General features: G+C 36.5%; 1 long non-coding RNA gene across 1 annotated transcript; it reads left to right on the forward strand.

Annotated features, from left to right (window-relative positions):
• The first annotated feature begins 1,678 nt into the window (after positions 1–1,678).
• LOC5570984 lies at positions 1,679–31,352 on the forward strand. Its single transcript, XR_002501896.1, has 2 exons — positions 1,679–1,963; positions 31,026–31,352. It is a non-coding gene; the product is annotated as an uncharacterized LOC5570984 (long non-coding RNA).
• The last annotated feature ends 24,900 nt before the right edge of the window (positions 31,353–56,252 follow it).

Below are 56,252 nucleotides of genomic sequence, written 5' to 3' on the forward strand. Positions count from 1 at the left end.
ATATGAAAAATTTAGATTTTCGCTCCAGTCCTTTTTTGGATTGTATTTGGGTCCCATAACAACTGTGCAAAATTTCAGCTCGATCGGAGAAACTTTATTTTAGCGCCAGCCGTTCAAAGTTTGTATGGGATTTACTATAGGAAAACTTACATATACAAAGAAAAATCGCCAGAGATCGCCCATTGTCCTCTATAAAAATTTTGAACAAAGATCTCGATAGGTATTTCAATTATGAACAACATTGCCGAAGACCGCAAAGCAATCCGATGCTTGTGAAAAAAGTTATTGAGCATAGACTATACGGAAATTTTGCCCGATTTTGTTATTATTGTTATTCCTTTACGTGTTAATCAACGTCGCCTTGCCAATCGGTTTTCATTGAATAACTTTTTTCACAAGTGTCGGATTGTTTTGCAGTCTTCGGCAATATTCTTCATCGTAAAAATACCTATCGAGCTCTATGTTCAGAAATTTTAAAGAGGTCAATGGGCGATCGTTGGCGATTTTTCTTTGCAAAACTAAGTTTTCCCATACAAACTTTGAACGGCTGGCGCTAAATTATAGTTTCACCGATCGAGCTGAAATTTTGCACAGTTGTTATGGGACCCAAATGCAATCCAAAAAGTGGACTGGAGCGAGAATCTAAATTTTGTCCCACACTAGTGAACAACCAGTGATGGTAGTGCACGAACGTCGAACTATCGCCACGAGTGAACCGTTTAAGCTAACCACAAAATATTAGAATTGAGCGTTAATTTGCTGTACAATGAAAACATTTCGAGTATTACGTCTTTTTGTCTGTGTTTTAATGATCACTGATGCAGCTTGTTGATAAAAACTAGTGAAACGTCTTGAAGATAGAGACATACCGTTTCATTGCTGGAATTTTTCCTAAAAGCTCATAGTTTGAACACATTCGGAAACCCCAAATCTAATTATGCCACTTGTCGTATAAGTTCATCAGTCCTGATTTGATCACGCACCTTATCTGTGTGACCTCAAATGCGATAAGAAGTTGAGCAATTTTACGATTTGAATTTCTGATTAAACGTGTTGCCATTCACCCGATCGGAAGAACAAATCACTGCATCAGATTTCATTCCCATTATCGACAGCTATCGAGCACGGCATGGCATGTGATTAGGGTAGTTCCGAAGATTGATCCACATCCATTACCCCTCTGCTGATCGAAACAGTCACCCTTCCGTTGGCACAGAACCAGAACGCCAAAACCCCATTCCCGGGGAAAAAATCAACACGATTGTTAAGCACACAAACATGCGAGCTCGATTTGTACGGATACGATGATTCATGCCGCCGGCCGCGGCTAAGTAGACTTACCGATAAACTGCGCCTTGTGCCTTATCTAAGATATGCAACGCTGCTGGCACAGACAAACAGGCGTAACAGGTACAAAAATTATCATAATACCGCGAACATTAACGCCCAACACTTAAAATATTGATTTTCGCCTTACGGGAACTAGGTGGCGGTAGTGGACATACGTTAAACTCGAACATAAACGAGACGAGCGCCACGAGTGAGCATGTGGCACACTACCAGATATTAGAAGTAAGCGATATTTTCCGATGAAAAGCGATGAGAGTGTGACGTCTGTTTGTCTGTGCGGCTTGTGTCGATGGATGACGAAAGTGCGGTGCGATGAGGCAGGTAGATATGTGTCCCAGAGTCAATCGCATTTGGCGCACACTTCATCAGTCTCAAACAGTTTGGGTACAGGTGCGATACGTTTGTACAGAGTTTGTGGGCCAACCTAGAATGTGACACGATCCCGGCTAATTAGTGGCGACAAAGTTGGAACGGAAAGGCGGTACTGGATTTTGGCTGTCTCTGGTTTTGGATTAGGCGGACTGTCCGAGTTAGCGGTGATATTAGAAGCTGGTGCGGAGTGAAGGATACTTTCGGAGCTAATCGAACAAGATGGGATGTTGCTGCAGCAGTTGTGAGTATCCAAAGGACAATGGAGGGGATTCAATGGGAAGCGCAGTGCAGGAGGTGGGTTTTATCCAAATTTGCAGTTTGATATCAGCTGACGAAGATTTGGCAGTCGAATGATAAGAGCGCGGATAAGAGTGTAATTTCAAAGGAACTGAATGTGATGTTGAGTAACGTTCGAATGAACAATGAATATCGTCTTACGATATGACAATTGAGTCACGATTTTACACCTGTGCGTCAATTCTACATAAATTAAGTTCTTCGAAACAATTGTACCTGCCTATAGAAGGGTGATCTTGAGTCATACGCTGAGAATGAATCTTGCAGTATGACAAATTGGTACCGTACACCAGGAGAAATTGATCACTATTTCACAAATTTTTGTTATATTATCCTTAGTTAAGAAATTATCAACCTAATTTTGGCAAAATCAGTGTTTCACTATTAGTGTACGTAGCTTCAATATAAAAAAAAATCAAAATGACACACTGGGGTGATATTGATCATCATATAACATAACAGCTTCAAAAACAAACTTAAAAACTTAAATGAAAAAGTGAGTTTAGTACTATACCATTTAATTCCCACCCACTTTCCTCCCAACGCAATTTCTCATTGGGTTCGTTGATGCTGTAAATACTCGACAATCCCAAATTGGGAGACTGTCAGCCATCTTATAAAACTGTGGAAGAATCACCCGGAATGCGACTTACTTAGGCTTTCCAGAAGAATATTTCAGAAATGAGGACATTTTGCTATACTGCTTTTGAGGAGGACATTTGTGAAAAAAATAGAAAAAAATACAATGGAAAACATTGATTATTTAATCACTTACTCGTGAAACAACATAAATTCATCGAAAAGAGTTTAAAAAACGTATATATGAACGAAACACTTAAGTGGCGGACTCGTCTTTGGTGAAATGTCACAAAATACCTAAACGAACAAACCTCATATTTCTACTTTATTTGGTACATAACTTAATTAAATGGCAATCTTATAATGAATGTTTTGCTTTGCTCTTAAAAATGCAACGATTTTTGATGGGTGAGTGATTCATTTAATGAGATCATTGTTTGATTTTCCCCCTAAGAAGTGTATTTTTGGAAAAGGATCACTTATATTGGTAATAGCTTATTCCCGCTCAAGCCCCGTGGTTTTATTTATTACATTATAGCGTTTTGAAAAAGGGGAAACGATTTTGTACCTCAGAGAAAAAGATTTCCACTCAAAATAATGTTACCCACTTCTGAATTTTTAGTAACGAGTGTTGGTTAATGTATCCCAATAATAAGTTAATTGTAGTATATTCGTGAGTTCTGCAAAAATAACACTCATCCAAACATCCAAAAGCATTTCCTCCCACAAAATGGCCCCAAGACAGCATGAAAAAGGTCACTGTTAACTAAACATAGTTAGTTAGAAAAATAGTTCATAAAGGTATCATTTTATGAACATTATATAGAAAAAATATACCATTTCATATCCGATTCTAAAATTTTAGAAAATGTAAATATCATCTAAAAACATTTTCCAATACTTACCTAATTGAAAATTTACAAACATATAAAAAAGTGGTGAAAATCCATCAAACTTAACATTGAGTTTCAAGCATCCTTCATCCTTACTCAAGGCTATAAAATAGTTAGAGATTTTAACGAATTGGTAATCAGAAAACTGATAGATGTGCAATTTAATATTCGATTAATTTGAAAAAGGAAGACATTTTCAGCCCAAAGGAGTACGGGAGGACACCTCATCAAAAAGGAGGACATGTCCTCCCAAAGGATACCATCTGGTAAGCCTAGACTTACTTCACCGGAGATCTAACACTGACTCACTTGAGGCGATTGGAAGACTGACGGCCACATCACGCACGCACTAATATTACGATCATAGCATACACGGTAAAAAATCAGCACGTTTGATTGAATGGATTGATCTCTTGACTCAATTGAAAACACCAATCACCATTATTTGAAGAGTTCTAACTTTGAATTTGCTCTACTGTCTTTAGCGTTATACTCTGAAGTGAAAAGTCGTTGATTTTGAACATCATGTCTTTTGTAAGTAAGCAATCATTGACAGCTTGCTGTAGAATGTGATTGAGATCAATTCTACCCCTATCATCAAATGTAAGTTGGTGTCGAGGTAAGATACAAGACTTTGCACTCTGAAGATTGAAAGTTCAAATCTGGGTCAGGCGGAAATTTTATTTTATTTCTAATCAAAACATGCAACGTTAAATTCAAGTGCTGTTACTTTGATATTGTCAAGATTAAACAGTAGTGCAAATCCAAGAGCAGAACTATTGATAGCATCGTGCTTATTTTTAATCGTGTATACGCATGCATTACCGTCTCAGTTGTCAGCCAGTAAGGGGAAAACTCAAGCATTTCACTAACCAAAACTCCTACTTTATATTCCTCCACAGGCTGTATTTCTTCTACCATCTACTTTACTACACTTTCCTCCCACTTTCTTACTGGCTAATCTGCCCTTTCACTTCGGGTCCCTTCTTCGTACAGCTACCACCTGTCTACTCCTTCCTCTCGGCCTGGTATCGACCGCCGGCGTTCTCCTTCCAAACAAGTATGCTTCGGCCACGTCTGGCCATGCTCTCCTCGGATTGGCTTGGGGAACTTCGGCTATAGCCTGCTGGGACCCTCCTACGCGTCCTAGGCTACCGATTTGGTGACGGATCGGTCTTCGGCTAATACCGATGCCGGAAAGTACCCAGAATAGGCCTCTAGGACGTCGTAGGGCGGTAATAGAAATCCTTTGGTTTCTATACCAAAAAAACGGCGGGGTCCTGGTGTCCACTCTCGTCTCACTACTTTCTCACTGTCGGGGATCCAACGTACCTCGTAGAGATGTGGACTGTATGTGGGTTTTCGTCCCCAACATTGATGGGGTGCAACCGATAGGTATAATGGCAACCTAATAATCCTCGCACCAACAGTGACCATTTGCCGATGTCCTTGATCCTAATCAGCGTCTAGCTGTTCCGGGGTTTTCCAGCTCCAAGGTTGCACATAAAACACATATTTTAAAAACGGCAATCAAACACATGTATTATCGCACAAGACTAATTACGACTAGAAAACATTTATTGCATGGCACTAAAATGGCACGCGTGCCCTACTCTTTGGAAGCTTACTTATGACTAACATTAATTTGCCTTACAATCTAGTTTCTTCCTCAATCTCATCCCGATGCGATGTTTCCCGATCGAGATAAGAGAGATTAGAGAGATGTGTTCATCCATATCACAATAGCCAGCAGTGTGGAACCTATTCGAATCTCTCATGCTCATCCGTCGAAATCTATAAATAATCTGCTATTGGTAAAGTAGCATACTGCCAGGGTTGCCAGGATCGCTGCTTTCCGGCATTCTCACCCACCCAGAGATGTCCAATATCTGAAAATATACAAATCCTCTTCGACAAGGAAAGGGAAGTGGGCAGGTAGGGGTGATTTGAGCAAGTCGTAATCTACTATTCTGCGCTTGTTGTTTCATCACCATCTATGTATGGCAAAAGACAAAGTTTTTCAACAGATCTTTTCAACACACCGTTTGAAGTTTTCAATGTCACCACCCTTACAACTCCATCGGTTCCTGGATGTAGGTCACAAATTCGTCTAGCTGACCGACTTGAAATTGTATTGGTGGTTTCCATCGCTTAGTGCGAGCCTGTAAAGTATGCAGATATTCCCTGCGCCATCTCGTCCAAAATAACTGCATCTTTTGCTGCATATGTTGCATTCTGTTAAGACGATTCGAAGGTAAATCCTGAAAGTTAATATCTGGGACTGTCTGAAGCGATGACCCGATCAAAAAATGAGCCGGTGTCAATGGTTCCATGTCATTAGGATCGTCTGATAACGCAGTTAGAGGTCGCGAGTTTAAACATGCCTCGACTTGCGTCAGTAATGTGGCTAGGTCTTCTGGAGATTCAGGATTTTCGCCAAGTTGCTTTAGCAGATGGTGCTTAGCTGAGCGCACGGCTGACTCCCAGATGCCGCCAAAGTGTGGTGATCCGGGGGGGATGAAGCTCCATCGCATGCCTTCAGTACAGCAGAATTTGGCAACCGCTTCCTTATGGTCATCTTCGGATAATAACTTGAAAAGTTCCAGTAGCTTATTTCGGGCACCGACAAAATTTGTCCCATTGTCGGAATATAGTACAGCACATCTTCCGCGTCGGGCAACAAAGCGGCGAAGTGCCTGAAGAAACAGATCAGTACTTAAGTCTGTCACGAGTTCCATGTGAACCGCTTTTGTGCACAGACAAATGAAAACAGCTACGTAAGCTTTAACAGATGGCCTTCGTGGAGCTGGCCTCACGTAGATAGGTCCAAAAAAATCTACCCCGGTCTTCAGAAACGGTCGAGAGACGGTAAACCGTGATGCCGGAAGTTCGCCCATAAATTGTTGAACAAGTGTTGGTTTCGCTCGGTAACATATCTTGCATTTATGAACTAACTCTCTAGCTAGATTTCTGCCCCCTAGAGGCCAGAAGCGAAGTCTTACTACTCCCAATAATAACTGGGGCCCTGCATGTAGTAATCGCACGTGATGATACTGAAGAAGCGTCCTAGTGAACAAATGTCTAGCTGGTAGGACAGCTGGATGCTTAACTTCTTCCGATTCCTCAGACTTACCGAGTCTTCCTCCAACTCTAATTACATTATTAGCTCCGATACATGGATGAAACCAACGCAGACATGATTTCTGGGAAACTGGATGTCCGTGGACAAGAGCGTTCCATTCATCAGCGAATGTTTCTTGTTGTACAAGACGAACCAACAAATATTCAGACTCCCTTAATTCCTCAGTCGTCAGGTAGCCCTTGTTTTTACGATCCACTTTCGGTGTTTTCAGGAGGTCAATCAAACGAATCCAATAAGCAGTATGTCGAATAAGTTTGCTGTATGACGAATACTTTCCAATGTAAAACTCGTTGAAACCTTCTGTCGCCGCTGTAGCAGCAACTGCAGTTCGTCTCCTTTCCATTTGTTCCGTATTTGTTGCTGAATTTTCAGGTGATAGTGGCCAGTTCGATGAGTCCTCTTTCAGCCATTCTGGGCCATGCCACCATAATTGATTTTGAACTACTTCTGTTGGTGAGATCCCCCTTGAAATAAAATCAGCAGGATTAAAGATTCCTGGTACATGTCTCCATTGGCTTTCATCCGTAATTGTTTGTATTTTAGCTACCCTGTTGGCAACAAATGTAACCCAAGTCAATGGGGGAGACTGAATCCATCGGAGTACACAAGTGGAATCCGTCCAGAAGTATGCTTGAAATTCCATTTTTATTGAGTCTCGAACCTTTTGGAACAGCTGTGCTCCAAGTAGAGCTCCACAAAGTTCCAGACGAGGTATTGTTTGAGTCTTGAGTGGTGCAACCTTAGATTTTGAGGAGAGCAATTCAACCATTACTTTTCCATCAGAGTTCGTGCTGCGTACGTAGATGCAACAACCAAAGGCCTTCTCAGAGGCATCTGTGAAGCAATGTATCTGCACAGAAACAGCATTCGGCAGAACAACACAACGCTTCATCCTGAGCTATTTGATCGTAATATTTTCTGAAGGTCTCACCCACCGTTGAAGGTACCGGTTGATCCCAGTTTATTTTTTTTTTTTTTTTTTTTTTTTTTTTTTAATTTTTTTATTAGTATCATTTCAAACATTACATTCATTTCTTATATCTAGGTGTTCTGTGTTATTTGACAACACTATCATCCTAATTTGGTAAAACAAATTTAAGATTTAATTAACATTTTGTTAACAACATATTACATTTCATTTGCCGTAGCAGTTCAGTTTTTTTTACAGGTGAGTTGATTTCACCTGCTTATAAGAGAAAAAAAAACGTTTTTAATATACTTAACCTAACTTAACCTAAACATATAACGCATTGATCGTGGCAATAGAAGATTGTAACGATTTTTGCCTGAAATTATTTATTATTTTATTTGACATTTGTTCCAATGTTTCAACATTGGATATTCTATGTAACTCATTGGTACTATACCAGGGAGGAAGTCTCAGAATCATTTTCAAAATTTTATTTTGAATTCTCTGCAGAGCTTTCTTCCTGGTATTACAACAGCTAGTCCATATTGGTACAGCATACAACATGGCTGGCCTGAAAATTTGTTTGAATATCAACAGCTTGTTCTTAAGACAAAGTTTTGATTTTCTATTAATAAGGGGATAGAGACATTTTACATATTTATTACATTTAGCTTGAATGCCCTCAATGTGATTTTTGAAAGTTAAATTCGTATCTAGCATGAGCCCTAGATACTTTACTTCATCTGACCAATTTATTGGAACCCCTCTCATCGTGACAACATGTCTACTTGAAGGTTTCAAATAAAGAGCTTTTGGTTTATGTGGGAATATTATTAGTTGAGTTTTGGAAGCATTAGGAGAAATTTTCCATTTTTGCAAGTATGAAGAAAAAATATCCAAACTTTTTTGCAATCGACTACAGATGACACGCAGGCTTCGTCCTTTGGCGGAGAGGCCTGTGTCATCCGCAAACAAAGATTTTTGACATCCCTGAGGTAACTCAGGTAAGTCAGATGGGCATTTTTTTAAATTATCGGACAGGTTTGGGCCGGAGGTTCTCCGATTTGCATGAAATTTTCACCAGAGGTAGAGCTCGTGGATACATGACCAAAAGTGAAATTCAAAAAAATTATAGAGGCCTATTTTCCCGGAAAACTCTAGATGAATTTTCACGATTTCTCTATATACCTCAAACTTTGAAAATTCATATCTCCTGAACTATGCATCGTAGAACAAAAGTTTTTTAGTGAAATCGAAAGGAAATTTTCTCAGCAATCTATTAAAAATACAAAAAGAAAAACATTTCTCGGAAAATTTTTCACCATGGAGAAAATTGTCGGAAAAATAGCGAAAAAAATATCGTCTGTATCATGAAAAATTTTCAAAAAAATATTTTTTGTTTCATCAATCCATACCCTAACTTTCGTCCATAGACGCCAAAGTGGTATCTTTTACCGTTTAGGCGACAGAACTGAAAAACCGATGACCACCCGCACGCTTCCCATAGGAAAATGTGTGCTATTGTGGGGCTCACAACCGTGCGCTAACGGCGGCAGTAATTTACACGCATTGTAAGTGTAACACAGTAAACCATCCTTTCTTTTCCAGTCAGAAGAAGCTTTTCGTCAATCGGACCACTCTCCATTGGTCAGTTGGGTGTTTTGTGTGCCCTTCATCAGCAACGTTATTTAGTATTAAAGCTAACAGCCTCTACGAAAGCCGCACGGGAAGTTCTTGTTACAATCAATCATTATGGTAACGTTTGAAGGATCAAATCTTAAGATCCACTTTCTTTGAAAACTTATGAATATATTGTTAATATGTTGTTTCGGCCAGGACGTCTTTCCTACTTTGTGTCTTTTACGATACAACGGACAGCAAATCAAGCGAACGGCTTCACTTTAACAGATTTATTACCACTGAGAGGCAGCATGCCTACTCAGTGGAGAAACGAAAGAAACTACATTCTTACTAATTCAATGGGTGCGCCTTATATAGGCGCACGATACGGCCTGACAAAACATACAATAATTATTCATTACGCGCGTACGCTTCTCAATTCAGTTTGGCGCGCTGTTGGATTGGCACCAACTGTAGAGGCTGCACGCTGACTGGCAGTGGAATATTCCACAGCAGCCATCAATGGAACAATAGATAGCGTCCCTGAGTGTTATACAGTTGATTGATATTATTAACATGCAAATACTATACTATATTCTTCCAAGGAACAATCAGAATTTATATCAAATATATCACTTTGTATAGAAAACAAAACTGTAAATTTATTCGCGCGTTTTTAGTTAATTATCTAATCATTTGATAAATTGAACAAATTTTGAAAAAGGCAAGAAAATTACAAATAGCACTTTATGTATGCATAAATACCCTTTTTGCTTTGCAACTATATGATACTGAGGGTCAAGCATGGGAAACACTCACTCAGTTATTGTGTTTCCCTCGCTCGCTTCCACGCACAGTCGGGAGCGAGAAAGCCGTTTTTTTAGCCAAGCCGAACGTTTCAATTTCCAGTGCCCATTCTGCTTCTTCGGCGAGCACTAAGAGAAACAAAAAACGGCATCTGATCAGTCGAATGCAATACCAAAATTCGGACAAAGGATAAACATTTGAAAAGGGCCCAAGAGGTCTTGAGCTTTTTTCAGAAACGTTGCTGTTGAGCCCTTTTTAGCTCGCCCACGCAAACTAACCCCACTATCAGAAAGATTGGTGTTAGCTCTTCCTGATAGTGGTATTGGTGAGCGTGATCGAGTTGAATTGGGTTCAACAGCGGTTTGCAAAGTCAATGTTTACCAATGTCGATGTGCCCTTTTGAAATGTTTGTCCAGGAATGATTGTTTACATTCTGATTCCGTTCGGATGGCATTCGGGTTTGAGTGCTAATGAGCGTTCACTGACTGGCAGTCCACATCACGGAATGATTCAGTGAGTAGGAATTCTCTCAGTCAGTTCAATGCATTCGGCGAATGGATGCTAAGTGCATTAACTCGTGCCTCGCAGATACAAGTGTATTGGTATTCACTTCTCTTCGCGTTCCTTCCGATTGTCGCTTTTACACGACGCTTCCATGCTACACTCCGCCTAGGACGGTTCAGCTATCATGAATGTTCGATAGCAGCAGATTTGTTTGCTATTTTTCATCGGTGGAATTCGGGTGAGTGAGTGAATTTTCCCATGCTTGCTGAGGGTCAGTTCCTATTACCTATATCATTAAATGTTAGGATCGTTTTCTATTAAAGACTGTTGGTCTCAATAGTAAACGTTACGAATAAAGGACCAACAAACCAAAGGAGAGTGCTCCGATTGACAAAAAGCTTCTTCTGACTGGAAAGGAAAGGATGGTTTACTGCGTTACACTTACAATGCGTGTAAATTACTGCCGCCGTTAGCGCACGGTTATGAGGCCCACAATAGCACACATTTTCCTATGGGAAGCGTGCGGGTGGTCATCGGTTTTTCAGTTCTGTCGCCTAAACGGTAAAAGATACCACTTTGGCGTCTATGGACGAAAGTTAGGGTATGGATTGATAAAACAAAAAATATTTTTTTGAAAATTTTTCACGATACAGACGATAATTTTTTCGCTATTTTTCCGACAATTTTCTCCATGGTGAAAAATTTTCCGAGAAATGTTTTTCTTTTTATATTTTTAATAGATTGCTGAGAAAATTTCCTTTCGATTTCACTAAAAAACTTTTGTTCTACGATGCATAGTTCAGGAGATATGAATTTTCAAAGTTTGAGGTATATAGAGAAATCGTGAAAATTCATCTAGAGTTTTCCGGGAAAATAGGCCTCTATAATTTTTTTGAATTTCACTTTTGGTCATGTATCCACGAGCTCTACCTCTGGTGAAAATTTCATGCAAATCGGAAAACCTCCGGCCCAAATTGTCCGATAATAAAAAAAAATCCCCAGATGTGAAAATATTGTATAAAATTGGTCCCAAAATGCTGCCTTGAGGAACACCAGCTCTTACAGGAAGTCTTTCAGATCTAGAGTTCTGATAATTAACCTGAAGTGTACGATTTGACAGATAACTTTGAATTATTCTAACAATGTATGTTGGAAAATTAAAGTTTTTTAATTTTACAATCAAACCTTCATGCCAAACACTGTCGAATGCTTTTTCTATGTCTAGAAGAGCAAGACCAGTAGAATAGCCTTCAGATTTGTTGGAACGGATCAAATTTGTTACACGTAAAAGTTGATGAGTGGTCGAATGTCCATGGCGGAATCCGAACTGTTCATTGGCAAAAATTGAATTTTCGTTGATGTGGGCCATCATTCTGTTCAAAATAACCTTTTCAAAAAGTTTACTGATGGAGGAAAGCAAACTGATTGGACGATAGCTAGAAGCTTCTGCAGGATTTTTGTCTGGTTTTAAAATTGGAACAACCTTAGCATTTTTCCATTTGTCAGGAAAATATGCTAATTGAAAACATTTGTTAAATATATCAACTAAAAATGATAAGCTACTTTCTGGAAGTTTCTTGATGAGGATGTAGAAAATTCCATCATCGCCAGGAGCTTTCATATTTTTGAATTTTTTAAAAATAGTTCTCACCTCTTCCAAATCAGTCTCCCAGGCATTTTCGAAAACGTTCTCTTGATTGAGAATATTTTCGAACTCCTGAGTAACTTCATTTTCAATTGGACTAGTAAGTCCTAAATTAAAATTGTGCGCACTTTCAAACTGCATAGCAAGTTTTTGAGCTTTTTCGCAATTAGTTAGTAATAATTTGTTTTCCTCTTTCAATGCCGGTATTGGCTTCTGAGGTTTTTTCAAGATTTTCGATAATTTCCAAAAGGGCTTAGAGCCAGGGTCCAATTGAGAAATTTTATTTTCAAAATTTTTGTTTCTTAATTGAGCAAAACGTTTCTTGATTTCTTTCTGCAAATCCTGCCATATAATTTTCATAGCAGGATCGCGAGTGCGTTGAAATTGCCTTCTCCTCACGTTTTTAAGACGAATCAAGAGTTTAAGATCATCGTCTATAATCACGGATTCAAATTTTACTTCACATTTTGGAATTGCAATGCTCCGGGCTTCAACAATGGAATTTGTTAAGGTTTCAAGAGCATTGTCAATATCAAGTTTAGTTTCTAAAGAAATGTTAACATCAAGATTAGAGTCAACATACGTTTTATATATATTCCAGTCGGCTCGTAAATAATTGAAAGTGGAGCTGATAGGATTGAGAATCGCTTTTTGGGATATTTGAAATGTAACAGGGACATGATCAGAATCAAAATCAGCATGCGTAATCAGTTGGCTACAAAGATGACTAGAGTCGGTTAAGACCAAATCAATCGTAGATGAATTTCTAGAAGAGGAAAAACATGTGGGGCTATCAGGGTATTGAATTGAGAAATATCCTGAAGAGCACTCATCAAATAAAATTCTGCCGTTGGAATTACTTTGAGAATTATTCCATGACCGATGTTTGGCATTAAAGTCACCAATGACAAAAAATTTTGACTTATTGCGAGTCAATTTACGCAAGTCAGTTTGGAGCAAATTAACTTGCTGCCCAGAGCATTGAAAAGGCAAATAGGCAGCTATGAAAGTATATTTACCAAACTGTGTTTCAACAGAAACACCTAAAGTTTCAAAAACTTTAGTTTCAAATGATGAAAACAGTTGATGTTTTATACGCCTATGAATAATGATTGCAACTCCCCCACATGCCCCATCAAGTCGATCATTACGATAAACAAAAAAGTTAGGATCTCTTTTGAGTTTAGATCCAGGTTTTAAATACGTTTCGGTAATAACTGCTATATGCACGTTATTAACCGTAAGAAAATTAAACAGCTCGTCCTCTTTACCATTCAGAGAACGAGCATTCCAATTTAAAATATTTAAATTATTATTTGGATCCATTAGAAAAACGTAATCCAATAACAATTTGATTTGTAAATTTTACACCTACTTGGACAGCTTCAGTCATAGTGGTGGCTTTGAACATTGCATCAATCATTAGATTCAATTGTTCAGTTAGAAAATTAAAATCAGAGGCAGACATGTCATGTGATTTCCCATTGGAATTTCCGGTAGACGAAGAAGCGGAATTACCTGTGGCGGTAGGGTTTTTTCCACTTGATTTGAAACAAGTAGAATGGGTACCCATGGATCGAACAGGGGAGGAGTTCGAATTTCCTGCTACGATATCGGCAAAGGATTTACCGTGGGTAGATACATTCGAAATAGAAAGATTCGAACGGCTACCCGACGGATTAAAATTAGTTTGTGAATGAGCATGATTATGATCTTCCTGATGGGTATGATTCATGATCAAGCGATCGTTAACTGAAAAATGAGCATTGTTCGATACTTTACCAGGCAAATTCCGGAAACGACCGTTATCGTAACGGATATTATCTTTCATCTGCCTGGCACGAGCCTCAATGACCTTTTTGCGTGAAGGACAATTCCAAAAATTGGACCTATGGTTAGCCCCGCAATTACAACATATGAATTTGGTGGTATCTTCCTTCACTGGACAGACGTCTTTGGCGTGAGAAGAACCTCCGCAAATCATGCATTTAGCATCCATGCGACAATTTTTTGTACCATGACCCCACTTTTGGCACCGACGGCACTGAGTGGGGTTCTGGTAATTTCCTCCAGGTTTCTGAAAATGTTCCCATGTCACACGGACATCAAACAAAAGTTTTGCTTTTTCTAAAGCTTTAATATTATTTAGTTCTTTTTTGTTAAAGTGAACTAAATAAAATTCTTGAGAAAGCCCTTTCCGAACAATGCCAGATTGGGTTCTCTTTTTCATAATGATTACTTGGACTGGGGAAAATCCAAGTATATCATTTATTCCATTTTTGATCTCTTCAGGTGATTTATAGTCACTTGAGAGACCTTTCAAGACAACTTTGAACAAACGTTCAGTTTTGTCGTCATAAGTAAAAAATTTGTGCTTCTTCTCTTCAAGATGTTTGAGAAGAAGCTCACGATCTTTAAGAGTTTCCGGCAAAACGCGACAGTCTCTTTTCTTTGCGATTTGGAAGGAAACCTTGATTCAAGATCTCCTGCCTAAATCCCCCAAATTCGGAACAACTGACCACGATAGGCGGCACTCTTTGCTTCCTCACCTGAATCAAAGAGCCTGGGCTAGAGGCTGCTTCGATTTGGTGTTCGGAAAATTTGTCTAGAGCATCGAACTGATTGCTCATTTCGATACAATTATTCATTTCACCCTTGGAAGAAAGTTCGCATTCCGGGGAAACGTCCTTTCTTCCATTCTTGCCACGTGTAGTGACAGTTTTAAAACCCACTTTTTTTGGAAGGAAGTAGTGAATTCAGAGATTCACCCTTCCTTTTGTTTGTTGTTGATACCATGTTTAATTAATAAACGAAAGAAGACGTGACCTTCGAAAGGTTTTTTCCCAAGACGGTGTCCAAGAAGGATTACCACCGCTAGCTTTCGCCAACGGGTCCAACGAAAAATCGAAGGCACGGGTCCAAACAAGGATCGTAAAGGGATCAATAGTAGAAAAAATAGTACTGAAAAGTACTGTTTTAGTAGCACTGAAAAGTACCGTTTTAAATTTAAGCACTGAAAAGTACTGTTTTTGTAGCACTGAAAAGTACTGTTTTATTGCTTTAGGTAGTTTTTAAGAAAACTTCCAAGAGCAGAGAGAATTCGTGTACGCACAGCACGAAGGTACGATGCGCACTATCCCAGTTTAATCTTTGACCATCCTTGCCTATTAAAGTCCATAGTTGCTGCATTAAAACCTTCGCACTGGTGACAACCGCTCCTACCAATCCTAATGGGTCAAATAACATAGCAAAGACCGATAAGATTTGCCGTTTTGTAAGTTCTGCAGTTGCATCTATTACAGAAAACTTGAACTCAAATCTAAAGACATCCGTTTTTGGCATCCACGAGAGCCCCAATGTTTTAACCGAAGGATCCGGGTCTATACTAACGCTGTCCATGTCTTGAATTGCCAGATTTTCCTTCGATATTCCCTCTAATACTTCAAAACAGTTCGATGCCCATTTTCGAAGTCTTAATCCTCCACATTCTGCCAGTTTTTCTAGTTGACGTCGCAGCTCCTTGGCTTCCTCGATGTTATCAGCCCCTGTCAAAACATCGTCGACGTAGGTGTCCTCGTAGATAGCCTTCGCTGCTAGGGGCGGTCCATTAATTACGTAAGACATTTTTCGGGATTTTTCAACCCCCCCTCCCCCCATGATAATATTTTTTGTATGAAAATCCAAAATAAATTGAATGGCGCGTAAGAAATCTCAAACCCCCCCTCCCCCCATAAATCCTTACGTAATTAATGGATAGCCCCCTAGCGGAAATCGATGTTCCTCATCCAAAGCCAGTTGATTGAGCGTCCTCGTAGCTAAGAATGGCGCTGATTTAGTCCCGTAAGTGACAGTGCATAGTTCGTAGACGCTGATTTCCGCTGCTGTTGATGATCGCCACAGGATACTCTGCAAAGGTCGATCCTCCTGTCGTAGAAGAATTTGTCGGAACATCTTTTCAACGTCGGCCACCAACATTATTTGTTTTGTACGACACCGAAGAATGATCGAGCGAAGATCCTCTTGAACTGTTGGTCCGCATAGTAAGCAATCGTTGAGAGAAAACCAGTAGAGGTCTTACAAGAAGCGTCGAATACTTCCCTGACCTTTGTCGTTGTACTCGCTTCCTTGACGACAGGATGGTGCGGAAGGTAGCAGCGATTGGTAGAATCTTCGTTTGATACTTTCTGCATATGGCCCAGCAGAAGGTATTCCTCTATAAACCTGGAATATTGCTCGGCTAGACTGGTATTTCTCGCGAGTCTACGTTCTGTAGCTAAGAGCCGCCGTAATGCGATATCCCTCGACTCACCGATCCGTGCTATTGTGTCATTTTTCGGTAGTGCTACGATATACCGCCCGTCCTTTGAACGTTCAACCGTCTTTTGATATATATCCTCGCATTTTCTTTCCTCTTTCGAGTACGCATTTGTTGATTCCAACTCCTCACATTTCCAAAATCTTTCGAGCAATTCTTCCAAGTTGCTGAAAGACGAGTAGTTACAGCTGACCCGTAAAGAATGCTGAGAACTTGAAATTCCTCCGCCTATTACCCAGCCGAATACAGTTTCACTCAATGTTGGTAAGCGTTCTCCTAGCGAAAATCTCCGGCCGGTGTGGAATAAATCAAAAAAGCATTCAATTCCTAAGACTACATCTACCATGTTAGGTTGAAAGAATGAAGGATCTGTCAACATAAATCCACTTGGGATGGACCACCCTGCTGTGTTGACTGTAGTTGTTGGCAGATTAACAGTGACCCTAGGCAAGACCAAGAACTCCATCTGTCGGGAAAACTCAGTGTTTCTGGACAGGACTGTTGCAGTGACAGAATGCTTGACTTTTGAAGCGGATTGGCCAATACCCAGCACAGAGACATCTACGGTGCTTCTTTGTACACGCATACGCTGGCACAACGATTGCGTTATAAAGTTACTCTCTGATCCAGAGTCCAAGAGAGCTCTTGCTGGAAACCGATTTCCTTCGTCATCCTCCAGAAGAATTAGTGCCGTCGCCAGAAGGACTTGTGATGAAACCTTATGAGCTACATTAGATACCACGGTCTCAGAGACAACCGAACTTGCCACATTAGATGTACTTGCATTGCTTGATGATCCATGAGGTTCCTTAGGGTTTGGAAGATTGTTGACCTTGGAAGGTGGTACAACTTTCGCATCGTTATTCGACCTGAAGCATACAAGGGTGTGGTGCCTCCCTTTACATTTCCGACAAGAGTACCTTGATTGGCAATCCTTTGCCTGATGGCCAATCTTGAAACAATTACGACATAAACCATTAGCTTTCAGTATTGAATCCCGTTCCATAACGGACATTTGAAGAAATCCAGAACACTGATACAGTAAGTGGCTATCCTTGCAAACCGCGCACCGTACTGTAGAGTTCTGTACCACATTATAACTAGTTTTAACTATCGAGGATTTAGGTTTCAAAGGGGCTTGTGATTGAGCAATATTCCTTTCCATCGGTTTCGACGGCATGGATTCCAATATCCTTATCCGTCTGTGTAGGAATTCCGTGAGATCCTTCACTGAATCCTGATCCTTAGATGCCGATTGTTCTTCCCAACTCCTAAGAGTCACCGGATCCAACCGTGTGGTGAGAAAGTTTACAAGGAAGAGGTCCTTATAATCTCGAGGTTGAACAACTTGATCGAGAGTTTGTATTATCCTTTCAAATCCTTCAAGAAGGCAATGCAATTCAGCCACGGATTCCTTCTGGAGTGCGGGCAGCTTAAAAAGCGACTGAATCTGACGTTTATTTAGCACCTTACTGTTATCATACCTTTTCAAAAGTAAATTCCAAGCCACTTGGTAATTTGCTTCGGTGAGGGGTAAAGGATCGATTAAGTTCTTTGGTTCCCCTTGTAGACATCCTTTAAGGTAGTGAAACTTGTCAACCTCAGGAAGTTCCGCCTTTGTATGAATGAGAGATGTAAAAAGATCCCTGAAACTTAACCAGTCGTCTACAGAGCCATTGAAAGTTTGCAGCTTAATTTGAGGAAGCCGCACGTGATCCAATCCTCCAAACATAGAAGTATCGTGAAATGATTGCTCGTGTTCTCGTGATGGACGACGCTCTCGTGACTTATCGAGGAGAAATGCCTTGACTTCATAATAACGATCACTAATTGCCTGCCTTTCCTTGTCGTATACGTCGTCTTCATCTTCGAACTGTGCATGGCCCCTTACAAGCACTAAAGTTTCAGAATACCTTTCCCACAATTTGTCAACTCTATCTAAACGTAACGCTATTTCGGTGGTACTGGTTTCCTCCCTAAACTGTTCCACGAAACGAGATATGTCATGGAGAGATGACTGGATGTTCTTCAGTTGAGCCTTCAATGCCTTCAATGTTGGGGAGCTCTTGGTCGACGGCATGATGATGTTACGTCACGGTGTACCGGTAAATGTATGGAAGTGCTGGTGTAGTATTCCGAAAAGCCTAGCTTCGGCGGACATATACTGTCATAACTGACCTTTGCAACAGTAGGTTGACGCCAAACTGAAGAAACTCCAATGACAAACTCAGCGATCCAGTAGAAACAGCGTGATGTCTTAGACTCGTAGAAGTGCTCGCGATCGATTTAGTTGTGGGAAAGGAGGGTACACTATGTAAAATCTGTCGTCCTAGGCCTCGGCAGGCCATATACCATGTATCTCACCTTTGAGACTGAAGAAGGCTACCATAAAACAACGCAGTTCTCGTTCAATCAATCAGCATTCACAAACGCCAGCTCAAATTCACCAAAAAATGAGGGGGAGGAAGAGAAAATCCATGTAGTTTCCAAAAACCTTTGCTTCGGAGGACATATACCGTTCTAACTCACCCGTGAGAAGAACAGCTAGGCTAGTCCAACGAGCTAAGCATCCAAATATCCAAGAGGAACCAAACTGCAGAAAGCGGACTTGTTCTAACGAACAGTTCTCGTATGTAGGGATTCGTGGCCAAATAAGTGTCGAAGAGGTTTAAATTTAATTAAAAACATGCAATATCTATTTGCTAGCTTCGGCAATACACTATTCTAAATAGCACTCACCCAACCGGGTAACAAATCATGCTGCCTCTTCATGCGACTATGTCCATGCCAAAAAACGTAGGGTTGTTATGACGATACGGTCAACGACCTCGTTGTTGTGAACACCAGTATCCCTTCTCTTGTATGGTTGATTTCTTGATGTAGGTCTTGTTGAGGGTTGAACGGCGGCTGCCTCTACTGTTGGTGTGTTTTGGTTCACACCATCCAGATCCAAAGAGTAAGGTCAAATCCACTGACCGGTTCCGGGCGGCCCCAAATGGCCGATTCAAAAGCACAATGGAGAGAACGTCGAAATGCAGGTGTTAGATAAAAGAAACCATGGCTTCGGCCAGACATACACTAATCTATTCTAGCTTACTTGTGAAAACAGGGCTTGATGCGGGATTAGTGTCCCGGTCCGCTTATGCCAGTCAACGTCCAACGCAACAACCAAAGAAACGTCCAATTCCAGCGCCAAGGTGCTTTGTATCCAGAAAATCCTTTTATATCGATCCACAATGGAGAGCGTATAGTACATTCAACCAATTGTTCGTCGGCTTGGGATGACGATCCTTTGTTCAGACAATGGCTATTGTCCCGGTTTGTGAAGATGCCGCTTGGTTCGCAATGTGTTCTTCCGGAGAGTCTTCGAATCCGGCTCGAAGGACCATTTAATGTCGGGGATCCAACGTACCTCGTAGAGATGTGGACTGTATGTGGGTTTTCGTCCCCAACATTGATGGGGTGCAACCGATAGGTATAATGGCAACCTAATAATCCTCGCACCAACAGTGACCATTTGCCGATGTCCTTGATCCTAATCAGCGTCTAGCTGTTCCGGGGTTTTCCAGCTCCAAGGTTGCACATAAAACACATATTTTAAAAACGGCAATCAAACACATGTATTATCGCACAAGACTAATTACGACTAGAAAACATTTATTGCTTAGCACTAAAATGGCACGCGTGCCCTACTCTTCGGAAGCTTACTTATGACTAACATTAATTTGCCTTACAATCTAGTTTCTTCCTCAATCTCATCCCGATGCGATGTTTCCCGATCGAGATAAGAGAGATTAGAGAGATGTGTTCATCCATGTCACAATAGCCAGCAGTGTGGAACCTATTCGAATCTCTCATGCTCATCCGTCGAAATCTATAAATAATCTGCTATTGGTAAAGTAGCATACTGCCAGGGTTGCCAGGATCGCTGCTTTCCGACACTCATATAAATCTTTCGTCTAGCTTTGTAACTTTCAATGTATTCAATATCCAAACTGTAGCTTTACAGCTATTCTCTTCAGCTGTGTCCGGGCAAGTGAACGACCAGTCATCTGCATTTTCTCCAAGAGGTTTTTGACCTAGGTCGTCGGTCATTACCCTTTTTCATTCGGGATATCTACGATGGCCCCCATTTCGCCGCCCGAATGTTATGCTCACGGACATCTGGTGGTGGGTTTTAAAAGCTCATTGGGTGGTATCCTGTGTGGTTAAGGTCATAAGACATACTATTGCCCTACTTGTATGCCTAGTGGGTCTGTCTGGGAAACCTGCACAACTAATACTAACATTACCTGTCATACATTTTTGCGGACCAACAAAAATACCAAATCTCTTCAACACTATCAATCAACAAACCAAACACTTACAGGTATTAAAGATACGCATTCATTGGGGAAAGGTATTGAACATACACACCCCACAGATGCCTAAGGCATATTATAAACTCAATATTTCATCTGAATCAAATGGACGACAGCTGAGAAATTGCGCTGGTCGTAAAGCGGGTGGCAGCGTCTAATAGGAGATCTGACTGAAATTAGGTTATTTGGAAAATGTTTCAGCCAAGTATTAAATTATAGTATCATACTTAGGATTTATTTACGGCTAAGTAGCCCGTCATTCGTTTTGGCAACAATGATGACTTTTCAGCTTGCCTTTCAAAGTGATAAAACTCAGTCTTGATAGTTCAAGCGCTAACATACATAAACTGTGCTGATACATTTTCAGCTGTGTCAGTGCAAATCAACTGGTTTTCTTTAATTCGAAATCGTAAGATGAATTAGCAACAATCATCAACGATGCGTACAGATTTCAATGACGGCCTATTTCGCCTTAAGAATATGATAGCACACTGAAACTTTTGAACTAATATGAAGTGAGTATCTGTCCTACGATAACGTGATTTTGGTACCCAAAGACCACAACTCGGCCCCATCAAAAGGTATTGGGCCTTGATCACATGGAATTTCAAAACAACTAATAAATTCATGGAAACGAGCAGAAATCAAAATTATAAAGGAATATGTTTCCTTTAAATATATGAATTAAGGTAGCAAAAGAAAATAAGAAGGTTTTTGTATTATGAATTTTGACTGAAAGAAACGGGATCGCAGTAGGCAGCGCGCGCGAACGGTTGTGTTGAAAATTGATCTGTCACGTTTTTATCATCTCCGCAAATTATTAGATTCGGCTGGTGCAGTTTTTGAAAAAAGTGTCTATAGAGGAAACAAGTCGGTTTATTCTGCATGCATTTTGCTGGGCAGTGCTTCGTTAAAGCCCAAGCAGAAGGTGAAGATGCATCGAATCCGGACCTCAAATTTTCAGAAGCGCTGGTCTTGAGAAGCAGGCAGCGGATCGGGCTGAAGGCTTGATCGATTGGTCACTCGCTGATCGATCAGTTTTCAGCTTGAGCCGTTGTCTGGTTCTCTAGATTTGTGCTTTTGAGGATTGAAGTTTTGGTTGTGTTTTAATTTCACCAGAAAAATGTGTTTTTTTGCGTCGTCGCAGAAGTTTTTTTTTATCACGATTAAGTTTGCAAGCGTTTTGTATGCAATCGAGTTCAGGCTTTTGCATCGCTGGAGTGATATTTTGGTTTTGCGAAATGAGCATGCTGTTGAAAGTAGCCTACAGCTGCTCAACTAAGGATGGATGGCCAATTCGGTGAGCTCGTTACATGCTTTTATTTTAAATGTACAATATATTATGAAACATATTTTTATTATGGCAACGGTGGGAATGTTACTTAAATGAATGGATTTAACAAAATATGAACAGTTCGTCACTATACATGTCGACATAGACTATTAGCTTAGCTTAGCTTAGACTGACTACACATATCAATGGTTGCTATTCCGTGATTGACCGAAGTCAGTGAAAATGCACAAAGAATCAACTAGAAGTTCGGCTGGGATTGGCCATAATCTTCTTCAATGTGCATAATTCAGTGCCTCTATTTATACAGGGTCAATAACGGCGCCGGCCACGTCCTTGCAGTCAGATGGGATTGGGGGAAGGAATGTTAGTGTGTAACCTTCGCTAGACCGTGTTTGCCTCTGCATCTCCACAAAGGTTACTGGGAGGGATGTTTGTTAATGGGAAGGATCGTTGGGTCACAGGAATCACTTTGATAAGCGATTAGACCATGATAAATAATGATTTGTGAGATATATACATGCTAATTTGTAAATATAATATTTTCATTTGATATGAACAATTTCTATGTAGTGGAAAATTATGCCGACACTTGAGGTGACGAACCATTCAAAGTTTGTTGAACAAATACCTAAATGTAACATTCCTACAGCTGTCAGGACGAAAGCATGTGTTATTATATTTTACTTATTTGAAAAGAAACAAAAAACTCGATTGATTGGAACATCATAGAACACTCTTATTCTTATGCTGACACTTACAGTGGCGAACCATCCAAAGTTTGTTGAATAAAGTGAACCTTTCGCAAGTCTACACTTGTAGTGTCGAACCAATTTTTTTAATTACAAAAATAAAAGTAAAAAGGGGTGTTCTGAAAAAAAAAAATGTGAATCATAAATAATTCATGAATCAGAGTTTGTGTCGACACTCACAGTGACGAACAATTCATAGTTTGTTGAAAATTCATATTTACGTCCCACAATTGTAACGATTAAATGTGCAGTCATACATATTTTATAGATTAGAAATAGTAGCATGAAACAAGCTCACCAATTGATCCTTTATCCTTCACTGTGCAGCCACAATCCACTCTCAGCCTCACTCGTTTGCTCGGCTATATAAAAGCATTCAGAAAAAAATAGGTGCACGACCCGAAAAGGAAAAAAAAACTTGGCTTTCTTGACGCACTGCCCAGCAGCAAGCGTCAAGGTCAAAGGATCAAAAAGAACTAACCGATCACGCCACTTTTTCACTTACTAGGCGCGACATGTTTGATCCTCCATGTCGACATAGACTATTGTACATTAACTTCAAATGCCTCACCTTTCCTTTCATATGATTTTTATCATTAAAAAATAAAATAAAATTTGAATGATTCGACGCTAAAAGTGTCGACTTACCGTTTGTTCACGTTGTCTTTAGAGTACTGATAGATGATTTTTTGAACTGGGATTGCATGAATCTCATCACTTACCAAGGTAAATCCTGATCATCCAGCTATGATACCTCCCTACTAACTCCTTCCTGTGACAACCATGGAGATGCAAAGGTGATTTCGGTCTCTAGTAACAATGGATGTCACACTTACATTCCTTCCCTTCCCCGATGACCGTAAGGGCGTGGCTGGCATCGTTATTGACTTTTTAATGTTTGGAGTTCTCGGAAGTGTACATTGAAGATGACAACTAGGAGTTCCTCCGGGGCTTTCATTATGGAATTCCTTTAAGCATTTTCTTCAGAAACTCGTTCGGGGATTTTTCAGCGAATTCATTCGAGGATTTTCTCCAGGAATTGATTTGGGGATTTGCACGAGGAATTTATCCGGGGATTTCCTGCAGAAATTCCTCTGGGGATCTACCTCAGGGGATTTTCTTCAGAAATTCTTCCGAAGATATTTTTCAAGAATTCCTCAAAAGATTTTCCCCAAGAATTCCCCAGGGATTTCCTCTTGGAATTCCAATGGGGATTTCCTATAGAAATTCCTCCGGAGTTTTTCTTCATAAATTCGTTCGGAGATTTTTTAATAAAATTCATCCGGAGATTTGCACCAGAAATTTGGCCAGGAATTCCTTCGGAAATTTGCTCGATTTTGTTCAAGAAAATTTTCCAGGGATTTCCTCTATGAACTGCTCCGGAGATTTTTTCCCCAATAAACATTTTTGCTGAATAAGTGTTGAACAAATCACTCCAAGTCATAAAGTTAAGCTGAACAGTTGAATCAGCAATTAATGATACTCGAGACCAGAAACTTCTCCGAGGATTTCCTCCAGACACTCTTCCGGCGATTTTCTCCAGGAATTTCTCTGGGGATTTCCTCCACAAATTCCTCTAGCGATTTCGTCCAGATATTCTTTTGGGGGTTTATTCCAGGAAATTTCTACAGAAATTTCACTTAAAATCACAGCTGAAAATATGTTGTAAATTTCAGTTTATTTTCATGCACATATTTGGAGCATCAAAATAAACTGAAATGTCAACGACAAATCGCTTATTTTTCCAATCGAATACATTTTAAATTTACACGATCATGTAACAGTCAACTATCTTTAGTTGAAAATTAAACGTGATGCTGTAACAATAGATGGATTTGATTTATTTTAACTGTCATCTTATGTTTACGCTACATTGAAATTAAAATAATTTTATCTGTGATTTCCACGAGAAATTACTCCGTGGATTTCCTCCAGAAATTTATGCGGGAATTTCTTACAGCAATGGATTACCTGCATTGCTCTTGTCCACAGTTGATCAGCAGAAGTTTTCTCGTTTCATTTTATATGGAGAAATTTATCTTACTTCAAATTTCTCGTAAATGACAGCATTAATCGAAAAAATATTTGGTAGGCGTGGTAGTAATTATCATCACGTACAATCGGAACCAAATATTTTTTTTTTGAAAACAGTTCCCAATTTTAAGAAATAATTCGTTAGATGCATTTCACCATACACATATTTTTCGCGTTACCTTTTAGCGATTTTTCGTGCATAAGCACTAGCGCATGTGCGTTACTATATGACGAATAGCGAATCAGCGCATGTACAGTTGCGTTCAGAATAATAGTAGTGAAAGCCGATTTTCATACAAAATGCTAAACTTTGGCATGCTGTAACTTTGTTTCCCTACAAGCAATCGGCATTAAATTTTGGCGGAGAACTACAAATATACTCAATTTTATTATCACAAAATATGAAATTTTTCACACTACCGGTTAAAAATTTAAGTACCAGGTGAAATCGCTCAAAATAATAGTAGTTTTAATAATTCAAACATCTTCAGTATTTTGAGCTTTTCAATTTTTCTTCACTCATCGTTTCAACAATTTCCACTCAAGCCATAAATGTATGAACAAGCCAATATTTTAGAAAATTGTTACTGAACAAAAATTTGCAAAAGAAAAACTACTTTTATTTTGAGCGATTTCACCTGGTGCTTAAATTTTTATCCGGTAGTGTAAAAAATTTCATATTTTGTGGTAATGAAATTGAGTATATTTGTAGTTCTCTGTCAAAATTCCAAATCGGCTTTCACTACTATTATTCGGAACACAACTGTATGTAACCCATTGCTACGAGAATACCTCTAGGAATTTCTAGGAAAAGAGATTTCCACCAGGAATTTCTTCAGAAGTCCGTCTGGAATTTTCCTTGGGATTTTCACCGAAAATTTCTGCGAGGATTTCTTACAAAAAACAAACCTACGGGATTCTCTTCAGGAATTCCACAGCCGGGGATATCCTTCAGGAAATCCTGTAGAGATTTCAACCAAGAATTTCTCCAAATGATTCTTCGGGGTTTTCCTCCAGGATTTTTTCATGGGACTTCCATCAGGAAGTCCTCAAGACATTTTTGCAGAGATTTCTTACAGATATTCTATCTGGGTTCCCTCCAGGAATTCCTCCGCAGATTCGGTCCAGAAATTCCTCCAAGCATTTGCTGCAGGTATTCATCTGAAGATTTCCTACAGAAATCCCTCTAATGTTTTTTTTTTTTTCCAAAAATTCCTCCAGAGATTTTCTTCAGAGTTTCTCCGAAACCTCCTCAATGAACTTCTTCAGAGTCTCTTCAGGAAGTCCTTCGGAGTTCCTCTAGAAATTACCTCGGAGTTCCTTCACGAATTATTATAAATTTTTTGCTGGGAGTTCCTTCTGAGCCCACCGGGAAATTCTTCAGAGTTCCTCCGAGAATTCTACTGTTGTTGGCACGGAAATCTCTTCGAAGCTCTACTGGAAATTCTTTTGGATTTTCTTCATGGATTCTCCAGGAAATCTTACAGAGTTCCTCCAGCATTTCATCGGAATTCCTCCAGATATGTCTCCGAAGAAGAATTTCCTTCAGGGTTCCTCCGGGATTTCCTCCATTGCTCCATCAGGAATTTCTCCGGAATTTCTCTAAAAATTATTCCTTCGGCAATTCATCCGAAGTCCCTGCAGGAATTTCTTTGAAAGTCCTACAAGAATTTATTCAGAGTTCCTCATGGATTTTTTCGGAGTTCCTGCGGGAACTTTTTTCAGATTTCCTCCGGAAATTCGTTTGGAGCTCCACCGGGAATTTCTTCAGATTTCCTCCAGGGTGCCTCTTGGCTTTTTTCCGGAATTTCCCCAGGAGTTCTTCAGAGTTCTAGTAATACCTCTGAAATCCTCTGGATATCCACCAGGAATTCTTCACGAGTTTATTTGAAAAAATCCCTACATTAATGTAGAAAATTTCCTCCGCGAATTCCTCCAGAGTTCCTCAAGAAATTTAAGAGTTTCTTCGGGAATTTCCTCTCGATTACCTCCGGAAACTTCTCCAGAGTTCCTCGTGTAATTCCTTCGGAGTTCTTCTAGATTTTTTCTTAATGTCTTCCAGAAATACATCCCGATTTCCTCCGACAATTCCTCTCCTTCGTACAGAAATTTTTCGGAACTTCTTCTGAATTTTCACCAGGCATTTTAAATGAGTTCTTCCAGAAATTTCTCTAGAGTTCCTCAAGCATTTGATCTGGATTTCATCTAGTAATTACTGGAAAGTTCCTTCAAAGTATCCTTCAAAATTTCTCCATAAAATTCTCCGGAGTTCCTCGGAGTTCTACCAGATACGCCTCCATAGTTCTTTCAGCAGCACATTCGGAGTTTCTCCAGGAACGCCTCCAGAGTTTCTCATAGAATTGCTCCAGAGTTTCTCCAGGAATTCCTTTGGAGTTTATTTAACATCAGAGCTCCTCCTGGAATTCCTTCAAAATTCCCCCGGAAATTCCTTCAGAGTCCGTCCGGGAATTCTTCCAGAGCTTCACTGGTAATTTGTCCTGAGTGGTTCTAGAAATTCCTTCGGAGTTCTTTCAGCAATTCTTCTAGTTTTTAGCTAGCATTTCCTCCAAAATTTCTCCAGAGCTCCACCGGGAACCTTTTTGGATTTCCTTCGTAGTTGCTTTTAGAATTTTTTCGTTCTTCTTTCAGAAATTCCTCCTGAGTTCCACCAGATTTTTTTCCGGATTCCCCCACGCTATGTCTAAACCAGCAAATTATGCAAATCGAATGTACCTCGGATCTCTTCCCGCTAGAAATTCTTCCGGAGTTCCTTCAGGAATTTTTCCGGAGTTCCTCCAGAAATTCATCCGGCGTTCCTCGAGGGATTCCTTCAGAGTTCCTCCGGCAAATTCTTTCAAAATTGCCTCGGCCATTCCTCCAAGAATATTTTCAGGATTCCTCCCGCAATTCGTACGGAGTTTTTTCAGAAATTCTTCCAGACTTCTTCTGGAAAAACTTCCAGAGCTCTGCCGGGAATTCCTCTAGAGTTCCTGCAAGAATTCCTTCAAGTTACTCCGGACATTGCTCCAAGAATTTCTTCGGAATAGATTTGCTTCGAAGTTTCTTCAGGAATTTTTTCGGAGTTTCTCCAGGAATACTTTTGTAGTTTTTCCAGAAATTTCTTCGGTGTTCCTCTAAAAGTTCCTCCAGGAATTCTTTCGCAAGTATTGCCGGGAATTCCTTTGGATCCATAGATCCTGAAGGAATTCTGAAGTTCCTTCAGAAATTTCTTAGAGTTCCTCCAGAAATTCCTCGAAGTTCCTCCATGAATTATTTTGAATACGCTCCAGAAATCTCTGCAGAGTTCTTCTGAGATGTCCTCTATAGTTCGTTTAGGAATTTCTACAGAATTTATAAAAAAAATATTCAGCAGTTCTTCCAGCAAATCCTTCGTAGTTCCCCCAGAATTTTTCGAAGGTCCTCCAAGAATTTCTTCAGAGATCCACATGGATTTTATTTGGAGCTGCTTCGGGTTTGCGTATCAATATAGGCGAGGGTAGAATGAGAATTTTTGTCCCTGGACTCATCCATTCGGCGCAGATTCTTCGTAGCGAATTGTAGCCCATCAAGTATCATTGTTATTGATTTTAATTTAATTTTAAAACAATTGATTCGTATTTGGGAAGATATGCTTCTTTGATTCAGAAAGCTGACTCGTTTCAGGCTTTAATTGCGAAAATTTGGTATCCAAATTGCAATTGAAACTTCGATAACATTTTGAGGTGAAGATGGATTGAAGCCATTCCTAAATTTATAAGGGCACAATTCTAAATAACTAACGTGCTTTGAGCTCACAAACAATGATCAGCTTCGTCTTCTTTTTCTTGGCATTACGTCCTCACTGGGACAGAGCATGCTTCTAAGCTTAGTGTTTTATATGAGCACTTCCACAGTTATTAACTGAGAGCTTTTTTTTTGCCGAAGTTGCCCCTTTCGTATTCGAATATCGTGTGGCAAGTACGATGATACTCTCTATGCCCAGGGAAGTCAAAGTAATTTCCGTTTCGAAAACATCCTGGACCGACCGGGAATCGTACCCAGACTAAGGAAGGTTCCTAACGATCAACTTATCAACATGAACGATTGTTCTGATAAAATAAAAATAAAAATTCAAGGTAAATCAACAGGAGTTAACTGGTGAAACTGGTCAAAAATCACAGGTACAATTCATACAAGAATCAGGGAAGAAATACTTTGGACTTATTTATGAAGAATTTTTCCTATTTCGCCAAGAAATCCAGAAATATATAGCAATCAAATGCTGCCAGTTAAAAACTGCTAAATGTATTGAATCAGGATATGCAAACATTCGAATCGGGAACTCTACTACCTATTTGCGAATGCCATCAATGAAACACATCACGAGTAAACTTTTTTTCCCCATTGAGGCGATGTTCTTGGACGATAGGTGAAACGTTATATGTGTTCCATTTTTGTGGTAAACCTCTTCCAGTGGAATAAATTTACATATTTGATTTTACCTTCCAAGAGAAATGGCGCTGTGTTGGCCTTCCGGTTAACAGGGGTTCATTCAAAACGATTCCTTAGTAAACTTAGTAAACGAAAGGTCGGAAGGTAATTGTTCCATTTTAGGTTCGACACGGCTGTCGTGTTGCAATAGATGAAGTTTTTTTTTTATTAAATTTTTCAATTGGACCTTGGCTCTAAGCTCTTTGGAAAGTTATCTAAAATTTGAGACAACCTCAGAAGCCAATTCCGGCATTGAAAGTGGAAAACAAATAATTACTAAATTATTACGAATAGCTTAAAAACTTGCTATGCAGTTTGAAAGCGCTCACAATTTTAATTTAGTACTTACTAGTCCAATAGAAAATCAAGTTACTCAGGATTTCGAAAGCATTTCCAATCAAGAGAACATTTTTGAAAATTTCTAGGGGACTGATTTGGAAGAAGTGAGACCTATTATAAAAAAATTAAAATAAAAACAAAAATATCGCTATGATGTAATTTTCTACATTCTCATCATGAAGCTTCCAGAAAGTAGCTTGTCTTTCTCGCTTAATATATTTAACAAATGTTTTCAGTCGGCATATTTTTGTGACCAATGGAAAAATGTCAAGGTTGTACTAATTTTTAAACTAGACAAAAATTCTACAGAAGCTATCACCCAATCTTTTTGAGAAGGTCAGTTTGAACAGAATAATGGTCTACATTAACGAAATTTCATTTTTTGCCAATGAATAGTTCGGACTCCGCAATGGACATTCGACCACTCACCAACTTTTACGTGTATCAAATTTGATTCATTCCAAAAAAAATCAAGGCTATTCTACTGGCCTTGCTGCTAGAAAAAGAATTCGACAGAGTTTGGCATGAAGGCATGGTTGTAAAATTGAAAAACTTTAATTTTCCAACATACATTGTTAGAAAAGTCGAAAATTATCTGTCAAATCGTACACTTCAGGTTAATTATCAGAACTCCAAATCTGAAAGACTTTCTGTAAGAGCTGGTGTTCCTCAAAGCAGCATTTTGGGACCAATATTATACAATATTTTCACATCTGACTTTTCTGAGTAACCTCAGGGATGTCAAAAATCTTTGTTTACCAATGACAAATTTTAGACGAAAATCTTCTATTGCCACAAATAATGTGTTATATATTTAGGTTAAGTTGGGTTAAGCATATTGAAAAGGTGTTTCAACTGGTGAAATCAACTGACCTGTAAAAATTCTGAACCGCTACGGCAAATGATATGTAATCTGTTGTTAACAAAACGTTAATAAAAGCTTAATTTTGTTATACCAAATTAGGATGATAGTGTTGCCTAATACAGAACACTTACATATAAGAAATGAATGTAATGTTTAAAATGATACTAATAAAGAATTTAAACAAAAAAAATCAATGTACCTTCCAATTTAAATTTCAATACTATTCATAACTGTTAAAGCTTCAATCATGGAAAACTTTAAAATGCAGCATTTTATACGAGCCAGTTCATTGATCCGTTTTCTAGAAAAAGGCATTAAACCTGAATAAACTGCTGGTAAATGCGTCGTCGTCAGGTGATGATGATCAGCGCCATTTATTGTAAATGACAATATCCACTCATTAACAGTGACTACTGCATTTGAAACCCATTCATCCCGAAGTACATTTCATCGATTTCTTCCTTTCTTTTTCTCCGCAGCCGACTCGCAGGATATTACGCCGGTGCCTCCGCGACCAGGACTACCAGAGGAAGCCCCATCCGGAGTGCCGTACGGGTTGAATGACGGCGGCGGAAGCGACCAGGGGGCCACCGGATACAACGTGAACGGATGACGTGACGACGGAAGATGACAGCGATGATTATGATGATGATGATGATGATGATGATGGGGAGATTCTGATGGGCAACAGGGAAACGCAGGGCGTGATGGAAATCGGTAACCTGCATTTGGTTGGGGACAATACGGGGTGAACAAAAAATCAATTATTTTTACAATAAAGACAACGTGATGAGTGCTGGTGACAACTTTGGAGGTTTGATTTGAGAGGAGCTGTTATAATATATCACGCAGACCATTTTCCAGGTAATGAGGAACAAAAGTGTTTTCATTGTTCAACCTAGCACAGATGTTGTAGGATGCCATATGAACTTTTATTCAAAGCACGGATATTTGCGTCTTAATCGTCAGTTTTAGTGATACGTAGTGATTTCATATACTTTATTTTATATTTTATTAGTATTATTTTAAGCATAAAATTCATGTATTATATCTAGTTGTTCTGCGTTCAGAGCCGTAGCGTTGCCTCATGGTGCCCTTTGCAAATTTTCATTCGTCTTCCTCTTCTTGGCACTACGCACAGTGCTTCGTCCCTTGGACAAAAGTCAAAAAATCAACTTTCATATTCGACCGAATCAAGTAGGCCATGATGTTAACATATGTTTTGAGCGTGTAGTACAGATATTAGAAAGTTCGTGCAGTTTTCAAAACAAACCAAAACACCACGTTTTGACAAGTTGTTTCATCGTTCTATATTATTCATTGTTTTCGTGTCAATCCAGATCCTCTACAATTCGCTTTATTCCCATCCTTACCATATTTTCAAAATGAAAATTGTTATGGACCGTATTGAAACAAGTAAGTAGGAGTCATTCCATTCAATTTTCTGTGATATATTTTAACAATTGTTGAAAAAGATGCTTCTGAGCCACATGCTTTTCAATACAGAAGAAAATTAAAACACTCATCTTCTTTTTGCTCATACAAAAAAGTACCTCAAAGTACCTTTCTGAAATCCACTTAAAATAAAATTTGAAGTATTTTTTATATTCTGGAAGTGATTCCAGCTGAATTTGTTTGCCAATTGTATGTCATCTTATGATTTTTAGGATATGCTGCCACAACCATCAATAAAGATTGTTTCGAGCAGTAGTTTTCTGTCGCTCCACCCAATTGAAAAAATCATGTTCTGAATTTCGTGTACAGTTATGGCACTGATTCTTTCTCCAAGATATTTGAGAACGAGCTAAAGACGTTTTGAAAATTTTATTCTTGCAAAATAAACCGAAAGTGGGCTAAATGTGGAAGATCATACAAAAATTCGTGAAGCAAAACTCCGACTGGTTAGCAAAACCAGTTCAGCTCCCGCACAATCAGCAAACTGACGATGCAGATATTTCCAGCTTGGCTGCAAAGGCTGGCCTCACAAACCGTTCAATGAATGTTCAAGAAAAACTAAAAAGGGACGTGTTGCTGATCTTATCAACAAAGAGTTTGCATTCGCTGACAATTTATCAAATTCTTCAATTGGGGATCAAGTACAGGTCATTACTGCAGCACAGGCATTAGCTTTGAACATTGATTTAGATGTGTTGGAACAAAAGTACAATTTGCTTCGAAGCACTTTGGACGAATTACATTCGAACTTGCTTCCTAGCCTTTATGCGCTAAAGCAAGAGAAACAAAAAATAATTTCGAAACCGATTTCTGCATCAGAAACAGCTGCTACAGTCTATCTGCAACAGCTCATGAATTGTACTGCATCCAGTATCATGAAGGATATCTCGTTGGAAGCTTCTACTGCTGTAAAACTGGTTTGCAAGTGGGGCTTCGATGGAAGTTCAGGACACAGCATGTACAAACAAACAATTTCGGAAGCAGGAAAATCGGATGAAAGTTTGCTGACCCGAACCATTGCGACGTTCTGTTGAAAATGATCGAAATAAAAGAAAATAAAACCATCTGGTCAAACGACATTTCAATTTTCTTTTTAGCAATAATTCAGTTCTCGGATGATTAATAGCTCGTAAATGAATTGTGTTGCTAATAAAAAGAAACTTTATTTAACCTTTTTTATTGGATTTCATTTTTTTTTTAATCCGTACTTCAATATTTTTATAAAAAGTTGGTTATTGAGACACTTTTATGGTTACGCATGTCACATACATCGTTCATGCGAACGACTCAAGTACTTTTTCATGCATTTTTATTTTGAACATTTCTTCCAAGCGAGCACTGTTCTATGGTGTCAAATGTAAAATTTGACGTTTAAGCCACTCATGCCATTACTGATGTAATATGTGTCATTTATGCCAATAATGAGTTTTTTTTTGTGTATAACGAGATCCTCCTCAACATCGTAGGGCAAAACCGCATAAAACATCCCGTTATGACTTTTGTCCCCAAGTGCCATACGTTCGAAGCACTGTGCTACGTACTCACTGGGACAGAGCTTACTTCTCAGCTTAGTGTTCAATGAGCACTTGCACAGTTATTAGCTGAAAGCTTTCTTTGCCAAAGTTGCCATTTTCGCATTCGTATATCGTGTGGCAGGTACGCTGATACTCTATGCCCAGTTTTATTTTTGATTTTTTTTATGAAAATTAATAAAATATTGTTTCAGTGTATATTTTTTTCTTATAGTCCAAACGATTCCCTACAATTTCATCATAGATTTTTTTTTTCTAAAATCAACAGTTTCAGAGTTAGAATTTTTCAAATAAATTGCATGCAAAAATTTCAAGGCCATTTTCAAAAGTCAAAATGATCAATTTTTCTATGGAAAACACTTATTCTACCATACCAAAAACATGTGCAAAATTTAATCCAAATCGAAGACTATCGAGCACGATTTTAATTTTTTTCGACTCATTCTGGATGGAATTCGTCACATCTATTTGCCTTTTTTTCTATGATTTCAAATTCAAAATTTCAAAAGATCACAACATTTCGATGTAGCTGCCAGCATGGCGCCACTTTTATTGTCATAAGAGGCATTATAAACAGTTATAAATGTGTCTCAAGGCGGATGAAATCATAAAATCCGTAAGTTGATGTAGACCGACTGAAAGCCATAATTCAAACATGCACGTCACAGCCCAATCCTCCAGTATGCCAATGTAGGTTGTGTCATTTGGTCGATAAGTTGAACGAAAGCCACAAAGCCGAAAACCTATGTAGGAAAAGTTGGTAAATTGTTAAGCAGCACGTACTGACCGAGTAATGAATTCTAGCCATGCCAACTTTTCGCTTTCTCTAGACAATGCAAGTGCAAGATATGTATAGACTGTGCAAAAATGTCAGTCCATTCGGATCTGGATGTAACTCAAGCATGGTATGTATTCCTAGTAAAATGTTTCAGAAGTGGATGCGAAGCTTTTGCATGACTGTTTGTGCGTGTCCATTGGCTATATGAAAGATCTACACACTGTCCTGTAACAGAACTCCAGTTAGGCTTATTAGCATTTCATAAGAAATTGTATATAGAATGAGCCATTTCCAAGAGTTTCGTCTGTATACCATTCTGACACATTAGCATTTACCTTCGAAAAAATGAGATGCGACAAGATGGATAGGTGTTTATTCTTGTCATATCATTGCGTGTTGAACTTTAGTGGTAAAATTCCCAAGAGACGGTATATTATGCCATCCAAATGCCATCATCAATTCAAGATGGGCAAGGTCTGGATCCTAACATAAGCTGACATATAGCACATTCATAAAACCTAAAGAGCTACATCAAAGGAATATGCTCGAGTCATTTTACTAAGTCAACAATGATGAGACAGCAAACCAGCTGACGTTCCCACAAAATAAGAAAGAAAAAACTGTTAAGTACGCTACGAGCAATTGGATTTTCCAGTGGTTAAAACTTTCATCCCTAAAAGGATTCCGTCTAGTTAGATGTAGAAGCAAATACCAACCGTTTCTGTGTCGTCTCTTGGGTTCCTACCTCGTTAAGAAGAATTTTTGAGTTTGATACAGTGAAACCTCCATGAGTCGATATTGAAGGGACCATCGACTCATGGAAATATCGAGTCATGGAACAGCAATCCTTTGGAAAGCTGCTTCTAGGGACCATCATAGTAACCATGAAATTTTATTTTTAGTATGGTTCCATGAGTCGATATCGAGTCATGGAACATCGACTCATGGAGGTATCACTGTATCACTTTTTCACGCAATTATTTGTGTTCTGCCACGAGTGTGGGAATTTCCATTTTCGGTCTCCCTGAAACTTTGTCGATCACACAACAGCTTCTGGGCTGCTTCTAATGTCTGGGTTTAGAGAGATTGATCCTGTAGATAAAGATGCTTTCTGTTCCCAACCAGCCAGGCGGAGTAGAATGTCACCGAAACGCATACATGTCGAAAGATGCCGTGCCTTATCAGAGGTTATCCATTTTACAAAATTACAACAAACTAAACTTGAAATGAGTTTACGATTAACTGATTAGAAATATGTTGCAATTATTTCAGTTTATAGAACTGTTCATAGAATTTTCAATTTTCAATTTTCAATTTCAATTTTCAATTTTCAATTTTAATTTTCAATTTTCAATTTTCAATTTTCAATTTTCAATTTTCAATTTTCAATTTTCAATTTTCAATTTTCAATTTTTAATTTTCAATTTTCAATTTTCAATTTTCAATTTTCAATTTTCAATTTTCAATTTTCAATTTTCAATTTCAATTTTCAATTTTTCAATTTTCCAATTTTCAATTTTCAATTTTCAATTTTCAATTTTCAATTTCAATTTTCAATTTTCAATTTTCAATTTTCAATTTCAATTTCAATTTCATTTTCAATTTTCAATTTTCAATTTTCAATTTTCAATTTTCAATTTTCAATTTCAATTTTCAATTTCAATTTCAATTTCAATTTTTCAATTTTCAATTTCAATTTCAATTTTCAATTTTCAATTTTCAATTTTCAATTTTCAATTTTCAATTTTCAATTTTCAATTTTCAATTTTCAATTTTCAATTTTCAATTTTCAATTTTCAATTTTTCAATTTTCAATTTTCAATTTTCAATTTTCAATTTTCAATTTTTCAATTTTCAATTTCAATTTTCATTTTCAATTTTCAATTTTCAATTTTCAATTTTCAATTTTCAATTTTCAATTTTCAATTTTCAATTTTCAATTTTCAATTTTCAATTTTCAATTTTCAATTTTCAATTTTCAATTTTCAATTTTCAATTTTCAATTTCAATTTTCAATTTTCAATTTTCAATTTTCAATTTTCAATTTCAATTTTCAATTTTCAATTTTCAATTTTCAATTTTCAATTTCAATTTTCAATTTTCAATTTCAATTTCAATTTTCAATTTTCAATTTTCAATTTCAATTTTCAATTTTCAATTTTCAATTTTCAATTTTCAATTTTCAATTTTCAATTTTCAATTTCAATTTTTCAATTTTCAATTTTCAATTTTCAATTTTCAATTTTCAATTTTCAATTTTCAATTTTCAATTTTCAATTTTCAATTTCAATTTTCAATTTTCAATTTTCATTTTCCAATTTTCAATTTATTTCAATTTTCATTTTCAATTTTCATCAATTTTTTCAATTTTCAATTTTCAATTTCAATTTTCCAATTTTCAATTTTCAATTTTCAATTTTCAATTTTCAATTTTCAATTTTCAATTTTCAATTTTCAATTTTCAATTTTCAATTTTCAATTTTCAATTTTCAATTTTCAATTTTCAATTTTCAATTTTCAATTTTCAATTTTCAATTTTCAATTTTCAATTTTCAATTTTCAATTTTTCAATTTTCAATTTTCAATTTTCAATTTTCAATTTTCAATTTTCAATTTTCAATTTTCAATTTTCAATTTCAATTTTCAATTTCAATTTTCAATTTTCAATTTCAATTTTCAATTTTCAATTTTCAATTTTCAATTTCAATTTTCAATTTTCAATTTTCAATTTTCAATTTTCAATTTTCAATTTTCAATTTTCAATTTTCAATTTTCAATTTTATTTTCAATTTTCAATTTTCAATTTTCAATTTTCAATTTTCAATTTTCAATTTTCAATTTTCAATTTTCAATTTTCAATTTTCAATTTTCAATTTTCAATTTTCAATTTTCAATTTTCAATTTTCAATTTTCAATTTTCAATTTTCAATTTTCAATTTTCAATTTTCAATTTTCAATTTTCAATTTTCAATTTTCAATTTTCAATTTCAATTTTCAATTTTCAATTTTCAATTTTCAATTTTCAATTTTCAATTTTCAATTTTCAATTTTCAATTTTCAATTTTCAATTTTCAATTTTCAATTTTCAATTTTCAATTTTCAATTTTCAATTTTCAATTTTCAATTTTCAATTTTCAATTTCATTTTCAATTTTCAATTTTCAATTTTCAATTTTCAATTTTCAATTTTCAATTTTCAATTTTCAATTTTCAATTTTCAATTTTCAATTTTCAATTTTCAATTTTCAATTTTCAATTTTCAATTTTCAATTTTCAATTTTCAATTTTCAATTTTCAATTTTCAATTTTCAATTTTCAATTTTCAATTTTCAATTTTCAATTTTCAATTTTCAATTTCAATTTTCAATTTTCAATTTTCAATTTTCAATTTTCAATTTTCAATTTTCAATTTCAATTTTCAATTTTCAATTTTCAATTTTCAATTTTCAATTTTCAATTTTCAATTTTCAATTTTCAATTTTCAATTTTCAATTTTCAATTTTCAATTTTCAATTTTCAATTTTCAATTTTCAATTTTCAATTTTCAATTTTCAATTTTCAATTTTCAATTTTCAATTTTCAATTTTCAATTTTCAATTTTCAATTTTCAATTTTCAATTTTCAATTTTCAATTTTCAATTTTCAATTTTCAATTTCAATTTTCAATTTTCAATTTTCAATTTTCAATTTTCAATTTTCAATTTTCAATTTTCAATTTTCAATTTTCAATTTTCAATTTTCAATTTTCAATTTTCAATTTTCAATTTTCAATTTTCAATTTTCAATTTTCAATTTCAATTTTCAATTTTCAATTTTCAATTTTCAATTTTCAATTTTCAATTTTCAATTTTCAATTTTCAATTTTCAATTTTCAATTTTCAATTTTCAATTTTCAATTTTCAATTTTCAATTTTCAATTTTCAATTTCAATTTTCAATTTTCAATTTTCAATTTTCAATTTTCAATTTTCAATTTTCAATTTTCAATTTTCAATTTTCAATTTTCAATTTTCAATTTTCAATTTTCAATTTTCAATTTTCAATTTTCAATTTTCAATTTTCAATTTTCAATTTTCAATTTTCAATTTTCAATTTTCAATTTTCAATTTTCAATTTTCAATTTTCAATTTTCAATTTTCAATTTTCAATTTTCAATTTTCAATTTTCAATTTTCAATTTTCAATTTTCAATTTTCAATTTTCAATTTTCAATTTTCAATTTTCAATTTTCAATTTTCAATTTTCAATTTCAATTTTCAATTTTCAATTTTCAATTTTCAATTTTCAATTTTCAATTTTCAATTTTCAATTTTCAATTTTCAATTTTCAATTTTCAATTTTCAATTTTCAATTTTCAATTTTCAATTTTCAATTTCAATTTTCAATTTTCAATTTTCAATTTTCAATTTTCAATTTTCAATTTTCAATTTTCAATTTTCAATTTTCAATTTTCAATTTTCAATTTTCAATTTTCAATTTTCAATTTTCAATTTTCAATTTTCAATTTTCAATTTTCAATTTTCAATTTTCAATTTTCAATTTCAATTTCAATTTCAATTTTCAATTTTCAATTTTCAATTTTCAATTCAATTTTCAATTTTCAATTTTCAATTTTCAATTTTCAATTTTCAATTTTCAATTTTCAATTTCAATTTTCAATTTTCAATTTTCAATTTCAATTTTCAATTTTCAATTTTCAATTTTCAATTTCAATTTTCAATTTTCAATTTTCAATTTTCAATTTTCAATTTTCAATTTTCAATTTTCAATTTTCAATTTTCAATTTTCAATTTTCAATTTTCAATTTTCAATTTTCAATTTTCAATTTTCAATTTTCAATTTTCAATTTTCAATTTTCAATTTTCAATTTCAATTTCAATTTTCAATTTTCAATTTTCAATTTTTCAATTTTCAATTTTCAATTTTCAATTTTCAATTTTTCAATTTTCAATTTTCAATTTTCAATTTTCAATTTTCATTTTCAATTTTCAATTTTCAATTTTCAATTTTCAATTTTTTCAATTTTCATTTCAATTTTCAATTTTCAATTTTTCAATTTTCAATTTTCAATTTTCCAATTTTCAATTTTCAATTTTCAATTTCAATTTTCAATTTTCAATTTTCAATTTTCAATTTTTCAATTTTTCAATTTTCAATTTTCAATTTTCAATTTTCAATTTTCAATTTCCAATTTTCAATTTTCAATTTTCAATTTTCAATTTTCAATTTTCAATTTTCAATTTTCAATTTTCAATTTTCAATTTTCAATTTTCAATTTTCAATTTTCAATTTTCAATTTTCAATTTTCAATTTTCAATTTTTCAATTTTCAATCAATTTTCAATTTTCAATTTTCCAATTTTCAATTTTCAATTTCAATTTTCAATTTTCAATTTCAATTTTCAATTTAATTTTCAATTTTCAATTTTCAATTTTCAATTTTCAATTTTCAATTTTCAATTTTCAATTTTCAATTTTCAATTTTCAATTTTCAATTTCAATTTTCAATTTTCAATTTTCAATTTTCAATTTTCAATTTTCAATTTTCAATTTTTCAATTTTCAATTTTCAATTTTCAATTTTCAATTTTCAATTTTCAATTTTCAATTTTCAATTTTCAATTTTCAATTTTCAATTTTCAATTTTCAATTTTCAATTTTCAATTTTCAATTTTCAATTTTCAATTTTCAATTTTCAATTTCAATTTTCAATTTTCAATTTTCAATTTTCAATTTTCAATTTTCAATTTTCAATTTTCAATTTTCAATTTTCAATTTTCAATTTTCAATTTTCAATTTTCAATTTTCAATTTTCAATTTTCAATTTTCAATTTTCAATTTTCAATTTTCAATTTTCAATTTTCAATTTTCAATTTTCAATTTCAATTTTCAATTTTCAATTTTCAATTTTCAATTTAATTTTCAATTTTCAATTTTTCAATTTTCAATTTCATTTCACTCAGTTAGGAAACCCCCTTAAGGAATTCTTGGTTCTTGTGGGACTTTTCAGAAATTTTATCGAAATCATGAGGATATCTGAAGATTCCAAGTGGACACTGAGGGCTTCTTGAGGGATCCAAGAATTTATCCAAAGTCTGGCAATAAGCTCTAGGGCGTCCTGTAAATTTTAAGTAGGATAATGTGAATTTCTAGTAGTATTTTTAAAATTTATGTCAAAAGCTTGGGGAGTTGAAAAGGTTCCCAGAGGAATTTGGGGTGCGCTAGTGGTAGCCTAATTATAATAAACTTCAAATGTTTTTTTCATCGGAGACTTGAGAATTTTCAGCAACATCGCAGCTGAATTCCAAGATGTTAACTCTTAGCAAAATCCTTAGCAAGATCCTGATAACTCTATACGTGATCCTACGGATGCTTGGCAAGATGCTTTAGAGCTCAAGCGTTTTTTCTGTAGATCCCTTATGAAAACCTGAAGATTCCTATAAGGTTCTTGAGGTTTCATAACAGGATCCTGTAAATTTCAGTTGATTTCATAAGGTAGGTGTCAAACATATATCAGGCTCAATTTAAAATTATTTCAAGTAAAAAATAAATTCTACAAGATTACAAGTCACGTTTATGCATCATCTCATGTTTCTATATGCCCTTTTGATTGCAGTCAACCATTCATTATAAAATGCTTTACTTTATCAGTAACATAAATTGAAGGAACAATTCTAAACCGCCCGAATTTTTCAAATTTTACGCTAAAGTCCAGAAGTTAAACTATTTTAAATGTTCATAAAATTAGAAAAAGAGCTAATACCGTTTTGCAATACCCAGCGTTTTTGATTCATAAATACGTCTTTATAAGAAAACAAAAAATAAATCATTTTCTCTCATAGTTTTAAGAAAATGTCCTGTTCTTGAATAAAGATCACTTACGCGATTATTGGTTTTACAAGGCCCTCTTATACAAAAATTATACTTAGAGCTTCTAAAAAATAATTGAAGACGTTGAGGCGTTAAAACGTCACCAGAAAAACGTTTGCCATATTTAACATTTACGGGGCTATAGATTCATAGCACAGTATAACCCTTAGGAAAAATGCTTCGAAGTGAACCTTTTCGAAGTCTCAACACCTTATGATTCCATAAAAATGATTTATTAACATTGTAATAATGTTTTCAAAACCAATAGTTGAAAAATAAAATTTGAAATATGGGTTCCGATTTTGGCACGGTTCCGTTTTTGGCAACTGAAAATTTCAACTTTGTTGCCAAAAACGGAATCCCACTGTATTCCAATACAGTAATGTCCCAATTTTGTCAGCCTCATGCTGCATTTAGGGTTGACAAAATAGGGAAAGAGCTAAAATCGTAATAAAATTTTTCGACTGGCTTCAAGTTTCATTTTAACTTAAGGACTTAGATTTATGATTTTGTTAATATAAACATTATTTTTTTACTTCCATTTTCTATGTACCGTAATCCAAGGTAACGTTGATAAGTTTCTTGGATAATAATTAAGAACTTCAAATTTCAATAATTCGATCTTTAGATGATTGTATAGAAGTGGCCAAGGTCATAATTGACTTTATGCACCCAATATTGCCAGTAAAGGTGTGTTTAGTCTAATTAAAATAAACTTATATTTCTGGCTGACAAAATCGGGAAAAAGGATGCTAAAATGGGGGGTAGACAAAATCGGGTCAAAAAGGGTGCTAAAATCGGGGGTAGACAAAATCGGAGGCTGACATAATCGGGTCATTACTGTACTACGTCCAAACTCCTCTTTCAAAAATTTCCAATTTCCAACGTCCAACTTTTAGCTTTGAATTTTCAACTTTCAACTTCCAACTTCCTCTTCATAGCTTCCAACTACCAGCTTCCAACTTCAAAATTCTAAACTCCTCCTTTTCAATTTCCATTTTCAAACTTCCAACTTTCAACTTCGAATTTCCAACCTCCAACATCCAGCATTCAACTTCCAGCTTTCAACTCCCAACTTCCAATGCTTTGCTCTTGTCCACATTTGATCAGCAGAAGTTCTCTCGTTTCATTTTGTATGGGGAAAGGCATCTAACTTCAAATTTATCGTAAAAGAAAGCATTATTCGAAAAAACATTTGGTAGACGTGGTAGTCATTATCATCACGTACAATTGGTACCAAATATTTTTTCGAAAATAATTCCCAGTTTTGAGAAATAAACTAGCGCATGTGCATTACTATGTGGCGAGACGCGAATCAGGCCGTGCTTGTAACTCATTCCGGTTTTGAATTTCCAACTTCCAACTTTCAACGTCCAACTTCTAACTTCCAATTCTTAACTTCCAACTACTAGCTTCACACTTCCAAGTTCCAAGATCCAAATTCATTCTTTTCAATTTCCAACTTCCCCATTCCATCGTCCAACTTCCAACTTCGAATTTCCAACTTTGAATTTCTAAGTTCCAACTTCCAACTTCCAAAATCCAAAAACCAACTTCCAACTGCCCACTTACAAGTTCCAATTTCCAACTTCCAACTTCTTACTTCCAACTTGTAACTTCCAACTTTCAACATTTTCTCCTTCTTCTTGGCATCACGTGCTTACTAGGACAGAACCTGCTACTCAGCTTAGTGTTGTTATGAGCACTTCGACAGTTATTAACTGAGAGCTTTCTTTGCCAATGTTGATATTTTCGCATTCGTATATCGTGTGGCAGGTACGGGATACTCTATGCCCAGGGAAGTCAAAAAATTTCCATTACGAAAAGATCCTGGGCCGACCGGGAATCGAATCTTTAGCATGGCTTTGCTTTATAGCCGCGGACTCTAACCATTCGGCTAAAGAAGGCCCTAACTCCCAACTTCCAACTTCTAACTTCCAACTTTCAATTTCAAAGATTGAATTCTTCTTTTACTGTTTCTTATCTTCTTATTAGAAATTTCACAATTCCTAATTAAAAATACTCAATAACTAATTTTCAGTTCAAATGTGAATTCCAACTTGCTAATTTTCGTTTTCCGTTTGCGAACGCCTACACACGCCATCAGAAAACAATGTTGATTTTCGCGCACCGAGTATAACACCTACATATGTATATAAATTGGAAATCTCGACTCCTTGCAAAGCGCTTCTTCGGGTAGGGCAGTTAGGAGCTAGACGCCGAACGCCCTGAAGGACCTTCCGTCTGCCGACGATAGAAAGTTGCTCTTCTGCGTGATTTGTTGATCTTTCCGGAAGGCGCAACTTTTGCTTTTCCTAGAGCCGGCGCTACCATCATCGCACTACGACGAGAAGGCGGCAACAAATTGAAAAGATTGTCGCATGTGCCGACAGAGAACGTAAATTGATAGTATGCAAATTTTCTCACCGCACATTTACGGAACCGTCCCACACCAGGAGGGACTAGGGAACGAATTGGCGTATCTCGGTGGGAAAGTTTTGAATGAGAATTCCCTGTGGTAATAATCTCGAAAATTGCTCAATACTGGATGCTAATCTGGAATTGCTTTCTTGGGATGCGCGGTAGTTAAGTAAGATTATTTTTTTCATACCTGGAACGGTAGCATGTGAGATGGGAGTTATCGTCTCGTTTTTTATGAAGGTAGATAACAAGTCGAATTCTTAAAAACAATTCCTCATTTATTTGTGTTTTAAAATTCATCCAATTAAGTATATGGATTTTTCCAAAAGTTGTCAAGTTTTGCTTTTTCATGGAAGCTGTCTTCAGAATACAAGACAATATGTTTTTTGCACCTTCAATAGAGTCCGATAGTCTCAACAAAAAAATTGTACCAAATGCTCAAATTTAGGGTAATTTTGAACTCAATTTTGAAACGTTTGATGTTGGTTTAAGTCCAAAAAACATTTTGATACTACTCTTGATTAAAACTCAAATTTTGAATAAATTTGTTTTTCATGTAGCTTCCCGAATAAAAATTTACAATTAGTTCAATAGACGAACTTATTAAAACTCCACACAACGTTTGGTATAGATAAAGTTTTTTTTTTTTGTAATCTGGAAAAATGTTTAAACTTTTTTTTTACTCAAAATTCATAATTATCTACATCTACATTTCTATGTGCCGCATACATATATTTTTTTGGGGACGGACCAGGGAACACATGCCTCTCGCGCCGAGGACTTAGGGCCAAATATCTCGTTAATAAAGATAAAAATATATTTTTGTATTGAGCATGTTAAAATGCTCACTGTTAGATGTTATCTATACAAAACATATGGATTTTTAGTATTGATTACGTGCGAATTATTTTGGATGGATTTATGCAAAAATAAAAAAAATGTTCAACAGCCGCTAGGGAACTCTTGTAGATATGCACAGTTACTACAGATCTTTTTGGTGTTTTCTGAGCTATAGTTTTGAATTGTCTTAGAAAAATCACGTAGGAGTCATCAAGTTTTATATACCATCCAATAAAATACCAAAAAATGTTATTGGTTTCAATTTTTAAACTGTCATTTACAATTAATTCGAAATGTTTCATTTTTTGCCGTTCAAAAGTTCTCAATTTCGAGGCTTGTTTTAGTAAGCTTTTTCCATAAATATCTTTGAAAATTTATAATGCCCAACTACTTTAGATGGCTCTTTAGTGGTTGGACGATTTCAATTGATGATTTGTCTTTTCTATTTATGATTTTCATGAGCTGTCCGGAATTCGAATCAAAGTGTCCGGAATATGAGGCAAAAGTAAGGAAGAGTCCGGAATAAGAATCCTGAAAAGGCCACACATTTTGATTTATTCAAAATTTTTCAAGTTGCGGAAGCGTATTCTTTATCCACCATTCGAAAGTCAAGGGCTTTCGACGCTCAATAACGCTAAGGAATCATACAGAATGATTAATTTTGTATGCTCTATGCTGGGTTATACTTCACTGAGGCCTTAAGTGTCCGTAATATGAATCAAAACGGTATTTTTATGATATTTTTTATCAGGGTTTCAAAACTTTAGATGGGAACATTTCGTGTCAAAAGTAAAACCCATGTGGCGTTTCTGTCGACGAAGGAAACTTTAAGGTTGGATAAAAGTGTTAACCTTGAAATTTCAACCTCGCTAGAAATGAAAAGTAATCAAATGTCGATTTGTATACCTAATGGTCATGTTTGAAGGCTTGTAGTTCTGTGTGTAATGATCCGAATGATTTTGATGGCGAACTAAAACTAACGTGAATTTACAATTTTTTGTTCGATTTTAAAATTTTATTCACATGTCCCAAAGGTTTAGACAATTTCAAATTGGAAATAAAAAGAAGTAAACAACGCAAATGTGAAGGAAATAAAAACAGAAATATATTATTAAACATCTTGGGTAAGGACTGTGCCGGTTTACAAAATAGAAGTAAAAAATCACCAAGATTTCAATTTGAAATCGTATTACTTCAAGGCAAGTTCACCGCCAGAATTTCATGTCAAGATGATGACACCAAACATGACCATTTTGTTTGTAAATCGACATTTCTTGAGTACTTTTTTTCAAATCGGCGTAAGTAACTTTCATACGGTTTTGAGAAAATTAGTTGAAAAGAATCACAAACTGTCTTCTGGAATTGTTTAGAAACGAATCGACTTTTTAACATTTTTTCGTCGTGTACATTGCTTAAATTTAGCATACAATAGTTCGCGTTCAAAGCTAGGTAGTTTCTATTATTTCCCACATACATTTTATGACAAAATGATACACCGTTTTATTAAGCTACATACGACTTTTTTGTGCCAGTGTAAAATCGACTCAAGTCGTGTTTTGTTTTGATTCGTGGTGAAATCACTATGTCTCTCAACAAAACGGAGCAGTGAAAGTTAACCACTACTTTTGCGAAAGTTTGAAATCCTACTTACGTCGTTTTGTAAATACGTTCTAATAGTGAAAAGCATCGAGTTGGAACATGGAACGTACTAACCCTAGCCCAGCAGGGAAAACTGGCACAACTCGCCAATGCGACGTGTCGCATGAAGTTCGAGATCCTAGGACTGAGCAAAGTCCGTTGGCCAAACTTTGGAGAACACAGAATATCATCGGGACAGATTCTGCTATATTCTGGTCTGCGAGGGGAACACGCTTCTTGGCACCGTGAGGTTGGCTTTCTGCTTGGCGCCAAGCTTACGCCGCGCTTATGAAGTAGGAGCGGAAATGAGAGAAAATGAGTAATCGTCGCCAGATTTAGAACACGGGTTCGAAACCTTAGCATATATCAATGTTATGCGCCAACCGATGCTGCCGAATTGCAGGAAAAAGAGAACTTTTACTGTCAACTCAATGCTGTCGTGGATAAGATTTCGAAGGGTGATATCAAGATCTTCATGGGCGACTTCAATGCGAATAAGTCTCGGAGAAATGATCGAAAATGGAGAGCTGTTGGCAGATTTAACACACGCCGACTGGAAGATGCCACAGTGAAAAGGTCCTTCGTCGAAGAACTGGAAACTCGTGTTGCAGATATTTCGGAAGGTGGCAGCGTAGAAGAGCAATGGACCACCATCCAGAATGCCTTCATCACTACCAGCGAAAATAATCTGGGTGAGCTACGCATTCGGTGAAAACAGTGGATCACCGATGAAACCTGGAGGAAGATAGAGGAGCGAAGAGAAGCCAAAGCCGCGATAGAGCGGGCGAAAATCAGAGGAGCCAAGTTCCCGTCAACGATAATCGGCTCTAGAAAGGGAAGTTAAGCGCTCATGTAGGCGGGACAAACGAGCGTGGGCAGACTCCCTTGCTGACGAAGGTGAGAAAGCCGCAGCAGCCGGCGAAATTTGCCTCCTCTATGATATCTCACGACGCCTTAGCGGGGCAAAGATGAATACGATGATGCCCGTGAAAGACACGACTGGACAGCTGTTAACCAACCTCACTGAGCACTTCGAACAACTCGTTCAAGTACCAACCCGGCCACCAACACCTCAGCGTGATCAGCCTAGGGTTCGGCGTATTAGTCACGTCAACACTGAAGCTCCATCACTGCATGAGATAGAAACAGCCATTCAAAGTATGAAATCTAACAAAGCCCCTGGGGTCGATCGCATATCAACCGAGATGCTCAAAGCAGACCCCGCAATTTCCGCTCAACTATTCCACAATATCTGACCGACTGGATGCAAGGCGTGTTAGTGAAGGTACTCAAACAGGGTGACCTCACTGTATGCGATAACTGGCGAAGCATCATGTTGCCATGTATTGTTCTCAATGTTCTATATAAAGTGAAATATAATTTTTTGGACAAATTCTCTCAAACATCATTGAGCCATTTATTTTCAGGTAGGGTCTTAAAGCTTTTTGTTCGGAAGATCTGGAAGGAATTAAAAAGCTTACGTCTTAAATAGAATTCGAAAGCCATAACAACTCCTTACAAAATTAAGAATGTTTTACTAAGACATACCTAATAATATAATTGCAGAGGAAAAATTGTAAAGTTCTTCGAAGAATTCAAACCATTCTATCCGAAGAATCTAAACCATCCCATCCTGGTGTCCGGCCATTTGGCCGAACGCCGTTTGGCCGAATGTCGTTTGGCCGAATGCCATTTGGCCGAACGGGTCATTTGGCCGAATGCCGTTTGCCGAATTACGAAAAAAAAAATATCAAATTACTGCAACACTTATGTGTTAGATTCTTAGGTGTTACCCAATAATTGATCAGCTAATTAATTTACGGGACGTCATGTTTGTCACTATATAAGTGCTCCAAGAAAATGATAAAATTTACTTGCTCATTTAGGACTAAGTTGTGAACTCCACTCATTGCATCAAGACTCAAAGCTCATGGTTGTTTCATCTGGGTGGGGCTACCAACGGTATGATAGGGTTCCAGTTTTTTAATGATTTCATTACAAGTTTTTCCTTCTTTTGAGCATAGGCTATTCTTCCGAGTTATACTGGTTTCGTTACTATTGGCAATAATTCAGTTTATATTTTAATTGGGAATTTTATCTTCTTTAAATCATTGGCATACTTAATACGATTCGAGGGATCAAAGCAATCCAGTCCTGCAGCAGGACTAATAAGTCGTGAACCGTTTTAGTTACTGTCAAAAGCCGACTACAAACACAATGCAAAAACTTCTGCTGGCAGCTATTACCGCTAACAGAAAAGTGAGTATTTGCTTACATTTAGGATGTTCTTCTTTCAGCACTGACTGTTTGTTGAACTAACATCAAAGATGTGAATATCAATGATCAATAACCTTCTTTAAAAATAAGTTGAATAAGCTCTTTTAAATTCAGCTTCGAACTCACTACAATAACATGCTAACTGTAATTCACTATTATTTCCTATTTCGGCCAAACGGCATTCGGCCAAATGACCCTTTCGGCCAAATGGAGTTCGGCCAAACGGCATTCGGCCAAATGGCATTCGGCCAAATGACCCGGAACCTTTTGAGCAGATTTCGTCAAGATATTTTCTTGAAGTTTTATTCCAGAATAGCAATGCGGAACAAAATCACAAATGATGTCATCAATCAACAAAAAAACGGCAAGTATATCAAAGAGCATTCAATAAATTTCCAAGGACTTGTTTAATCATTGTATTTGAAAGCTTTCTTTACAGTAAGAAACTAGAAAATGGAAATATTTGCAAAAAACCTCTGTGAGATATAGAATCCATTGCGTTGAAGTATGGCAATAGAATTGATCACAGCAGTCGGTTTCCTGTGTGAAGAGCAACTGTCACTTGCACACTTGCATTCATTCTGCACTTGTGAACTGGCACTTGCCTGGGTAAGTTGTGCGTGCATCGCGTGGAGGGTGATTCCTTTTCTATCAATAACACAGCGCAACAAAAATAACATTTTTGCGTGTCTCAAGGATCAAATTATGTGCCTCTAGTACATTTGGGGTTACTGAATCTAATGCCGCTCTCAGAAATGTTCCAGCACGTCAGGATTTTTTGCTACAGGTCGCCAAAGTTGGTTAAAACACTGGTTTAATTGATGTTTACATGGAATTTAAAGTATCATTTATCCAAATTTTTCGTGATCTAATCCATCCAGCATGCCCAATAGGCCTTTAAATTTCATTTCAGATATAATTTGGTTGAAATCACGCGATTAAATTTCGATTAAATCGATTTTTCCAACATACTAACAGTCTCCATACAAAACTCTTCGTTTCTCTTATATGGCAATATACAATACTTTTCTAAACCATCAAATAATAATATTTGAGCATCAAAAATATTATGATTTTTGCTGATAAGTATTGTTATATACATGAAGTATGAGTTCTGAGGCAAATTAAGCAAATAAACTGCCATACAAGCTGGCAAACTTGCATGCAAGTTGGTTAAAATAGTCAAATTTAGTATTTTCAACATCCAATATCTCAAAACCTAGACGTGCTATGATGTTTTTGAGAACGGCAATGGATTCAGCAACCCTTAATTAAGTAAAGAGTGGTATTTTGGTGCTTGAGGCAAAATTGTGTTCCGCAGTGTAATCGAAACTCCACATTGGCGATCCTACCAGTTTTCTGCTTATTTACATAAAGATACCTGGTATTTCTATATTTGTCTAATAGGAGGAATCACTCTTCAGCGTTGCAAGAGTAAAGATAGTGAAAATAGAAAAAATCAGATGTAATTTCCGGTTCTCCTTATGAGATTTGTTTTCTCCTTGTGTGAAAAAAAGTGTGACATAAATGCGCAATAAAAAGTTCCTGAAATGACCGAAAGTTTACGGTAGTGTGTGAAGTGAATAAAATGGAGAAAATTAAGATCGATCTTGTTGTTTTGCCTTGAGCAAATGTCAGATCGAAAAGCTTACAGCGTGTTGTTTGCCGTGGAGAAAGGAAAGTCCTGGCAATGTCCGCTGCCGAAAAGCTTACAGCGCGTTGTTTGCCATGGGGGAAGATGATCCCCGGCAATGTCCGCTGCCGGAAAGTTTACAGCGTGTTGTTTTCCGTGGGGAAAAATGGTCCCTGGCAATGTCCGCTGCCGGAAGGTACCAGCGTGTTGTTTTCATGGGGAAAGGTGATCCCCGGAAATGTCCGCTGCCGGAATGCTTACAGCGTGTTGATTAGCTTGGGGAAAGATGATCCCCGGCAATGTGCACGCTGTGTCCGAAGTGTCACTAAGCTCTATAGAGACGGCACTGTCCGCTGTCAAAGCTGGTTTTGATAACTTTGTAACGTTTCTTTGGACAAATTTTAAATTAGAAGTTTGGAGCATATTGTAGTCACGAGAATAAAGACCCGAGAATGTCTACTGGCGATTCAGCAAAAAATCAAGAATGTTTTGCTTCGTTCCTGGAAAACTGAGTTACATCTGCTGATGAAAGATGATTTTCATATTCTTTTATTTTGCTCCACTCAAACGCCAAATTGGAAAGTTAAGCTTGGTGTTTGCAAAGAAGCAACGTCCAGACAATATGTATTAATCGAGACTTTTATTTGTCATTCGAGGTATGAATTGAGATCCTGAATTAAAATTCACTCATGTACTAACGTTAATTTGTCTATAAAAAAAGAAAATTTAATATCAATGATCTTGCGCCAATCCTCTAAATGGTATGTAAGACCAGCCGAGATATGGTATGATTGGTATATGGATTGGTGAGATGATTGGTGGGTTAAAAAAGAACTAGAATTTAAACAAAGTTTAAAGATTTGATGAACAAAATAACTGAATTTTTCATCAAAAAGTGTGAAAATTCACTATTTAATTTTTCGAAATTTAACTGCAATTTCTTTGGAGCAGAGGGAGAATGTGAGATATAGAATTCATTGCGTTGAAGTATGGCAATAGAATTGATCACAGCAGTCGGTTTCCTGTGTGAAGAGCAACTGTCACTTGCACACTTGCATTCATTCTGCACTTGTGAACTGGCACTTGCCTGGGTAAGTTGTGCGTGCATCGCGTGGAGGGTGATTCCTTTTCTATCAATAATCGAAACTCCACAACCTCAATAATTTTTTTTCCATAACATTATAATTTAATTTAACTTCATGGTGGAAGAGAAGGTTCATCGAGGATCAATCTAATTCATGTTTCCCATATATATTTCCGATGGCATATTCTTAAAAAAAATCAGATGAATAAGGAAAATCTCAACCAGGAAAACTTTTTGGAAAAATTGTCGAATCTTAACAACAATGTTTTCTACTTTTAAAAAATCCCACTATTTTTTTTAATCAAACTAATTTCAGCTAGTGCAAAATATTTTTGGGAATAGTTAAAATGTATTACAGATTCTATAATTATGTCTGTTGTTCAAATTTTTATCTAGGTTTGGTGCAATTTTGAAAATGGTCAGAGTTATCAAAAAATTACACAGCGTTCTGTTAGAATCACACCTAGAATTATGTGATAGACATATCAAGATAAAGCGAGAGCTCTACGCTCGAGCTTCTGAATTCTGTAATTGATTTTGTGAGAATCTTGTCCAATTTTATGTTGAAATCCTGCCCAGAATTTTATGGATCCCATCCAGGACAGTGTTAGATTCATGCTCAGTATTCTATGAACTTTTTATTTAGGATCCAACCTGATATTCAGTGAGGTTATGTTATAGGAATTTATTCATTATGTGATAACCTTATTAAGGCTTAGTAGAAAAAGTGGAAAGGTTTTCTTATGATTTTAACCTCTCTACCGGCAGCTTCATTTTTTACCGCTAAAAAAATTAAATAAATGGAATGAACACAACATTCCAGCGTACATACAAATCTGAATAATGAACAATTTTGTTTCTTCTCATTAAAAAACTTAATTTATGTGTAGTTATTTAAACTTCATACTAAAAAATAAATAATGCAAAGAATGAGCAATATCTTTTGAAATGCGTATTGCATATTTTATAAGAAGCCTTTCGGATTTTTTTTATATTTTTCTATATTATGTCTACTAATTCTTTTTAAAGTGTAACTAACAAGAAACCCTAATTGAATATCATCTTCAAAACTTTTACCAAGTGATTCACGCATTTTGGCGCCCTTTTTAGGCTGGCGCCCTTGGCGGGTGCCAACTTGGCCAACCGCACGTTACGGCACTGTGAGAAGTTACGAAAATTATGGCAAACACCCCCTCAAATCTAATTCAACATTCACGAGTCAATTAGATCAAAATCTTAAGAAATTGCCATTGATAATGTAGGATTTTCAGAATGAATTCAACGTAATCGCTTTTAAGAGGTTTGGTTATTTAGCAACGACCCACCTTGAGTAAACAGACCCACGGCAAAATCGTCTTCCGAATATCTTGTTTCCAGTATCCTCATAAAACAACAGTCACTGTATTTACAGTTTGACGAATAGGCCTATTCACATGACGTCTCAAATCAGCTGATCGGGAAGCTCTTTGACAGTTCTTCTATGAAAATGACAGACCCGTGTTAGCACCGGTCCTCCACCGATGTAAACAAATGCATAGACGGATCTGTCACATGAAAAGGCCTATGGAATTGTACTATTTATGTAACAGTAGAAACCTATCGAACATGATTTCATGGGTTCGAACTGCACTGGCGCTCATAATTGAATAGATAGACTACGATGTCAATAGATACCGTCATTTCGTCCCAGACTTCCAACACAGGGACCGCCAGCAGATGGTACCAATAAAAGTCCGACAGAACCAGCAAACCACCGGAAACCAAGTTCAATTCTGTCGAATTTGCTCAAAAAAAAAAAAAAACTGAAACAATGCATTTGAACTCTCAATTCATGCGAATGAGGGCGGCCCACCTTCTAGGAATCAATTTAATTTCATCGGACAAATTTTGTAGTAAACTCGCCGTGTTTCGTTCATTAAAAGTGGATGCAAATTCCGATGAAATGGCTGTTGTTTTCACCTTGAACTGAACTGTTAATTGCATTGCCCGCTGTCTGGGGAAGGAAGATTTTCCTGTTAGTTTTCCTATCTGATTGTTCGTAATGTAGCACAGTGTTCTACTTGATTAAATGAGATTGAAGGTACGCAGCATTGTTGATCTAAGTAGCATAGACTGACTGTACATGTCAATGGTTGCTACTCCGTGAATGATCGGAACTGGAAAGGAATGTTAGTGTGTAATGATTGTTGCTTCAAGAGACCGAGAATACCTCTGCATCTCCACAATTAGAAAGGTGTTGATTAGTAAGGAAGAAAAAAGATCTGGGAGTCACTTTTGGTCACTGATGTGATTCTTGTAAGGTTAAACGGGGGACCTAATTGGATACAGGAAAATCAATAGATAACTTCATCTTATTGTACAGCTAATGTGAATAATGTAAATTGAACTTTTTACAGTGGTTAATACATGAGGGACTAATATTCTTCAAATCGTAACATGTTGAAATTTTTCTGATTATTCTACTTTGAGTACACAAAGTATGGAAATTTGCTCCAAATGGATCACCAGTAATAACTTAAGAAATACTCATAACGAATGTAAGGAAATAATGTAACAAGAATGATATTGATCTTTTTATTGTTATAGTGTTATGTTAGATATTTTGACAGTTATGAACGGAAAAAATCATCAATACCTATATTGAAATATTATGTAAAAATAATAAAAAAGGAGTTCTAGGACTATTCTCAGCTATGTTTTCGGAAGAAACTAGTAATTCTTCTTCTGGGCATAACGTTCTCAATTTCCAGACGAAAAGATCCTGGACCGACCGAATATCGAACCCAGACACCTTCAGCATGGCTTTGCATTGTAGCCGTGGACTCTAACCACTCGGCTAAGGAAGGCCCCTAACTCGTAATATAGAAATATTCATTACATCGAGTTATACTCGTCGGTCGCAAGTACGCTTGCTGTCCGCCAGTCAGTATAGTTGGTTCTATGTGAACACAGCTGATTTTTAGTTTGTTAAATACGCTTATTACATAGAAGTATCAAAAAAGTGTCCGTCAACATAGTGATAGTGTGCAACGTTGCACAAGACGATGGGACAATTTCTGATGCGAACAGTACTTATTTCATTGGTGGCGAAATGCCAGTCACCAAGCCCCCTCCCCCGACCTGATGAAGGATGATTTATGATTTATGGCGCCAACATGATTGGTGATGGCTTAGAAAGTCATGGACGTCTGAAAACTCTGGAAAAGGGTCCTACTGGAGCCATTCATGCAGGACGCGTTATGTGTAATATCTTTCGCTAGGATGAACATCAATCGACTGTTTTGTTTACCCTGGATGATAAAGGGAACAGTGTTGTAAAACTGAGCTGCGGAAGAAAGGCATTCGATGTAATGTGACGAAGGGGGACGGAGGAGCGGTGGAGGGGACTGATGTAATTTCATTCATAAATTGAAAAAGAGCCAGGACGAACTTTGAGAGAGGTTGTAAGTGAGAATAGAGAGTTTTACTATTGAGCATTGCCAGCTCAAAACGCAAATACGAATGCCATTTTCAGACTGATTTTTTTCTAATGTAAATGAAACTTAGCGAAAGAGGAGATTTCCTGACGTTGGAATTGTCTTCTCCTCACGTTTTAAGACGGATCAAGAGTCTAAGATAATTGTCTAGGGCAAACACTCCCTTAGTGGAGGTAGTGTGTTTTGGCGTGTTTCGTACTAATAAATGATTGTGATATTTTTCTATGATGCACGATGCGAAAATGATACAAGTAATCGAATAACATTCATGATTTTTAACCGTAATACAATTTAAAACAATTATTTTGCTTATTTTTTTGCTCCTTTGTACCTATTGTGGTGCATGAGTACCCATAGTGGAGGGTCCCATAAGAAATCAATGGTTTGCGCCACTAAAGGAATCATTCTTAAAACATACCTCCACTAAAGGAACAGTGTTCCTATTATTGGTGCAAGTCTTTTTGTAGGGAAATTTGAAATAATTCGTGATTGTTATACATTTGAGTGATAGAAGGATTTTAGATCTATCGAATGATACATTAAAATCATATATTTCATGGTTTTATCCCCATGTTTTAGCAGTTTTCCCTTAGGTGGACCACTAATGGTACACTTGCCCTATAATCACGGATTCGAATTTTACTGCACTTTTTGGTATTGCAATGCCTCTTGCTTCAGCAATGGAATTAGTTAAATTTTCAAGAGCATTGTCAATATCATGTTTTGTGTGCAAATAAATGTTAACATCAAGATTACTATCGATATATGTTTCATATGAATTCCAGTCGGCTCAAAAATAATGGATCATTAAAATAACCAAAACGGCCGCTATGGAAAGTGTAGATAGCGCCACCGTAGCCTTGTGTGTTTGACAGAACAGCAATGCTGTCACAATGTTAAATCCCATATACAGTGGCGCCTTTGTTTTGATGCGGTGAGCTCTTGCAAAAACTACCTTCAATGATCCATTGAATGGAGCTGATAGGAATGAGAATTGCCCCATGGGACATTTGAAATGTAACGGGGACATGATCAGAATCAAAATCAGCGTGAGTATTATAATGTACCTACTCTAAAGAACAAAAATTTAAAATATAAACATGTTCGGGATCCCTCGGTGGATTTTTTTTGGGGGAACTCGTCAAATTAAAGCTTTAAACCTATATTCTCGAATGGTGAAAGATTTAGCGATGCCTATTTTTTGTGATAAATTTTTCCCATATATACGCCGTGACGTCTTAGCGTAAGAAGAACCTCGGAAAATCATGCATTTAGCATCCATGCAGCAATGCTTTTTTCCATGATTCCACTTTTGGCATCGACGACACTGAGTGGGGCTTTCGAAATCCAGGTTTCTGGAATTGTTCCCATGTCACACGGACATCGAACATAAGTCTTGCTCTTTCTGAAGCTTCAATATAATTTAGAGCACTTTTGTTAAAGCGAACTAAATATTATTCTTGAGAAAGCTTTTTTGGAAGAATACCAGATTGAGTTCTCTTGTTTATAACAATTACTTGGACTGGAAAAAATCTAAGTAATTTTGTTTTAAATTTTTCATTAGTATCATTCTAAACATTACATTAATTTCTTTTATCTAGGTGTTCTGTGTTTTTAGACAACACTTTCATCCTAATTTGGAAAAACAAATTGAAGATTTTATTAACATTTTGTTAACAACATATTACAATTCATTTGCCGTAACAG

The sequence above is a fragment of the Aedes aegypti genome, chromosome 3 (genome assembly GCF_002204515.2).
Source record: "Aedes aegypti strain LVP_AGWG chromosome 3, AaegL5.0 Primary Assembly, whole genome shotgun sequence".
Taxonomy (NCBI): Eukaryota; Metazoa; Arthropoda; class Insecta; order Diptera; family Culicidae; genus Aedes; species Aedes aegypti.